Raw genomic sequence first — 60,948 nt, forward strand, 5'->3', positions numbered from 1 at the left:
GGGGATCCCAGAGCCTCAGGCGAGGGAGAGCTCTTGCTTTGCCTTACCCGTGAGATGACTCACCAGGTTGAGAAGTCCCGTTGCCAAGGCCACAAAGACAAGCTTGTTGGGCTATACCCTTCCTCTATACTTCATCTATTCAGTCTAAAGTATTTTACCAAGTACCTGCTCTGTGCTAGGCACTGGGCATACAAAAGGCAGGAGGAAAAGAGAGAAAGAGAAAGGAGGAAGGATGAGAGGGAGGGAGGGAAGAAGAAAGATTTCTTATATATCATGAGGGACTCTGGTGTTAACCAGAGGGTGGCCTTGAGCAGTGCTGTGAAGAGGTGACATCCCCCCAGGTGCACAAGCCTGTTTTAGGGGGAGTTGCCAGTGGTGGCAGTCGTGGCTCTGAAGGAAGTTCAGGCATTAAAGCAAGGAAGAGGGTGAGCATTCCAGGGCAAGGTAACAGCATGTGCTGGAGATGCTGGGTCAGGAGGGAGCAGGGTTGCTATAGAAACAGAGAGAGGGCTGGGGGCAGCAGGGGCTTGGAACGGGAGAGAGGAAATCAGGGGCAAGGCCTTATGGACGCATTCAGGGCCCCCCGAAGGGCTTTGGATCTGAGAGGGGGTAGGGAGGATCCTGGGAGACCCTGAGGCTTCCCGTCCCGGGTGGCAGCGGACGGACATGGGTGGGATGAGCGATCCTCACACAGTCACATGGAAAGTGCTTGGTAATGGACAGACTATTTTTAAGGGACTTCATCTCTGACTCCCTGCTGGGGAGTCTACAATCTTAAGTTTCAAAAGCTCAAACAAAGGAAAGACCAGCTTTTTGAGCAGGAAGTGACAACACAGGGCTGTGGCTTTTTAACACAATTAAATCCTACGTGAGTAGAGGCCACAGCCATGGAAAGCACTGTTTTGCCTGAAAAGTACAAAGTGATTTTTCCCGCTTTATTCAACAATAACCTTACAACTGGAGCTGACACATTCAAGCTTCAAAGCAAAAGCAAAGAGCTAAGTTTGTGAGTATTAAGTGACTTGCTGCGAAACGGTCTGACCTTTGTTTCAGTGGCATCCGGTGGACACAGGAAAGGGGATGCTCGTTAGACCCCTTCGGGGGCTGGTCATCTCACAGGCCACCTTCTGTGGCCTCTCTCTTCTGAGCTTTCAAGGTCCTGTTTTCCATCGTGACTTCACATTTCTAGTGGGAAGATATTTCTTCTAATGAGAAGGTGTTTACGTCCCAGGAAGGTCCATCCCTTTAGTCCCTTGCCAGGGGGTGTAGGGCCTGAATTTGGCTGAAGTGAAAAGTCTGCAAACTAGATTACTGAGAAACTCTTGAGCCTGGCACTTAGGGCATCTCCCCGTATATGGTTTCCTCTAAAAATGGAAGTAGTAATTAAAAAAAGTTTACCATTTATTAATTATTATTGACTTTTTCAAAGGTAAAGAAACTTACATTCAGAGAGGTTATGTGACTTGCCAATGCCACACAGTAGAGGCAAGATTTCAGTCCAGGCCTATCTGACTACAAAACCTGCTCCCTCTGCACGACTCCAACTTGCCCTCCTCCCCCATAGCTGCAATTCTTCTCTGAGGGAAGCCAAGGTCCAGCCCACTCCTGGAAGCTTCGCAGGTCATGTCTCATCAACTTCTAAGTAGTGGGGATAAGTTGCTTCAATATCACTTATAGGGGAAGATAAGCAAGCATAAAGGCACAGGGGAGAAAAGATAATTTTCTCAGGGGTCAAGAACTTGGGTTCTGGGATCCAACCATCTGACTTTCAACTTGACACTAATACATGTGTGATCTTGGACTAGTTACTAACTATGCCTCTTTTTTCTCATCCGGAGGACAAGGATTAACATAATACAAGCCCAGAATCCCTTAACTAAAACCTGTGGGAACAGATGTATTTTAAAGTTTAGAATTTCTTGATTTTAGAAAGGCAAGAGGATTTAGACTTCATAACACCCCCAGTGGGGTCGGGTGCAGGACCCATCACCCACTAAACAGTCACTTTAATATTTCTGCAGTGAAACAAATTAATATTCATATAGTGAGATAAATTAAGACTGTAAATTAAACCTATTAAACTGATGACATTTTATAGTCTCATCAATTTAGATCAGATTTTCTACCAAAAGGGTTCCAAAAACATATATATTCTTTCCTTTTTCAAGACCTGGGGATTTCAGAGTTGTGGATGGGAGAATCACGATAATGCACCTACCTTGAAAGGCTGTTGTGAGGATTAAAGAAGTGAGGAAATACGCATATTAAAGTGTTCAGAAGAGTGCCCTGCATATAACGGGTCCAACACACTTGGTTGCTCTTACATATTCCAGAGGAGAAAACACACAGGCCACTTCAAAGATTATTATTTGTATGTCAAAATTACTGCTGGATAATAGGGAATAAAAAGGGAACAGAAAGCTCTCCGTTGTACCTCTTCGGAAGAATCCTAGGTGGATCCAGCAGCCACTGCAGGAGAGAGAAATGAAGAAAATCTCCAGGGGTCTGATGCAGAGAACAGGAAAGTTCATCTATTCCAGCTACCACCTGCCAATCCAGCAAAATGTGCTCTCATATAATGTGGCTTTTATGTGACAAGTACCAATGCCCCCATGACTGGAAGTTTTGGAACCAACCGGAATTGGTGGCGATATTGAAGCCCAGGCATAGGGCGCCAGCTGCCACAACGAATCAGGAATCTTCTTTATACCACGGAAGAGAGATCCGTCCATTCGTTACCACACTCCTGGTTCCCTCCCGAATGCTTTTCCTTCAGCTTATTAAAATCACTTTGATCTTATCCGAATGAAATCTTGAGAGCACTCTCAACTTGAGCAGAGGTTTACCTACAAGTTGCTGGTTTGTCCCATGCTGTAGAGGATTTTTAGGCAACGTGTGTCAGTCCTTTCAGACTAGACCTTTCCTCCCTGAATCTCGGAGCAGTTTCTTCTGCCCTCATCAGATACTGCAGTTTGCTCTTTTCATCATTGGGAAATTGATCAGATGGACCTACAGAGCCCACCTCCTCCTTGGTCCAGCACAGGTGTTCCTCAAACAAGCAAAATTCATTTCTGTTTGTAGTTTGTCATAGGACTTATAGATCCGTTTAGAAACCAAGTACTTTGCATGTTGTGTCTCCAGGATAATTAAACATGAACAAATGTTGCTTAAACATTAGTAATGATAATAAACGGGGCAATAATAAGGAAATTGGGGAGCAATATTTCAGATAGGCCTGCTACAGTTTGTCTGTTGGAGCAATTATCAGAGAGCCCTGGTGAGCTTCCAAGCTGGGGTATTTTTTTTTTAATTTAGTGCATATATGCAATAAGTTGAAAATGTTTTGGAAAGCTCAGTCCAATTTTCTATGGAAAACCCAAGCAATCTTTCAAGAAGCAAAGTCTCTTTAATAAACAATGATACTAAATAAATCTGTTGACTGTTGTCTCCCCCCACTAGGAAGCGCCCTCTATGATAACCAAGACTTTGTTTTCTGTTTTCCTGGCACTCGCGATCGTAGCTGCCATGCTGCAGTGCTTCATAAATATTTGCTGAACAAACGAGGGAATGAATCTGAAGCAAGTAGATGAATAGATGCATTTTCCCCTGTTTTCTGTAGAAAGCAGACTGTTTCTATGCTTTTCTATCAGATACAGACATATACTCCATGATATCAAGACTCCAAGGGGTTTTAGCAGAATCTCACACTTTCCTTGGGATGAATGTCCCGGAAGCCTGGGAGACCGTGGAAAGACTCTACTGAAAAGCCTAGCTGGCCGGTACCAACCCTACAAGATGCTCGTGTAGTCCACATAACAAACAGTAGGTGTGAAAATAAAAAGCAAAACCTCAGCTGTTAGCCCTGGAGGGGGTTGGGGGGTGGCGCTAAATGGTGTTACACAGGAAGTAGCACAGCTTCCTGACTTCTACACACGAGGGGAACGGTTTTTCGGTGGCACTCAATCTGGAAGACAAAAGTGAGAAGAGATCACACCTGTCTCTTCTCTCTGCAACGTGGCAGAAACCCAGGGACAGGCCACAGAGAAAGGCAGCAAAGCGGCAGGGCTATATGAAGGGAAAATGTCACCTAAATACTGGAAGGGTATTAAAGGAGAGCAGCCACCGTTGAACGCAAAAGACGGTGAAGACACATTTGCCTCTATTAGCGAGAGTCCTCTATCAGCAGGGTTGTATAGTCAGGGCTGTTGGCCAGCCGCTGGCACGCGAAAGGTGGATAGAATTGGTCTGAAGCCCCTGTCGTGCACTGCGAAAGTGCGGAGCCCACCCCGGGACTGAACCACTTTCCAAAGGGAGCTGTACATCCTGGGGAAACACAAGCTGAGGCCAACGTGAAACCCTGTCCTCTTCTCAGTACACACACACGCACGCACATGCGCGCACATGCACACAGGTGTGTACACGCGCATTCCTGGAGTGTGTAAGTCTCCACTGAACCTGTGAGAGTCACAGGATGGAGAGGGCATCACACAGCATCCCCACAGCAACCAATTTAGAATCTGTCTGTCCTTAGATGACCTTGGGCTCTCCCAGCTGCTTCCTCCTACCCGGCAGCGGACTTTCAGCGGCTCACGTCTCCCTCCTTCCCTCCACTCCTTTGTCTCTCCTTTCCCTCGCTCTCTGTGGCATAATCCAGTAACCTGGTGTAATATTTTTTTTTTTTGCATAGTTCTTTTTTTTTAACATCTTTATTGGAGTATAATTGCTTTACAATGGTGTGTTAGTTTCTGCTGTATAAAAGTGAATCAGTTATACATATACATATGTTCCCATATCTCCTCCCTCTTGCGCCTCCCTCCCTCCCACCCTCCCTATCCCACCCCTCTAGGTGGTCACAAAGCACCGAGCTGATCTCCCTGTGCTGTGCAGCTGCTTCCCACTAGCTATCTATTTTACGTTTGGTAGTGTATATATGTCCATGCCACTCTCTCACTTTGTCACAGCTTACCCTTCCCCCTCCCCATATCCTCAAGTCCATGCTCTAGTACGTCTGTGTCTTTATTCCCGTCTTACCCCTAGGTTCTTCATGACCTTTTTTTTTCTTTCTTAGATTCCATATATACGTGTAATCTTATCTTCTCCTGTGGAGGAGCTTCACCCTCACTTCCTCATGTCGCTGGACTCTTACCCTCAGCCTCCCTTTTATTCTTAAAGCCTCTCCTTAAACATCAGAGTTTTCTTAAGAACACTGTCAGTGACAGCCAGCCTGACGAGAACGTTTCCACCTGGCAAGAAAAGAAAGGCGGCATCCCCAAGCGAACCTCTGTGGAAAGAAAGCAGCTTGAGACACAGAGGAAGAGGATTATTTAAAAGAGTAGAAGAGAAATCTGAACGGGACAGAACAGCACAGCTTCTTCAGCAGGACATGCTCAGGGGCTGGAAGTCAACACCAGAGCCTGATGGTATATTCAGTTCCATTTACACAGATGTAACCATATTTTAAATAACCATCATAAACTGATCCTAATTTTATTTTAGAGTTAGGGAACAAGACCTTCTCAGCTAACTCTTTTACTGTCTCCATGAAGCTCCTAATTAAAGAACTCCTCAAGACACTATGTGCTGATTGAGCTAGGCGAGCCGTATCTGATGATTTCAGGTCAATCGCGGCTCTCAGCAGCAGAACTCCTTAGAGAAAGTGGCTCATTCCTATTCCTATACAGATGTGCTACACGTTCTATAAAATGTTGCCTGTCGTTTAGCAGAAGAACATTTTATTAAGAACTTAGATGAGGGGCCTATTCCGGGGCTTCCCTGGTGGCGCAGTGGTTGAGAGTCCGCCTGCCGATGCAGGGGACGCGGGTTCGTGCCCCGGTCCGGGAGGATCCCACATGCCGCGGAGCGGCTGGGCCCATGAGCCATGGCCGCTGAGCCTGCGCGTCCGGAGCCTGTGCTCCGCAACGGGAGAGGCCCGCGTACCGCAAAAAAAAAAAAAAAAAAAAGAACTTAGATGATTTTTTAAAAATTGTACACTCTGCAGCAGACCAAATCCCATCATCTAGAGCAGAGGTTCTCAAACCTGGGCCCCCAGCCCAGCAGCAGTGGCCTCACCTGGGAACTTGTTAGAAATCAGGTTCTCAGGCCAGACCCCAGACTTCTTAGACTGTGTAATCTGTGTGAATGAGCCTTCCAGGCGATGGTGATGCCCTTTCAAGTCTGAGAACCACTCCTCCAGAGCCACCGCGTCACCAGAGTCCATATTTCTAGACGTCAGTGCAACCCCTGAATTATGATTCTTTTCATGGCTAGGTCCTTTGATTTACAAAAATCCGTCGCCCGGCCCTAAAAGGAGGATCTCGTTTCCCTCTTGGGGCCGCTCGTGGTCTCTGCCTGGGTTTCTGCTCCCTGCCCCGCGCTCCGGGGTCCTTCAACTGGTGGGCGGTGCTGCCTGCGGGGTCGAGGGGCGTGGCCTCAACTGCCCCCCTGGCTGACTGTTCACAGCTGTCTCAACAAGGCTCTCTCAGAAGTCCCTCGGGAAAGCCAGGCTCCACCTTGCTGTCCTGGAATCAGCGGCGCTCTCAGGCTTCCTCTGGAGCCCACGGCCCTCCCCATAAGTTCTCACCCCCTGAGCTCCTGTTCTCAGCCCATCCGCCCTCCCACCCACACAGACTAGATGGGGCTACCTTGTCTCTTCTTACAGCAACTTACCCGCCTCTCGGGCGGGGCTCTAATTTCCCCTTGAGTCTCACAAAAGCCAGGGGTCCTTCAGCTGAAGCGTGTGTCAGACCCACGTGATGGGCTCATTAAAGCACATCTGCAGCTCCACCCCAGAGTTCGTGCTCCAGTGGGTCTTGAGTGGAGCCCAAGAACTTGCATTTCTAACAAACTCTTGGTGGAATTGATACTTGTGGTCCAGGAACCGCACTTTGAGAATCGCTATTAAAAGCCAATGTCACTGAACTTAAAAAAATCAATCCCCAGGTGACTATGCCCTGCTCTCTCCCTAGAAATCCGAAGTGTCCATCAAGTAAGTCAACTTATTTGTTTGTCTTCACGGATAATTAAATTCCGCTTATTACAAAAACAAGTTTGGAAAGGCCTTTAATTCTTATTTAAGCCATGGGCAGAAATCGTGAACTTACCCAGGGCGCTCAGAGAAACGCTTTTCCTCCCGAGGGAAATAGTGTTTTCTGTTGCTTCTAAAATCTGCCGGCCCTGGTCCTGACTCTGGTTCTCTTAAACTACGGTGGAGCTGGGGCTGGGGGTGGGGAATCAGGGTTGAGAAACTTTGCCGACACGATGCAGGACCGCAGAGGAAGGGGGATAGAGAGACAGATTCTTGGCTTTGAAAAGGAAGTGGGACATGACATTAATAATCCTGCCACTGACCAAAACAGGTCTTCAAAGGGAGGCCCTCACTTCCCCGTCCTTCCCCACCCTTCCCACCAAGCTGAGCCCAGAAATAGAACCCAGCTCGCTTCTCAGGGCTCTTCTCTCCACCTCGTCTCCAGAGACCACAGCTACTGCCCCCAGAGCACTGCCCTGTCCTCCCGGCTGCACAGTCGCTTCTGAAATCTTAATCCTGGAGCTGAAGCCAGAGAAAAGCGCCAACAAGGCAAAAGCCTAATTCCAGATCCCACATGTCCTTCTGCAGCCCCCCAAATGCCAAAGGCTGCTGGCCGGCCCCAGCCAGGCCCCTGGGCCACAGCCCACATCAGAGGCCCCTGGGAACAGGGGACCCAGTGATGGAAAGCCTGTGGAGGCCTGTGGTTTCGCTTTCCTGAGTTCTCTGCCCCACCCGGGGGGCAGGGCTGTAAGGAGGGTGGGGCAGGAAGGAGGGCTCTTTGGGGGCCCAGTTGTAAGGTCCTGCATCACTTGCTAGCCCCTCTCTTTGAAAGCAGAAAGTCAAACATTAGCCACCCCAGACCCAGACGAGCCTGACCCGTTGGTTCAAGCGCCAAAGGTTCTGGGGAACAGCATTCAGAGGCCTCAGCTAACTGCCTTTTGCTTCTCAGAGTGGTTCCCCAAGGAGCATCAAATTTGAGAAGTGAAACTGAACATGTCACCCCTTTATGAGAGGAGGGGGAGCACCCTGAGGGCTCTTTCTCTTGGGCCAGTTATTCTTCTGTTGGTCACACACAGGACCTCGCCATGCAGGTGCTCATGGCCGCCTTTCTTGTCTGGACTCTGCTGTCTCCCCAGGGCCGTGGCGGGGAAGCCTGGCCCACACACACGGCCTGCAGGGATGAGAGCTTGCAAGTCCTCTACCAGAGCTGCGGTAAGCGCTTTCTGAATGTCCATTTCTGTTCATGGGGAAATTAAGGCCCACAGATGTGAGCTGCTGGAGTGTTTTGTTGGGGTGGGGGAAGGGTGAGGGGGACAGTGGCCAAACAGGTCTGCGAGGACCCCTGGGAGCCCTGGGCAGAAGCAGCGATCGGCCAGGAGAGAGCTTAAGAGTATGGCAAGAGGAACAGAAAAAGACAGTGAGAGTCTAGATACAGCAATTCATTAACATCACAGAGCCCGAAAAAGGACAGACTGACCGGGGAGTCTACCAAACAGTGAAACATCGCCAGTTCAAGATCAGGAAGAGATGCTTCTGTCGCCTCCCTCGATTGTAAACCCGGGACACCTTGCCAAGTTATTTCATTTGCAAGTTGAGTGAAAAGGTCATTTACGCCAAAGGAGAACACTCCTGTCCTCCTGATGACACTCCCAGAGCTTCTATCAGAGCAGCAACATCATTCATTCATTCAACAAACACTTATCTGGCAGCTGCCGATGCCAGGATTTTCTCTAGGGCTGGACATAACAAAAGGGAATGAGCTACGTTACCCTATGGGGCAAACGTAGATACCAGCCAAAATTGCAATCTAATGAATAGAATGCTGGGAACTGCCGTAATCAGTGTCGGAACCGAGGCTTTGGAGTGTATATTCATCTACTGGAGCTGTTAGAACACCACAGACTGGGAGGCTTAAACAGCAGAAGTGTATCGTCTCACAGTTCTGGAAGCTGCAAGTCCAAGATCAAGTGTCGGAAGGGTTGGTTTCTCCTTAGGCCTCTCTCCTTGGCTTGCAGACGGCCGTCTTCTTCTCCTGTCTTTGCTTGGTCTTTGCTCTGTGCCCACATGTTCCTAGTATGTCTGTGTCTCTTCTTATAAGGACATCAGTCATATTGGATCAGGGCCCACAAGTATGACCTCGTTTAACCTTAATCACCCTTTGAAGACCCTTACTCCATATACTGCCATATTTTAAGGTACTGAGGGTTAGGACTTCCACATATGGATGGGGTTGGGGAATTCAGTCCATAAAGGGGGCCTGAGTGGCCAGAAAGCAGCCCAGTCTCAGGATCACAGCTTGAATGAAGATTAGGGGGACTGGCTCATGACATTGTGAAATAGGCCACTTTGGAGGTAGACAGGAGTCAGAATGCTGTTGCACTGTAGGAGGTGGAACAGAGATGCTCTTTAAGCACCCAAGTCGGCTGCATGATAAGCTGAGGAGTAGGGTAGATGTTACACTGAGCAGAAGCTGATCCCTACGGCTGCCACCCAGGGAGCTGCCTCACAGAGGTCCACACTTTACTCTTTTAAAAAGAAGGAACATCGAACATTGAAATGCACACACACATTTTTTTAGCGTAAAAGAGAAGGAATGGCTGGATGCTGGAAGTGTTGATCCCCGGACTCCTGCTCTGCCTGCGGGGATGGGATGCTTTCTGTCTGTTCATTTCAGATGCAGGACCCGAAGCAAGACTCGAGATGAATGCCCTGCTCAGGATTTGTTTTTCCAATTCGCCCTCCCGTGAAGGGTTGCCATGGCTGGTCGATCCCTCAGACCAGCCTGACGCCTGCAGCATTCGTCCAAGCCTGGCAAGCCCCTGCCATGAGAGACGAGAGGAGCAGATGTATAAGGGAAAGAGTGAGAGCTCCTCACCCACCTGCCCAGGGAAGACTCCTCCCTCTGAAGGGGTGGTGGCGCCGTGGGGTCAATGAATGCTGAGCACAAACGCTGCTCCGGGCACTCAGCAAAAGGAATGGCGGAGACGCAGTCCTAGTCCAAGAGTGGTGGGAGGATGAGACAGGCACCAGGGTACAGGCTGTGTGTGAAGGGCTGCAACAGAGGCACAGGTCCGGCACCAGGGGACATGATGGTCGGAGAGGGTGAGATTGGGACCTAAATCCATTGGGGAAAGGTCATCAGCTTGAGTTCAACCTTAAAGGATGATACAAACAGTAATTATAGCATCTCATGTTCATAGAACGCTTACAGGTGCCGGGCACCGCGCTAAGGGCTTTCTAAGAGTTATTCTCATTTACAGATGTGTAAACTGAGGATTAGAGACGTCAGGTAACTTTTCCGAGGCCACAAAGGTAATAGTAGCAGAATTGCATCCCCAGTGGCATAGAAGAGGCGTTAGGTAAATATTTGTGGAATTAAAATAAATGGATCCCAGGCCTGTCTGACTCCAGAGCCTACTCTGAATCACCTGCCGTCTAGAATTTTGTCAGAAGGCAAATGGAGTGGAGGTGGGCAGCGGGAAGGAGCATTGCGGCGGAGAACAGCGTGTGTGAAGTTCGGGAAACGTGCCCAGGATTAGAGTTCACGGAGCTGCAGTAGGGCTGGGACGTGGGGGAGGGGGAGAGATGAGGTGGGAGATGTGGGCAGAGCCCGGGTGTGATGGGTAATTTTAGTGTCCGTTTGACTGGGCCACGGGATGCCCAGATAGCTGCTTAAACTTCATGTCTGCGTGTGTCTGTGAGGGTGTTTCCTGACGAGGTTAACACTGGAATCAGGGGACTGAGTAATGCACATGGTCCGGCGATGTGAGGGGGCCTCAGCCAACCTGCGAGGGCCTGAGTAGAACACAAAGGCAGAGGAAGGTTGAGTTCACTCTCTGCCCAGCTGCAGACCTGGGGCCCTTATCTCCCACTTGCAGCCCTCCTGGTTGTCAGGCTTCAAACGACACCACCAGCCTTCCTGCCCCATCTGCGGGGGGCAGATCGTGAGACTTCTCAGCCTCCATCCTCATGTGAGCTGGCACCTTGTAATAACTCTCTTTCTAGAATAGAGGCCTATATGTAATTCCATTGGTTCTGTTTCTCTGGAGAGCCCTGACTAATACACCAAGAGACCCAGACAAGGTTGGGCTGTGTCCTTTTGGCAATGAGGAAAGGATTGCGTTTTGGCAAGATTCCTCGGGTAAGGGTAGGAGCGTGGATATGAGACTGAAAACTGTTTGAGGCTTCAGGCAGGATTTGTAGCCTAGAGAATCAATCATCCAGGAAAGAAATCATGGGAGATAAATAGCAGAATTTCAACAGGCTTCATGTCAGAAGGAATCTTTGGTGTACATTGAGATCAGCAGAGAGGAAAGCAGTGTCCTGGGAGCTCCTCGAGGGATGGGCCTCCCTCCTCTCTTGAGAGCCTTTGAGCTAGCGGGGACTGAATGGCTGCATACCCCTCCGCAGATGGAGGTGCCGCCTCCGCAGCTGGATTCACAGCGGGGCAGCCCCTCGAGGCCTTCGCACTGATGACACAGACATAGCATGTCCTTCAGTTGTGATGCTTCATCCAGGCCTGGGGTTTAGACATCCCTGGGCACATCAGGGGTCCCGACATGTGCACAGATGTGGGAGGATCAGCTGACAAAGATAAAGGATCTACTGTCTTCTGGGTTTAGCGCGGAAAATCCTTCATTTTTCCTTTCTCTTTTTGTTTTATCATTTTAGTGGGAGGGGGGATTTTCAGCTAGAAACTGTTCTGAATAAGACAACAATCCTCGAGGTGAATGAAAGAATTTCATAATCAGTTATGGGGCTCTGAACGCAGACCAGGAAGTGAGCAAAAGTGTCTGAAAAAGCAGAAGTTCTGCTCTGTCCAACCGTTAGTGCTGCAGCAAAGAAGAGAGGGACAGTCTTCATAAAAGCCAAAGGGGGAACAAACACAGTCAGGGGCTTTCTTTTGTTAAATCATAAGACAATTTCCAGGGCTAGAAAAAGCCCAGGGGCCCCACCCCACATACATGCCCCAAATGTCCACCAATGTGTTTACTGAGGTGCTGCTTCTACCACACAAAGATGTGACGTGGATCACCAAAGTGCACGTGGTCGGAAGATGAACTAGACGGTAGAGGAAGCGGTGGGGTGGGGAGGGGGAGGGGAATAATAAAGCCGGGGGGGTTGGGGAGGTCAGGACAGTTACAACAGAGGGGGCAGCGGCCTGAGGGATAGGAGCTTGGGGTCTGGAATCATTCCAACCCCTAGGCAATACTCTCTGTTTCCTGTCTTTGATTGTAAAGTGGGTTTCCTTGGTGTTTGGTGGCTTTAAAGGAAGTGCGTTGATTCTTTTAGAGTTTTGGAGGCCAGGAGTCCAAAGTCAGTTTCACTTGGTCAAAGGGCACCCTCACTTGGACTCTCCAGGGGAGGATCCTCTCCTTGCTTTGTCCAGCTTCTGCAGCTGCTTCCCTGCATCCTTTGGCCCACAGCCCCCTCCTGCATCTTCAAAGCCGGTAGCATTGCACCTGGCCTCAGCTGTCACATTCCTTCCTTCTTCTGTGTCAAGTCTCCCTCAGCCTCCCTCCTGTGAGGACGCTTGTGATTAGGATAATCTCACGACCTCAGGATCCTTATAGCTTAATCACTTCTGCAAAGTCCTTTTTGCCACTTAAGGTACCATTCACAGGTTCTGGGGATCGGGGCATGGATATCTTTGGGAACAATTATCCAGCACACTACAATAGGGCTAATCATTTTATCGGCATCTCAGGGCTGTGGGAGGATTGAGTGAAAAGGACTGTGTGAACAGTGCTGAGCACATACTATATGCTCAGTAAATCTTTGCTGCTGCTGACTTGTAAGATATTTCACCGTCACAAGAGGTATATTTGACTCTGAGCTCCCCTGAAGCCAGATCAAACAAGGAAATTACACTGTTTACAAAGTCAAACCAGTTTTCAAGGAGATGTCCAGCTTTTCCTGACCCTGGAATAAGCTGTGAGAAGCATTTCTCCCTGGAGCAAGTGGCATCTGGAGAACATCTCTACAAGAGATGCCACAGTGACTCACATCCATGGCTTTTTGTGGTGCCCCTCAGTGTAGACCAGGGGCTCATTACCAAAATGAAACTCAGGATCGATTTTGCAAAAGGCCACAGTAGAACCGTCCTTGAATACAGCACTTGCAGGTCTGGGTTGCTCAAGGGGAATTTGGACACCCATATGAACGGGTGAGCCGCAGGTGCTCCAGGACCCATCCGTAAATACCATTCTTGTGGCCATTCCTGCTGTTATGGGGTTTTTGATAAGGGTTGGAGAGCAGAGATCTAAGTTGTGTTTTCTGGCAAGAGCCTTGAGTGTACACCTCAGTGTTGTCAGTTAACCTGCCTTGACGTCAACCAGGCAGAGAGGAGAGTCATAAAAAGTAAAGGACCTGGGCTTCCCTGGTGGCGCAGTGGTTGGGAGTCTGCCTGCCGATGCAGGGGACACCGGTTCGTGCCCCGGTCCGGGAAGATCCCACATGCCGCGGAGCGGCTGGGCCCGTGAGCCATGGCCGCTGGGCCTGCGCGTCCGGAGCCTGTGCTCCGCAAGTGGAGGGGCCACAACAGTGAGAGACCCGCGTACCACAAAAAAAAAAAAAAAAAAAAATAGTAAAGGACCTGTGACACATGCCCAAATCACTTCATGTCCCCTTTTTGGTTTCTCTGATGCTCACAGTCAACCTGGCCGTTCACTTGGCTCCTGGGGGTCGTCTAGGGCAAAGGTCAGCAAAGGAAGCCCACAGGCCAAATCCCACCTGCTGCCTGTTTTTGAACAGCCCACGAGCTAAGAATGGTTTTTACATTTTTAAATGGCTAAAAAAAAAAAATCAAAAGAAGAATAATATTTGTGACATGTGAAAATTATATGAAATTCACATTTCTGTGTCCACAAATAAAGTGTTTTGGAACTGTGCCACAATGGCACAGTGAGGAGTGTGACAGTGACTGAGGGCCCACACAGCCGAAAATATTAAGTATTTGGCCCTTCATCGAAAAAGTTTGCTGCTCCCTAGTCAAGGTCAGAAAGAACCTCTCAAGCTCTTCACCAGATCAGAGCCTCAAGTCCTGGGTCTTCTGGATGATTCTAGCCATAAAGAAACTCCATGGCCAAGTGAACTTGGCAGCAAAACCACCACGACTGCAAAGGACTTGTAGGATCCCGTTGAGAGAATCGTGGTTGCCATAACAATCTCCTGCTTCTGAATAACGTTTTACAATTTATAAAGTTCTTCCACTTGTAAGGTCTCATTCAGTCCTCATGAATAGCCCTAGGAGGTATGAAGGGTGTGTATTTCCATTTTCCAGATATAAAAACAGAAGCACATATATATTAAATATCTTAACAAAGTAACATACCTGAGCCCTTGATACAAACCAACCTAAGTGACTCCATGCCCGGTGACCTAAAGCTGTTATCGCGGAACTCTAATATGGAGTAAAAGCCATGCCAGCTGACCCCAGAAACATAGCGTGGGGACAGGGAGAAGGCACAGCTGAAAAACGAAGGCTTTGGGTGAAGAGGTGAAAACCCTAAGTACTAGCAAAAGGAGGAGGAAAAAGAGGAGGGGGGAGAGGGAGAGGGAAGGAAGACACAGGGAGAAAGGGGGCTGGGCAGGAGAGAGAGTTGTCTTCTGAGTCAAGGGTGGTTTCCCCCTCCCACCCCTCCCCACCAGTCTCCCCTCTCCGCACAAGTTCCGAGCTGGGCCAGTATGGCTCTTCCCAGGTGTCCACCAGGACCTGTAGCAGCCACAGAAGACAAGGAAACTCACATCTGTGTTTATCAGCCTTGGGTACCAAGTCCTCTTTTGCGGCAAGGTGTCTGGAAATGACACCTCCCAAATTAAAAGAAGCAAATGAAAGGCCATTCTCCTATGGGTGAGAACAACATATTTGACGGCAGAGCCCTCCTGCGCAGATGTCACGCTCACCTCATAGGGAAACCCTATTTCCCTCACACCCGAGAGCAGTTTCCTCTGTGAAGAAGCTGGGGGAAGCCCCATCTCCGGCAGTAAGTTGAGGGCTGTGGGTGGTACCTGTGGGACAGACCAGCCACTTGGGATGTCCTAGGGTCAGGGGATCATGGCATCTGATCGCTGTGATTCAAACTTGCAGCCAACACCGGCTCTCGCCCCTTGAAGGGATCAGCTTGGTCCACTTCTGCCCAACTCAGTTTCACTTTATCTGACCTCCAAAAAGTCCTTAATGACAAAGTCAAAATCAGGTCACATGCGCTTGAATAAGCCATAAGGAGAGTCACACAGGACAATGCATCAGACTCTAAGAATGCGAAGCGACGCTGGCCACATTTCCTTCCGAGCAGAGGGTGAACCGCAATGGCCTGGCTGCAGAGCGGAAGGACTTTGATAAAATATCCTAGGAAAAAAATTGTTTTAAACAGCCTGGAAGGAAAGGGAGGGGGAAAACCTCCTTTCCTCAAAGCCTAATAATTCTTCAGTAAACGGAGCATAAAACAAACAAAAGAAGCAATGACATCAAAAAATAATAATATGAATGGAAAACATCACACGCCACGTAGTCATTTAAAAATACTTTAAAAAATTACACGCAGAAAGCAATTTCTCTGTTTATTTTCCTAGATTAATAGGGATATAAATACTGGGCAATTAAAGAAAAGTAAACAGTCAGAGAAACAAAGATGCGACTTCAAAGGGAAAACTTAGGGCCTGCAGGATTCAACAGCTAGTGGCATTGAGCAGAGTGGGGCCTTTCTACCAAACTTAAAGACAGGAAGTTGATTAAAAAAAAAAAAGAATGTCAACATTGAGATGCAGATTTTGAAAAATGGGAACAGGAAAAAGTCAAAACTGGACAGGAGCTGGAGGGGAAACAGCCCAGCCCACAGATGTGCTTCTGCCAGAGACCCTGTGTTCCTCCCTGTTTCCCTCTGGTTGTTACCATTTATGGCCAAGTCTCCAAGGTGGTGTTACTTCTCCTAAGAGCTTTTTAAGAGATGCTGAGTAACTTACTGAATAGGGACCTATGGAGACAAAAGACCCAAGAGTCTGTGAGTGTAAGAGGCTCTTTCCATCCTCAGGCAAAATCGGAGGGGCAGCTTAGCTCGAGTTTGGGGAGGAGCCTCTTTGGAGAGTTCCGATGGGCGGGGGGGGGGTGGGGGGGACCGTCCTCCAGCTCTGCAGCTATTTTGGTAAAGACTACAACGCAGAGGACACACTGCAAAAGCAGCCGCCAGTGTGAGGTCCTGGGCCGGGCTGCAGACTTAGGCCGGCAGAAGGGGCAGCGCGGGTCCAAAGCAGCTTTTTTCTTAGAGGCCGAGGAAAGCGAAGGAGAGAGCCCCCTTCCCAGCTCCAGCTCTTCTCGCTGGAGCACCTGGCAGAGCCCGGCAGGTACCGGGCTCCCGTCACCCAGGAGCCCCAGGCTGGCAGCGCCCTCAGCATCACTGGTGAGAGCAGTCGGAAGGCACAAAGCAGGGGCGTGCTGGTCAAGCATACAGGTGGGGAGTGGCGGCGGGGGCACCCTCCAAACCTCAACCCTATACAACAGTTCAGGGAAAAGGATAATTGAAAGAAAAGGGCCACCCACCCAGGAACTCTGTGCCATCTGGCTTAGCGTGCGTTCCTTCTCTGGGATGCCTTGTGAAGTGACAGCCCAGGCTCCTGATCTAGTATTTCATTCTGGGGTCCTAGAGTAGCCAGGTGGGCATCCCTGGAAGTACTCTGGGGTCTCCCGGGAAACAAGCGCTATAGAATTCGCGCATGCGTCTGGGTGCGGCCGGGGTGATTCCTGCGCAGTGGGCAATGGGCAAGCCTGTGTCTGCTGGCCTCCTTGTGAGGGATCCAAGAAGGCCGAGTTGTGCCTCCGTGCCTTTTTGAAATTCTGCGCCCGTTTCCCCTGCGGTGCCTCTCCGCTTCCGGAACAGAAGGAAGTAGTAACCAGGCCGGGAGGTAATGGCCAGGAGGAAAATGAAAAAGACCCTTAGCCCAGAAAGCGCTGCTTCCAAGCACAACTTAACAGTGGGAGATTCACACAGGCTGTCTGGGGACCTAGAGTGAGGTCAGTGGGCTCCCTTATTTGAAGCCTGGCATCTCCCCTCTGGCCAGGTGGGAACTGCGCCAGCCCCGGGGACAAATCCAGACGAGAATGATCAGGGTTCCCTCTGCCTGTTCACCGTTAGAATCCTTTCCCGTAGCTGGGAACTTTCTTATTCGGAGGGCTTCTCTGTACGTTTCAGTGCTCAATTTCATGCTTCCCGTACTGAATTAAAAATAGCCCTTTAAACAGTTAAACTCTACTTGCATAATTAATAAATCAAAACTTTGTAAATTTAACAAATTACTTTTATTGCAGGCATATATCCATGGGTCAGAAATTTTTTAATAGAATTCTCTTAAGCATGGAAACAAATACAGCGGATTTCCTTAAATGCTTTAAAATCTTTAAAGGCAGAGGCAAGGCAAGCACAAATTATCGCGGTGATTGTTCCATTTACTATGACCCTTTCCTTAAACTAGTGTCAAAATATCGGTACTATGCACTTAACTTTATTTCTTTATCATCTTTACATTGATGTTTATTCTTCCCTGTATTCTTATTTTTCTTGGAGTTATAAAAATACTTAGTGCAGTATTTTCCTAGCTGTCTAGTATGTTCCAGACAAAAGATGAATACTATCACTCAGACCAGCCAGGACGCAGGTTTTGAGTTACCAATCAGTTGATCCTAGGCCTGGCGGCACCGGGTCAGCAAGTTGAGGTCTCTGTACTTAAACTTGACCTATACATCCTGAAGAGCTTTTCAGCCCCTTGCTTTCACAGGGTTCCCTGTATCCTGCTGCTCTTTCATCAGTTGATGAGTGTTTTGCTGGGTCATTGTGATGCCATCCTGGCATAATTATGCATTAACCCAGCCTGTCAGCATTGCTGGAAACGTACACCTACCACCCTAATGTCAGAAATACAGTGAGAGGGGTCATTTAGAGGAGATGAAGAAAATTGCCAATGGCTCTCGGTTTACTTGAAGCAGTGGTTGAACAGCAAGTATCAAGTGTCCAATTATGTCTGAGGTTTTAGAGCTGGGAGCCAAAATAATGAGCTAGGAGTGTGTAAACACTGCCTGCTCTCGTAGTCTCAGCGGTGCTGGCTTCCTGGGGGAGCGGACCTTCAGAATTCTGGAAAGCGGTGACAGAGAGAAGACCATGGTTCCCTTCCTGCAAAACTCATCATTTCCTTACATCTCACCCATTCCAGAAGCTATAGAGCTCGGCTCAAACGCTCAAATACACTCATGGAAAAGGCAAATTATGAAGGAAGTGGGTCAGTTGTAATTTACAATAGGAAGTTACAGGGACTATAGCTCTCCTCTCATCTCGAGGAGGAAACTACTATTCAGCTCCATCCGATTGCTGTGTGGGATTGTGGGACCTGGGACATCTAACCTTCTATTATACTTTTTCAGAAGAAAAGTTCCTAATCTAGAAGGACAACCTCCTAATTTATGAATACAGCAATTAGCCTAAGTGTTTTTTTTTTTAACATCTTTACTGGAGTATAATTGCTTTACAATGGTGTGTTAGTTTCTGCTATATAACAAAATGAATCAGCTATACATATACATACATCCCTATATCTCCTCCCTCTTGTATCTCCCTCCCACCCTTCCTATCCCACCCCTCTAGGTGGTCACAAAGCACCGAGTTGGTATCCCTGTGCTATGCGGCTGCTTCCCACTAGCTATCTATTTTACATTTGGTAGTGTATATATGTCCATGCTACTCTCTCACTTCGTCCCAGCTTACCCTGCCCCCTCCCCGTGTCCTCAGGTCCACTCTCTATGTCTGCGTCTATATTCCTGTCCTGCCCCTAGGTTCTTCAGAACCGTTTTTTTGTTTGTTTGTTTTTGTTTGTTTGTTTGTTTGTTTTTTAGATTCCATATATATGTGTTAGCATACAGTATTTGTTTTTCTCTTTCTGACTTACTTCACTCTGTATGACAGACTCTAGGTCCATCCACCTCACTACAAATAACTTAATTTCATTTCTTTTCATGGCTGAGTAATATTCCATTGTATATATGTGCCACATCTTCTTTATCCATTCATCTGTCGATGGACACTTATAGCCTAAGTGCTTTTAAACATTGTGCAGGCCAAAAAACACATCTGAAAGCTAGGAGCAAATCAAGCTCTAGCCATTTATGGCCTCTGCTGTAGAGAGGGGAGACTTTAGTCTGGTTATGCCTTTTTTTTTTGCTACCTAGACCCGAATGGCTTCCCTTCCTGGACTCAGAGTATCTCTAAAAAACCATCTTACAGTTCAGTTTTAACAGCACTATCCTCTGTATCAAAGTGACGTCACCACATGGATCCCCAAGATTGCCAAATATGTAAAAGTTAGGTAACCAGTTACTCAATTTGGAATATTCTTGCTGGCCTAAGAATCAAGTATTCAAGTATGTCCAGTCCATGCTATTTCCATCATCATCCAAACACCTGGAACTGCTAGTTAGATTTTGACCCAGATCTGTTGAAATGCTTCTTGCCACCGACAAACTTCACTAAAATGTGTATTTCTAAAAAAAACGCTAGAAAGCAGGAGGCCTAGAATATAAACTACTCTAAAGATGAAACTATTTCTTTGCATTTGTCTTTGAAACCACAACAATTAGTTCCATATACATAGTCAATATTCATTATAAAGTAGAGGAATAAATTTAAGTGTTAAGTTTAGAGTTTCCTGAGAAATGATCAGTGACACAGGAATTGAGTGCAAATTTATTTAAGAAATGATTCTGGGAAGAACCAGAAGAGAGTGAAAAAGTGAGGCAGGGAAGAAAAGGAAGCCAATCCAGGTAACCACTGTGGGCAACTGAAGCCTGGTCCTTCTGGGGACCCCTGGGAGACCCATGAAACATGCCTTATGGTGGTCAGGTCTGAAGGGAGAAGAAATTGGGGCATTGGTCTAGCAACTTCTATCTGTCATGGTTGTTCCTGGGTACATTGACTCCCCAGCACTACTGGCTTGACAGTGTATAGAACAAGCTCACTCCCACACCCAGAGAAAGCCCTCAGGCAGTCATAGGTATCTCCAGGAAGGCTTTGGAGAGAATAAATCCCCTTTGTGCATTGGAACTTCTCATATACACAAAAGCATTCATGAAGAAGACGCTGACAAAAGAGAGACAAAGACAACCCACAAAAAGTGGCCATTGCAGATGGAACGGGCAAGCTTCTGGTCTCCACATCATGAAAAACTGTCTTGCTATAAAACATCTGGGTACAATGTGACACAAATCTTTTTAAATGCATAGGTAAGCTTGCATGAAAGAACGGGATGTTTCCAAGAGCCAGAGCTAAAAGAAAGCAGAGTGGAAAGCCAGCACCGAAGCTATGTCTGTCCTCAGAACAGGTGTTTGACTCCGTGGGCCAGAATGTGGCTTCAATGGCTCTGTGAGAGCCTGGCAACCATGCCCTGTGCTGTGCAAGATGGAAATCAATCCCATCATGAAACAAGGACCGTCAAAGGGTTATAGCCACAATTAAAAGTGGACCAAAAAAAAAACAAAAACACATTCTTCAGCAAAATGGAAGACGAAGAAACTTATCTGACTCTGCTTGGCCTCTGGAAAAAGTAACTCTTCCCTGAGGAGCAGTAACTCCAGACCTGATATCACCACTGGTTTGGGGCTCAAACCTCTATATACAAAAATGTATATTCCCTTCATGATCCAAGCCTAGAAATGAAATTAAAGTGGGTCTTGACTGGGAATACCTGGGACATATTGACAGAAGAAAATGCAAACTTTCTCTGGAGGAATACATACTCTCAATTCAGGTTTCACATGATTTCTGAAGATTGAGCTCAAGATCCAAAATTTAAAAGCACAAGGAAATAAGCCACCATGAGGGAAAGTCAGCAGAAAAACAAAAAGCAAAATTATAGCCTTATATGTATTAGATTTGGAAAATATAAGATACCGAATATAAAACTGAGAACATGTCATTTGTTTAAAGAAATAAAAGAGGGAATCTAAAACATGAGCCAGGAAAAATACAATGTAAAAAAACACATCTGAAAGATTTGAGAAAGAATCAGAGAAGCCCTTAAAATAAAATATTTAATTGTTGAAATAAAAAAATCATGGCTAGGTTAAAACACAGATTTTAAAATAGCTTAGAGAGAACTAATGAACTGGATGAAAGGTCTGGAGATATGACTCAAAATGCGTCATGGAGAAATCGAGAGATATGAGCTACAGCTATAAAACAAAACAGAGATAATAGGGAAAAGGCAATTTCTGAAGAAAAGTACTGGGATTTCCTGGAATTAATGAAAGACATGAATCTTCAAATTCAGTAAACACAACAATTCCCATGTGGGATTCATAAAAAGAATTCCACAACTAGACCCATCGGAGTAAAACCACAAATTAACAAAGGAAAAAAAAATAACTGGTATAAATATATAGCAAGAGAAATCATGTAGCAAAAAATTATATTTAGACTGATAGCAGATTTTAATATAGCAACAGCAATATAATCAGAGAAAAGAGAAAACAGCAATCGACTTCAACTTCTCTATTTAACTAATTACCACTCAAAAATAAGAGGAAATTAAAGACTTTTTTTGACAAACAAAATCTGGAGTTTGCCACCAAAAGACTTACAGTAATGGAACTTTCTAAGGCAGGGGTCCCCAAGCCCCCAGGCCGTGGACCACTACTAGTCCATAGCCTCTTAGGAACCGGCCCACAAAGCAGGAGGTGAGTGGCGGGTGAGCAAGCGAAGCTTCATCTGCTGCTCCCCATCACTAGCATTACCGCCTGAACCATCACCCTCCCACCCCCACTCCCCCCACCCCCGCACCCCATCTGTGGAAAAATTGTCTTCCACAAAACCGGTCCCTGGTGCCAAAAAGGTTGGGGGCCACTGTTCTAAGGGATACTTCAGAAAGAAATAAAATGTTCCCAGAAATAAGTTCTGAAATGCAAGATGGAATGGGAGAAAAGAATTAATACATTAAAAGAAACAATGAATGATAATAATATCTAATTTGAAACAGGAATGTATTTGTTTCCTATTGTTGCATAATGAATTACCCTAAAATTTAGCAGTTTAAAACAACAACCATTATTATCCCACAGTTTTTAATGGCTGAATAACTTACATATATATAACTATAATAAAATGTTTATCCATTCATCCATCAATGGACATTTAGATTGTTTCCGTGTCTTGACTATTGTAAATAATACTGCTGTGAACATGGGGGTGCAGATATCTTTCCGAGTTAATGTTTGTGTTTCCTTTGGATCTATTCCCAGAAGTGGAATTGCTAAATCATATGGTAGTTCTATTTTTAATTTTTTGAGGATCTACCAGATTGAATTTTAAAAATAAGCTCTCTGCTCTTTAAAGAAATGTACCTAAAATACAAATCTACAGTGAACATCACACTTAATGGTGAAACATTGGAAACATTCCCTTTAAAACCAAGAACCAGACAAGAGCACCCACCATGACCAGTTATATTGAGCATGACACTGAAGGCCCTCACCAGCACAGTAAATAAAATGTTTAAGGATTTGAAAAGAGGATACAAAATATTATTATATGCATACAATATGACTGTCAACATAGAAAAACCTAATTAAAATTTATTGGAATTAATGGGAGTTGAACTAACAATTTATTTTGAAATCAGTGTATTATATTATTCCAAAAGATAGCTAGCATACGTAGCTTTGGTTAATTCACTCTCACAGATGTAGAATATATCATTATTTGCATAGACTAAAATTATATACATTCTCCTTTTTTTTAATCTTTTTTTTAAACTTATTTATTTTAGTTATTTATTTTTGGATCTGTTGGGTCTTCGTTGCTGAGCATGGGCTTTCTCTAGCTGAGGCGAGCAGGGGCTACTCTTTGTTGTGGTGCATGGGCTCCTCATTCCGGTGGCTTCTCTTGTTGTGAAGCATGGGCTCTAGGTGCACGGGCTTCAGTAGTTGCAGCATGCAGGCTCAGCAGTTGTGGCTTGCGGGCTCTAGAGCCAGGCTCAGTAGTTGTGGTGCACAGGCTTAACTGCTCTGCGGCATTTCGGATCTTCCCGGAGCAGGGATTGAACCCGTGCCCCCTGCATTGGCAGGCAGATTCTTAACCACTGCACCACCAGGGAAGCCCCTATACATTCTCCTTTTAATAAATATTTAGGTTGCCTCCAATTTTTCACAATTACAAACGGTTGTGAGCATCTATTATTTATGTCTCCTTATGTCAGAAAATGCTTCCCAACCCAGGACTTTTCTTTCCATTTCTCTGAGGCTTAATTAAGCCTAGGCAAAGGTATGTAGAAGAATTTCTCTAGTTTAACCAGTTTTGTCTAGTAATGTTTCCATACAATAACAGTTTTTAAATGCTATGTTCTGAAAACACATGAACAGATGGCAAAAAAAAAAAAAAAAAGGCTGAACGATATCCAAATGGTTCCAATGATGGCGTGAAGGAGATGGGTGAGGTGTTGAGTCAGGTCTGCTTGAAACTTTGCAGTGATCAGCTCACATGCTGCACTGAACTTGTGTGCAGGTCATTGGGGCAGGTAGTCTGTGGTTATTCAGTAAGTGCGTGACTCATTTATTAATCTGAAGTCAGGTTTCCATCTTATTTTTCATGTCAGTTTGCAATCTTCCAACAGAATTATTTTTATATTTTTAGCAAAAGTATTTTTAATCCTCTAAACAGGAGGAAACTAATAGGATTGTGTTGATTCAGGAAGCAGAGAAATGAGTCCTTTTCTTAATTAGTAATTTATTTTGCTGGCAGAGGATCCAAACTAAAGGCAGCTGGTTCTTTTCTCCTCCAGTATCGACCAGTGAGTGCTTGTAGACCTATGTCATTCCTGTCACGGGATTCTGTTCCTGGGTGGTCCATGCCACACAATGAGAAACATCCTTCTCCTTCCCATCAGGGAGAGCTCTACTGCAAAGCTGGGACATCCAGCAGATTCATTCTGGTTCCATCTCCTAATGTGAGACATGCAAGAGTAAGTGGTGAACCAGTTCTGGGAATTCGGAATCCTGCTTCCCGGATTTCAGTACAAGACATCCTGGTGGAAACTCTCATTGGGTACCGACATTGCGGTGGTAGCAGCTGAAGGAGTGAATAACAACAGCGTTACTAAGATTGTGTTTAACCTGCAAAGGGGCCAGGCCAGGTAGTGTGGAGTGAGAGCATGGGAGATACGTCTTGCATGCAGAAGACAGTTTGACTCTATGTTGACTATAAAATGAAAGATTTAGAGTGTACGTGTATCTTTTCTTGAGTTTGTGTTTGGGCCACGTAGTATCGTAATTGGGTGATGGAAGTGTTATGCTCCAGGTGAAAGCAGCAGCCTCTTCTGGTTTGTCTTTGTATCCCCAAGGCCTAGTGTTCTTCCTGCCATGTGTCGGGTGCTCAGTAAATGAATGAGAGGCTAAGTTGCAGTTCCCATTCTCCAGCCGCTAAGATGCACTGTCACCCGTAAGACAGGTTCAAGTCTGCTCGTACGCTCATGTTAAGATGTTTTGTGGCGCCATGACACCCCCTTGGTAACACACAATAAAACTGCATTTAGTGTTTATTGTCCATCTACACTTGAGATGCAAAAGATCAAGCTTAATAGCTTCAAATGGGTCGTTATTTTCCTTGAGACATTTGGCGAGGTGTTTTGGATGGACCCTCATCCTCATTGCCATGTCTCTCCTTTTGGTCTCTAATGCGTATACTATCGCACAAAAACCATCTCCCCCTAAGCTCGTGGAAGCCAAACACAGGTTACTCCTGGGGAGTGGAATTCAGAGGCCAAAAGAGGATGCAGGTTCACACCCCTTCTCCATCAATACTGAGTTCCAACGAAGCCGATTTCCTTTGCAGTTAGAAGCAGACAAGGTGAGGGATCCAGAATTTTGAACTTGGCCGCCCAAACCTACCTTCACACGCAAAAATGCATGCACCAGGCTTACCAGGCAGCCTGCGGGCTGTAGGAATTCTTGCCCTCTGTACAGCTACAAACAGGAGCTGTTCCACTGTGATGGTGTTCATGCATTTTGGTCGTGTTGGGTATCAGGGACCATGTTTAAGCATTTTCAAACACCCACTCTACACGTTCAAGTTGAAGAAACAGAAAGCCAGATTGTATACCCAACTTTGGCCAGGTGAGTCAGTTCCCAATGAAATGCTGACCAAAGAGACTGGAATGGGGGCAGAGCTACTACTATTTGAAATATAATAGCCCATCGGGGAGCTTTGCGGTGCTATTCTATAGTAATAAGATTTGACAGGTGGAGAAAAAAGGAGAGATCAGGAAATAACAGAACAACTAGCTAGAATACATTTACCACCTTGTTAGTCATTTCTTTCTCTTCAGTGGCAGGGAAGGAGGATGAGGGAACGGGGAAGAAACACACCACAACGCATCCAGGACAAAAAAGAGGATATTAATTTTCTGTTGCCATGGTAATGGATTTCCAGCAATGGCTTCTCACCGAAGACTTCCCCCCCCATCCATATTTTTTAGGGATCCATAATGACCCTTGAATGTTATCCTAGGAATCACACAAGAAAATTAACCCCCCCCCCCATGAAAATACTGCCATGTAAGAAAGGAAACTTTCAGATCCGTGCACAACCAGGTCTGTACTGTAAACAGTACAAGCTTGCAGTACAAGCTCACCCAACCTAAAAGAAGAAGTCAAAAGCAAGGTCTGTTTGTTTTGTTTTATTTGCAAAAGAATTCTGAAAGATAGTAGAGGTACATCTGCTAATATTTGGCCTGGGACTAGATTTTCAACCACACTCAGAAACTCCATCCTAAGTGCCAAGGCAAATACCCTGGTTATGATGATGATGAATTAATATGTACTAACACCTTTCCAAAGAGCCTTCCAAGTGTGGGGAAAATCAATCACTGGCTTCAAAACTCAGGCTTCCCAAGTGATCCCTGGCACCCATCACAGATGGACGTGAAAGCCCAGCTTCCCTCCTGGTGTCATCAAACTGCCCAACCTTCTCTCCTTTTCATTTATTTGTCCAACCAGCTGAGATTCGTGGGCATGTCCAGTACTAGATGCTGGTTATGTAAGGATGGATAAATAAGACCGAATTCCTAACCTCCACAGCTTATACCCTAGTGTCGTCGACCTATGCGAGATACAAACCAGCAAGAGTTCCCGCACTTCATGATGATAAGGGTATGATGAAGACGTACAGAGCGAGCCGTGCATGAGAGACCTTAGGAAGGACAGATCTGGAAACTCCAGGGCATCCTGGGAGGAGAGTGGTTGAGCCGGATTGTGAAGATACAAAAGGCAGGAGAGAGACGAACAAGGTTTTCCTATGTGAGATCCAGCCGTCTCTCATTTACTGGAAATTGCCCAAATTTTCATGCTGCAGATAGAGGTAAACAGTTTCAAAAGGTAGAGAATAAAGCGAGAGCCATTTATCCTGCAACTCTGAGTTAGCACCTGCGCTGGAGATACATGAGGTCAGACGCAGTGAGAAGGGGAGAGTAATCAAAAATATAAGAGGATATAACAGAATGATACATAAGGGAAAAGTTCCACCCTCTTGGGCCTGACCTTGGTTGAGGAGGAAGGACAGTATCATATAAGATAGTGTGTATGTAGTATGAATACTAGGTAGTCTACGCTAAGTAACTGGCATAGATCTAAGTTCGTAGGGGCAGAGAGAAAGAAGCTGGGGGAACAAGGCAACATTTCCCAGAGAGGCCAGGATTTGGACAGAAAGGAGAGAACTGATCGCAGGCAACGAAAGCACAGGTCAGATCCTGTCACGCCCTTCCTCTAGAACCATCGATGGCTCCCCAGGCACCGTTTCTGGCTCACTCTCTATGCTTCCCTGGGACGAGGACAGCCCTATCTATAATACTTCTAAAAACTAAGTTGGCTTTTTCTCACCCTCAGCCCCTCTTATATGAGCCAGTTTCTTAAGATAAATCTCTCGATAGATATTATATATATTATATTTCTATATATGTACATGATAAATACCCTCTATGTGTTGTATCTGTGTCTATGTCTAGCTAGCTAGCCAGATATCATCTCTATATATCCTATTGCTTCTGCTTCTCTGAAAAACTGTAATATATCGGGTTTTATTAAAGAGCAAGAAGCTATCCAGTGCTATTTTATTAACCAACCAGAAGCAGATCAGCTTTGCTCACATTCTGTTTGCCCAAGTTTTTCTTCTCTCCATAAACCATTAGAGTCGATTTCACCAGTGCATCCGAGCGATGTGCTGACAGTAAGTCCCTCCGCTGTCTCTGTTGTCCTTCTCTACCCTCCCCAAGCCATGCCTCTATTGGAAACGTGCCATAAAACATGCCGTGGAATATCGAACTCCCCTGGAGCAGCCTGTTTTCTGCCAACAGCACACGGAGGAAGCGATATCAGCTCCTAAAGTCATGGGTTAAGGGATGGGTGGGTTAAGGGATGTTAGAAGAAAGTCAGTGCTCTGGATCTCAGGATGTAGCCCACCTAAGTGCTGGAGGGGAGCACAGAGAAAGAGGGAAGGAGTGGGAGGGAGAAAGAGAGAAAGAAGGAGAAGGAGAGAGAGGCTACCTTCACACAGCAGGAAGGTCGTGGACAGCCTTGGATGGACTTGGACGTGAATGTGGGGAAGGCTAGTGGAGGGGAGGCCGGAGGGGTGTCAGCTCTTTTTCAGGGTGACACTGCTGTCGGAACTCCACCCTCCCCACCACGGGAGCAGGAAAGCCAATTCTTCACCCACTTTGCAACAATATTTAAAACCTAAGCAACAGAACTCCAAGCACACGTGCGCACACGTGAACAAGTGTGAGTAACACTAGTCAAATCTGAAAGAGCCCTGTGGGTTGTACCAACATTGGTCTCTTTGTTTTGATACTGTACTATGCGTAAGATGTCACCGTGGCGGGGAAGCTGGGTGAAGGGTACCTGAAACTTCTATCTTTTTGCAACTTCCTGTGAGAATATAATGATTTCGAAATACAAAAATTTTGTAAAAGCCTCAAGCAGAGCTATGAAATTGGAAAATGAGACTCGCAGCATGAGAGACAGCCCCCCGTCCTCTGTCCTTCAAACCATGAAACCAGCAGCACAGAGGATGGACACAGGGCACAGAGCAACAACCACGGACTCGAGGACCTAGGGATGCGTGGCTCGCCCGAGACACACCGGCTCCTGGCCCCACCAGGCCCTCGGCCCCGCCATCCTCGGGGAGGAACTGCACTTCCAGAGGCTGAGTTTTGTCTTCTTCTCCCTGATTCCAGCTGAGAGCCCAACGCTGGCCAGAAATACCCCAGGCCAGCTCATCCTCTCCTGGACAACTGCCCAGGGCCAGCCCTGCCAGGGAGAGCACAGGCAACGAACAGAACTCAAGGCCCAAGAATGGCTCTGAAGCTGAGATGTGTAAAGAACCTGCACATGCTAAACCTTACCCGTTTATGCAAGTCTATGCTACTCCATGAAGGCGCATGAAACAGTTCCAGGACGCATTTGACTGCCCTTAGCAGGAATGCAGATGCCGCTGGCTGCTTCCCCAGCCTCTCTCCCCACCCACCGAGGGATTTCCTGTCAGCCGTTTGGAGGAGTCTGCCTTCCAGGCACACCTGTCCCTGGTGTGTGTGGACAGCAGGGCAGGTCGCGGCGCATCGGCCTCGCCCACTGTAACTGCGGGCCTCTCTTAGGCAGAAGTCACACATGAGGACAGAACAGACAGAAAGGGGGTATAGCTTAGAGGCAAAGGAAAACATATTTTCCATGAACAGGTCATATATTTTCCTATGAAGCTTTGCCTCCTTCCTCAGTCCATTCACTGCTATACATTGAAGTGTCTGGAAGAAACATTTATCTCTGCGCTCGAAGCCCAGGAACGCCAGCTCTCAGTAACTTTCCCATTTTATTCTTTCAGAGAATCCACATTCGGATAATCCAGCGTATATGTGCTCACAATTACCTGAGGCAAGTGTCCAAGGAAAAATCCCCCCACCCTTGCCCCCAGTCAATTCTTACACTGTATAAGGAGAACTCCTTTAAAAATGCAACCCACTGTCTTGAATTTTGGTAGGTGATTCTGAGGCATTTGTCTGGCAATTGAGAAAGCAATTCTTTAAAGCAATGGTTCTCCACCAGGCGAGTTTGTCCCCCAGGGGATATTTGGCAATGTCTGTAACCTATTTGGGCTGGAATTGGGGCTGGGATGTTACTGGTTTCTGGTGGGTAGAGGTGTTGCTGCACAGGACAGCCACCCCCCAAAAAAGATTTCTGACCCAAAATGTCAATAGTGACAAGGTTGAGAAATCTGGCTTGAAAGTTCTGCACAAGTTGATTACAGATAACCTCTATTATTCATTCAACAAACCACTACTTGGAACCTAGTATAATCTTAAGATATTATGCTGGGCCCTGAAGCAGGGGAGCCTGCCTTGAAGCATCTAGTAGAGGTTTACAGGAAAATATAATGTCGTGTAAAGCAGCGGTCCCCAGTGTTTTTGGCACCAGGGACTGGTTTCGTGGAAGACGGTTTTTCCACAGACAGGGGGTGGGGGGTTTGGGGGTGTAGGGGTGGTGCACGCGGTAATGGGAGCCATGGGGAGCACCAGATGAAGCTTCGCTTACTTGCCCGCCGCTCACCTCGTGCCGCGTGGCCCCGGTTCTTAACAGACCTTGGACGCTATCGGTCCAGAGCGCATGGGTTGGGGACCCCTGGTATAGAGCATGCCAAGCGCCAGAGTGAAAATACAAGTCAAAAGAGGAAAGGCTATAAGTGTGCGAGGCTGGGATTGGGGGGGATGGGAGGAACGGATGTCATTTTCCCCAAGACAACTGCAAAGTGCATACTCACTCCCAAATATAAAATTCACTCTTAAATATAAAATTTGCTCTCAAATATAAAATTGAAATAACTGCTAGAAAAGAGCACCAAAGCCCTAAGCACTTTTTAAGCAATCTTTCTGTTTTTATACTCACATCCTCAGAGAGGAGCAATCTGCTGCTTCCTTTTTAACTTTGTTTCTTATTAAGATTATTTTCCTAACAAGAATATTTTTCCAGTGCCAGGGAGATGTTTATTTCCTTCTCCTGCCCTTGGTTTATTCTCTCCATCTATACATTTAAAATATTGATAAGCACAGTGTCATTTTGCACCTGCTAATTAGCTAAGCGACACACGGTTAGCCTCTTTTACCTTTCCGCAGATCGCAACTTCAATTCGCTCACAATTTTGAGGATGCTCGTTCCCAAACGTCTGTTCGTTGGTCTCTTTCGATCCCGAGGGCCAAATGTGTGGCAGAAACAATTGTCTCCTTACCCCCTGGTCCCATTTTCCAAGACGAAAGAAACCCTGGGATGACACGAAGATGCCAGTGAAGAAGTAAACTAAGCATAAGAGAAAATGGCTTTTATCCCCCCAGAAAATTAGTGACCAGATCGTAGGGGGGTTCATCAAACGAAAGTGCACCTAGATTGATTCGCAAGGCTGAATTGCCTAGTGCTCATTTCCACGGCAGATATCACAGACAGTTATATGCCCTCCAGGTCGGCGATGTGGGTGATTAAACGGTCTGGAACGCTCCCATCGACAATGTGAGCTCATAGCTAAGCCGAAATTGAAGCCAGTTATGAAACAGAACCGCCAGATGCCATATGTCTGCATGCAAATGCCATATGTCTGCATGCAAATGTTGCAGGCGATCTTACTAATCAGAAACTTAGCATACGTCTTCAAGGCTCTACTTGTGAGTGCCTCTGTGCAGTACTGGGTGGCAACTTCTTATTTATTTGTTTTTAAGTCTGGGTTTGAACCTTGACTCTGCCACGTTCTAGTTCTTGAACCTAGGTAAGTCAGCACCACCTCTCTGAGTCTTTATTTTCCCACCTGTGAAATAAGGACAGTCACGCCTATCTCTCAAGATTGTCATTCATTCTATCAGTCTAGGTCCGGTCAGGAATTCAGAGACCCTGTCAGTCATCTCCACGGAGAAAATTTAATACAGAGTGTTGGTTAAGCAGTTGTTAGAGAACCAGAAAAGCAGAAGGAAGCAGTGAGGAAGCAGCTGCTCCCAGAGGGCTATGAGCAGAGGACAGAGGTTAGGGTTGTTAGAAGCTGGAAGCTTGAAAGAAGGGCCTGAGGTGCTGAGACGCTGCCAGCTGGGGAAGGGGTGATGGCCTCCGAGGTACCGTCATCACAGAAGCTTGGAGCCAGTAGAGCTGAGCCTCAGCTGATGCCAAGACGGTGCAAAACTCCAATAATAAAAAAATAAGGCAAAATAAATAAAGTGTAGTATAAAGTAAAAAAAAAAAAAGAGAGAGAGAGAGGGAGAGCTGGACACTGGAACCAACAGCCACTGCCAGGGTGACAGGCCATCGCCGGGCAACACGCTCAAGCATCAGCAAGCAGGGAAGAAGAAGCAAGTCCTTCGCCCGCTCAGCCCCAGTCTGACCTCCGGCACATCTCTGGCAGGTGGCAAAGGAGAAACGTGGTTGAAGAGCGCCCCCAGCTTCACACAGCAGAGCCCTGAAGGGTGGATTTGAAGCTGAGGCAGCTTCATACGTAGCCCATTCATCCGCTCATGTGTGCATTTATGGAGTGTCCGACTGCAGGGCTCTGTGCTAGGCACTGGGGAGTCGGAAGAATTAAGTCGATAGCTCACAAAGTGCACAGTTCAGTGACTCACATAACACAGACTCTCAGTTAAAATCAGTCGTCCTCTCTGGGGCCCAGTGGGAAACATGAAGGAAAAGGACATGGAAAGCAAAACAATACAAACAAAACAAACACTGGCTCTTGCCTCTAGGAGCTCTGTGTTTAGGTTAATTGTTGTGGGACAAGTCAAAGAGCAAAGTACAAAGTCATACGTGCTTGTATACTTTAAAAAGTATTTCGAAAAAAAAAAAAATTGGGGCTTCCCTGGTGGCGCAGTGGTTGAGAGTCCGCCTGCCGATGCAGGGGACACGGGTTCGTGCCCCGGTCCGGGAAGATCCCACATGCCGCGGAGCGGCTGGGCCCGTGAGCCATGGCCACTGAGCCTGCGCGTCCAGAGCCTGTGCTCCGCAACGGGAGAGGCCACAACCGTGAGAGGCCCGCGTACCGCAAAAAAAAAAGTATTTCGTATACAGGAAGGAAGGAAGGGAGGAAGGGAGGAATAAAACAGGTATTGAGGACATGGGGAGGGGGAAGGGAAAGCTGGGACGAAGTGAGAGAGTGGCATGGACGTATCTATACTACCAAACGTAAAATAGATAGCTAGTGGGAAGCAGCCGCATAGCACAGGGAGATCAGCTCGGTGCTCTGTGACCACCTAGAGGGGTGGGATTGGGGGGGAGGGAGACGCAAGAGGGAAGGGATATGGGGATATATGTATATGTATAGCTGATTCACTTTGTTATACAGCAGAAACTAACACACCATTGTAAAGCAATTATACTCCAATAAAGATGTTAAAATAAATAATAATAATTAAAAAAAGAAAAAAGAATTGCTGTACATTTTGAATACGAGCTTGCAGCATGTGCAGTGTCCTCACACCTAATCTGCTGTCTTCTTCTTGGCAGACGCATTACAAGATTTTGGCTTCTCTGTTGACCAGTGTCTCAAACAAGTAAAACCAAATATCAACATCAGATTTGGAATCATTCTGAGTAAGTAAAAATTATTGACATAATATAAAACATTACACAACCTCTTCGCGGCCCAGACGCCCAGTTGCCCGTGTTTACTGTGGCGGCTGTGGCGACACCACTGCCCCCATCACTCTCTGGAATTAACTCTAGTGCCATTTTCGTCTTCATTTCTCTCTCTGGGTAATATCCAGATAGAGCAGAACTCTCACTTAATGCTGTGCTTTTGTACCAAAAAGACCCCAGGCACTCATTTGGGTATTACAAGCACCTGGAATCAGTATATGCAGCAAAATAAAGAAAATATTTTGAGCCTAAATATTGGTGTCTGCTTGAGAGACCTTTTTTGCTTAGTTATCTCAGCCCCAAACAAGCCACAACCAGCAGCATGGTTTATCTTTGCATTATTTCATTCCCCAAATAGCTCTTATAAGTTCTTAAACCTTGACACAGGCAAAGACATGGAATATCTTCTCCCTGCACCCCAATCCGTGAGCCAGAATGCTTTCTGATTGTTTATTTTTACGTGGTCGTGTCATTACCGTTGGTCATTACATTGCTATAGCTGCTAGTGTATCTCCTTTCTAACACAGATTCATCAAAACCAGGGCAGAAGGAGTTAATAAACTGAGCATGTGGGATCACTCCAGAGAAACGGAGGGAACATTCCGGAGGCCAAGAACTCTCGCGCATCTTCATATTTCCAGACCCTGCACAGCCTCTGGGCTCTATACCAGCAGCTCCATGGATGCTTTAGGGAGAGACAGAGAGGAAAGAGGAATAGAAGGAGTGAGTGAGTGAAACATAAAAGGGAGGGATGGAGAAAAGGCAGAAAGTCGGGAGCCAGCTCTGCAGAGCAGCCGGAAGCTTCCCATGTGACAACGGGACAATGTCTGCCTGCCATCAGCGGTGAGGGTAGGCAGGCTGGACCACAGCCCACTGCTCTCAGGGGAGGCACCTGGGACTACATAGCTGAGAAGCTGTGGAAGCCAGGCCCCCGGCCGCCACATTCAGGGGCCATGGCATCAGGCCAGGGGAGCAGGTCAGCTACCTGCTCCAAGCAGATGAAGTTCGTGAAAGGGCCACATTTCATCCCCAGGGCTGTCCCAGTAGCGTTGCCCCAATGCTGTTTTACCAAAAAAGAAAACTGTTCCCCATACAGTGCAGATTTCTGGAAAAGAAAGGTCCTTTGGCTCATGCTTTTATGAAGTTGGACTGTGACGCACAGCAAACCCCACACTAACAGGAAAGCTGGTCTTCCCTTTCCCTTCAGGGGAGGACATCAAGGAGCTGTTTCTGGACATTGCTCTCTTCAGTAAAGGCCTGTCCATTCTGAACTTCTCCTACCCCATCTGTGAAGTGGATCAACCCAAGTTTTCTTTCTGCGGAAGAAGGAAAGGAGGTAGGTGTCTGGCTGGCTGATGGCTGGCTGAGGCCCAGAGGGAGGTGGACAGGAGCTCACGTTGGAGGTCAGGACACCCAGGCCGGCGTCTGGGTCTCCCCCCTCACCTGTGGATGAGCTTAACCTCACGTATCATCACGTGTTGTATAAAAACGACCACACGGCCCATCCCACAGGGCCTGCCTTACAGGGAGTGTGAACAGCAAATGAAATGTGCCTATCGGGTGTTTACAAAGAGAAACTTGTTACTGTTAGTGGTGGCACCTTGTGAAAAATGACTAGCGACAGAAAGAACCAGTAGCTTCCCCAAATCCACTGAGATTCAGTGTTTCCAGGCTTCTCGTCAGCGATCCCTTTAGTGGCAGGGTCTCCTCGATATACGCTGGCGGGATAAAATGAAGCTTTCCAAATGTCACTGTTGAACTGTGGTCATTCCCTTTGAGCCAATGTCCAATAGGGACATTAGGTATCTTGATTCAAAATATATTGAATAGAAGCGTGAAACCTGCTGTATTATCTCCTCTTTCTCCAAATCACCAACCCCCAACCCTCTGCTAGTCGTACCCCACTCTGGCCTGTCCCCCGCCACGTCCTCCTTTGTCCTCACCACCGTCTTCACTGAGGCCCTGAGATGCCTCTGTGTATTTAACTAAAACTTGGGTCTGACCTGTGACTGACCTTCCCCGGAAGCTGCTCTCGTCCCCCTTCCCAGGGCCTCCTTCCCGTCCCCGTCGGCCAAGGGGGAGCAGACCCTTAATCCCACAGCCCACAAACACCTGCTTCTCTATTTCCACATTCACGCAAACTAGAGAGAAATCAGCCAGTTATGCTTTCTGAACAAACAATCGAGAAGAATTGGGGTCCCCTTCCCATCCTAAGGGACGCAGACAAGGGAGGTTTGTGCAGGAAAATGGGGGAATTTAGGGCGTGCAGGCTGGAAGGAGCAGGCTGGACTTGGCTGTGACGTGCAGGCGACAAGCCTCAGCTCAGTCCTCCCTCGCGACCCTCCTCTCTGCTCCCCGAAGTGCGGGACTCATAACTCAGTTCTAGCACCTGCCATGTTGGCCTCCAATCGCTCACTCTCATTTGTCATCCCCCATAGACTTCCTGTGGATGGGGTGCTACCATCTCCACCTTCTTATTCCCAGGATATTGAATGCACTGATACATAGGGAGTGCTAAGAACAGCACATAGACAGAGTGAAACAGCTAATGCAATATTAAGCACTGGTACCACACACTGTTCTGAGAGCTTTTCATCCAGTGAGTCATTTGCTTCCTACCCCACCCTCAAGAGTTAGTATTATTAATACTCTACAGATGCAGAAAACAAGGCACAGAGTTTTAGGACCTTGTGCCGTCACAGAGCTGGTGAGGGACCCATGGCTTCAACCTGGACAGGCTGGCTCCAGAGCCATGATCTTGGCTTCTAAGGAATGAATGAGCAAAAGAACAAACAATGAAATGTATGAATGTGCTTTTGACCAGGAGTTTATTTAAAATTTATTATTTAAGAACTCTTTCTGGCCAGTGGTCTGACTTTGTTTCGAATCAGGACATTTTAAAATTCTTAACTAACCTACCAAAGAATGATTAGTCAGTTTTCCTTTTTCAACTTACTGGAAATATTTCTGATTAATCGGGTGCATTGATGTATTTCCCCAGCACAGTGAACTCTTCATGAGTTGGCCCCTATTTAACTTTTTCTACCTGCCCTCGGCCATGCCTGTACCAAACTCCTCACCCTACAGTCATCCATCCTTCCTACCTTCCTTCCTTCCTTCCTTCCTTCCTTCCTTCCTTCCACACTAAGTCCTACTCCATGCCAAGCACTTTGGGGAGCCTGAAGATGAACCAAAAATAGTTTCTGCCTTCAAAGCCATTCATGACGGTCTGAAGGGATTGGAGAGTCACAAGACAACTCTTCCAAGTTGCATTAAAGAGGTATAAAATGCCAAGGAAACTGGATGGGTAGAGGTCATTCCCAATGGATTCAACCTGTTGGAACAGGGCAATCTGGGAAATTTAATACAGAATTACTTTCCTGATTGCCTTAGGTTCTTTGAAAGCCAGTTAGAGGCTATATTAATATAGCATAAAATGCTGATGGTCTGCCAGCATTCCTGATTTTACAGAATGTTTTGGAGGACCTCAAAGCATCTTGAACTGATAACTAAATAATAACCCCCCTGAGAAAGATTGACGTCTTCATAAGCTGATACCTCTAGCCAGCGTCTACTGTCCTATCTCCTGTCTTTGGCTTATCTTTCCAGTGTTCTTCCCAAATAAGTATTCTTGAACCCAAATGTATGGTATGCATTCTTCCAAGCATACTGGCATAGTGGTATGCTTGGAAGTACCGCCAGCTTAGTAAGAAAGGACACATACTGGGCTGTCCTTCACTCCTCCTTCCTTCTACTCCCTGGATAAAGTCTCCCCATCTCCCTCCTGGATGACAGAAATGGCTTCTAATTGGTTTCCCTCCCTCCCTACTGCCACCAGCATGGTTTTCTCAGATACCGATCTGATCACGTCTCCCCTCTTCCCAAAAGACTCCAAGAGTCCCCATCTCTACAGAACAAAGTCTAAGTTCTTTAGTGACCAAAGTTCATCACACATTTGACTCTAGCCTGTTTCTAGACACATGCTGCCCCACGAGGATGCACCCTTAGCGCAAGCTTTATCATAAGTCATTTGCCACTGTCCGACCACACCCTGCGTTTTCACTCACATGACGTTGCTCTGATGGTCCCCTTGGCCTCGAATATGTGTTCCCCCTTTGTCTTCTGCCCAGACCTAACTCAAGGATCACCTCCTCTGGGAAACCTTCCTCCAGCCCCCAGCCTGGTGAAATGCTCCCTCTGGATCCTCCTGGAGTATCACATTCTTACTTATCTCAGTTGAAGTTATACTATATAGTGTGTGTGCGTGTGAGTCTTCCTTGAAGGAAGACACTTCAAACTGTGATCTCCCTGAAGGAAGGGGGAATCTTTCTTGCTCCTTTCTATCTCTGCAGACCTGACAAAGAGAGCCTGGCACCGAATAATAAATAATTGAATTTGCATATGATGGACTAAATGCAAGTTTACCAGCCCACTTCAGAAGTGACCATCTGATGATGTTTATGCATGCCACAGGCAAAAAGCACATCAAACCCTAGTAAATATCTTGGTCCTCCAAGTTTAAAAACACTGAGCTAGTTTTTCCTCCGTGAATAGTTTTAATAAGTTTAACAAAACGGAAGAGATATTATTCCCCAAAACGGAGGTCGTCCAATTCAGTTCAGCAGCTTGAAAGGGTGGTGTTTATCTTATCTGAACACTGGGCAGCCCTGCAGCCATTTATTGGCTTTCTTGCTGTGGGGTTAATAATTGCACCGGGGGGCTGAGAAGCCAAACTTGCGGAATCGCCAGGAAATTTGATCAGAAAAGCGATACACAAATGCGGCATAAACAAATGCTTATGTAAATTACATAAGCCAAGAAAGAGTAAAATCTTACATTCAGAGTTATTAAATTTTTTTAACCCACCCACAAGCCTACTGCAGGAATGATTCTATTGAAAAGAAGTGATTAGAAAAGGGGACAAAACGGCACCAATGAGCAGTGAGGTCAATTCCAGCTCAAACACCAGTGATGGCTGGTGATGTATTAAGGAGAAAGCTGAGTGCCTCCGGGGTTGCAGGTCCTTCTCAGCAGAGCGGTGACAAGACTTGTGTCCCCACCACAGGCCACACAGTACGTACGGTATCAGCCACAGTTGAGTTATGTTTCCACGGCATTACGAGGCATTCCTCTGCACCCAGCCGGCTGCTCCCCAAGCCAGACAACACTGCAGAATGGGTCAGGCTTAATAAGACTGTGTGAATAACATGTTGCCTTTTCTTCTGCATCCTCCTCAGCTAGCTCTAAGGCAAAAGCACATGGGATTCGAAGAGCCAATGATGCTCTTTTGACCTTCCCATTTAGGGTGTGATGGATAATTTGGGGGAAACAGCCTATAGGTCCAATTATAGGGAATTGGCGGAATTCAGCCAATTTTTCAGCCAAACAAAGGTACAATCTGCTGTGCTTTTAAATGATGCTGTAAGAGATTATGAAGGTACATAAAAGGATACTCATAAAAATATTGTTAAGTGACAAAGAAGCTGCCATAAAGAGTACCCACTATTGGATTTTGTTTTTATTAAAATGTATGTAAGTGTATACACTGAAACACTCTGCAACAGTATACACTTGGGTGTTAATCATGATTACCTCTAAACGGTGGCACTGCAGAACCTTATTTTCATCTTTTTGGAAATCTCTTTCATTAATATAATAAATTTACAAGGTTGCTCTTTTAAATATTAGTTGATCTTTGTAGGAAAGACTAGAGAGGATGAATTCTCTCCCCTCCGGATAGTAAATAAGAGTCTTCAAAAAAGAATCATAATCTACTTAACACTCAATGATATTTGGAGTTACACAGAATCTGAATCAAAGTGTTGGATCATCTCGTATCCATTCTGTACTCTTTCCCTGTGTTCCCACAGCCCCCTTTACTGGCTGTGGGTTCATTTAGCAGGAAGCAAACTCGGCCCCTGTTTTACTTCCTACTCTACTTCCTGCTCCTTTCTCTCCTCCTGGCATCAGGTCATATAGATCCATTTGCTTTGCTTGGTCTTGATGCTTTCAAACTGGCTCCATTGATGTTTACGACTGAATTGGGATTAAACTGAATGTCCCTAGAGACCACACCTAATTACTAACCCTGAGGAGGGAAGCTGCAGTAAACTTTTTTTTTTTTTAACATCTTTATTGGAGTATAATTGCCTTACGATGGTGTGTTAGTTTCTGCTTTATAACAAAGTGAATCAGCTATACATATACATATATCCCCATATCTCTTCCTTCTTGCGTCTCCCTCCCTCCCACTCTCCCTATCCCACCCCTCTAGGTGGTCACAAAGCACCGAGCTGATCTCCCTGTGCTATGCGGCTGCCTCCCACTAGCTATCCATTTTACATTTGGTAGTGCATATATGTCCACGCCACTCTCTCGCTTTGTCACAGCTTCCCCTTCCCCCTCCCCGTATCCTCAAGTCCATTCTCTAGTAGGTCTGTGTCTCAAGTTATAAGACTAACGCCGGTAGAATCTCCATGTGGTTAGATAGCGTGTGCCTGCGTGTGTGCACATGTGCATGTGTGTGCACACGTACGCACAGGATATATAAGATCATAAACTAGGAGACCTTCAGGGTAAGGGCTCTTCTTTGACACTTGACGGCTGTGATTGACATGGAGGAAACATGATGAGAGGACTTGACGTCATACGTGTGTCAGAATCGCAGAGAAGACAGCAGTCCCGTGAGAACTGCTGACGCAGGTGCACCCATCCCTGACCATGTGCAACAACCGCTTTCCAGAAGGAGCAAAAATCTATTATGAGATACACACAGCAGATATCGACATACCTCACTTCGTGCAATATATAGGCTACAGGCAAACATTAGTTGTGGACTTAATGTTAAATGCATCGGGAAAGCTTGGAATTAAAATAAGTATGATAGTGACACGTTTTGCAAGCTGATGAGTCGAGAAATAATTGCTCCCTAGTTTATCTTTTGTGTAAATCCAAGCTTACCTACGTTCAGTGTTTGTCCAAAGTGGGGAATACATCATAATTAGATGAATTTCAATATACGGCAGAGAAGATCCCCTGAGAACAGTTTTTCAGGTCTGACTTGACATTGCCCGCAAGGCAGATACTATTCCTGACGGCAGCTAAGGGAGGCTCCTGCACATCTCACTGATTTCACGCCTATGAATAGATGAAGGTGAAATCTTAGTGGGCGCTCATGCCAGCCACCTGTCTTCTCTCCCTCTTGAAAAACCTGGGCATTTCTTGTCTGTCCTGGTTCACACTGAGCACGTGAGCCTGGACATCGCCCGAGACCATCAGTTGCAGAGGCTTCTCAATTTGACAGTAACTGTAGAGTTCAGTCCTAACAGCTCTGTCCAGATCAGCAATTCACGTTTCATCAGCGAGAGTTCCATTGCCCTTGCTGTCTCTGTTTCTAAGTGCTCTTTTTCTCGGGTCTAAGAAATGGAAGAAACTTGGAAATTGCCTCGATTTGGAAAAATTCCCACAAACGCCTTCTGCAAAATGCCTCATACCTTGCACCTATAGGAGAAAACAGGACAAAACACCTTCCAGGCAAGTGCTACCTTGAAGAAGCTCCACCGTTTATCCATGCCAGGGGCCCAAAAGCCTCTATCAAGCACACCATAGCCTGACCTCGGGCCTCAATTTTCAAATGTTCTGCATTCCCGGCACACATTACTAATAAATGCAGGCCCCAGGAACTCAGTCACTGATTTCTGCTCTACAAGAAGGGGAATAAGTGGCTTCACCTGAGGCCTCAGTTTAAGAATACATCTTCTCTGGGGTAGCATCGCCTGCCTGTTTGCTCGTCTTCGATTTCTGGGCCGTTGTAGACCTCTTGCTTCTCCAAGTTGCTTTGCTTCAGGCTTTCTGCTCTGCTGGTCCTTGGGATTTTTCCTCAGTCTCTCCCCATCCCAGCTTCTGGGCCTGTCCTTCACCCACCACTGGTCAGAGCCCAGATGACAGTGTGGCCTACGTGGGAACTCGTGTGTCTTGGTTGCGTTTCCTCTGCATGAGTCAACAGACCCCCCGAGGGGGTGACGCTTCTCTGCCACCTGGGAATCACACAGGTTCTCTGCCGTCATCATCCTCACTGTCATGTTAGAGCTGCAGGCAGCATGCCGCCAAAGCCAGTATTACTTTGTAAGGATTTTCTGCTGCCTGCCTCACCCCTGGAGAGCGGGCAGCTTAGCCCGGTCCAGTGGTTCTCAAACTCGAACCTGCCTCAGCATCACTTGGAGGATTTCTTCAACCCCAACTTGCTGGACCCACCCCCAGTGTCCCTTTCAGCACCTCCGGGGAGGAGCCTGAGAATTTTCCAAGTCCCCAGATGAGGTTGATGATGCTGGTCTAGGGACCACACCTTGGGAACCACTAGCCTGGTTACGAATAAGCACAGGGTTGGAAGCCACACTTACATAGTGACGAACCGTTACTGTCCCTTATGGTTACATGACTTCAGGCAAAATTACCCTGAGCCTTGGTTTCTGCATCTGACAACAAGGAGGTACAAGTGGCTTCACGGGATTGTTGTAAGGATAAAATCGGACAATATATACAAAGCCCTTAGAACAGAGTCTGGCGTACAGGACGCCCTCAGCGAGTGATGAATGGCAGCGACGTGCTGCAGCTGATGCGGGATTTCTCAAGCAAGGGCTCTGAGCCCCTGAAGTCGTCATTCTCAGCGTGGAAGTCTGCATTTGAACAAGGCCTGGAGAGGCAGCAGAGCCTTGGAGGCTTAGAAGTTTAGGACCTTCTTCCTCAGAGGTAGCAGGAGCCTGACTTTGGTCCAAGCTGTGTATTCTCTGGTGGCTGACGAAGCAGAGCCTACGCAGCCCCCTTTCGCCTGAGGAGAGAGTCCTGTCTGCATTTCTCATGGAATTGGAAATTTGACTCACCAGCAGTTTAGCCTTCAGCCTTTCTTCTCTTCATGTTTTATTCTTTGTCTGCATACTTCAGGCAGCTGTGGATTTCCTGCTTGTGATAACCAGGCAGCAGCTGCTGCTGCAAGTTCATGGAGAATCAGCAAAAACGGTGGTTTATTATTGCATTGGCAGAAAATGCCCACCCTTGAACTGCCCAAAACAAAACAAACAATAGAAACAATGGTCACCCTAGAGAGGGTGCCCGCAATGACCAAGCAAAAAAAAAAAAAAAATGACTTTTTTTACTGAGAGAAGAAAGAAAGAAAGAAAGAAAGCGAAAGAAAGAAAGAAAGAAAGAAAGAAAGAAAGAAAGAAAGAAAGAAAGAAAGAAAGAAAGAAAAAGAAAGAAATAAAGAAAGAAAGAAAGAAAGAAAGAAAGAAAGAAAGAAAGAAAGAAAGAAAGAAAAAGAAAGAAAGAAAGAAAGTGAGAAAAAAGAAAGAAAACATATTGCCTGTTAAGCATATGGCCTGTTAAGGAATCCTGTAGCCCTGGGAGCTTTCCCTCCTTCTTCCAATTCATGCCTTTTTGTAAATGAGCCAAGAACGTGTCGAACTTGTCCTTTGAAATCCATCAATTCTTTGTTTTTGTTGAGCCCAGAATATTGAGGCTAATGATGACCTAGGACCAAAGAATTTTTAATTCTCCAAGACAACATGGGATCCTTTACAAATTCTCGGCCTGCTGTGGAATTTCATAAATCTGATTCAGTGACTTACACTTCCGTGTAATAATCATTTAAGAAGCTAGTTGAGAAGCCAACTTCCAGCTCCCCTGTATCACTCCAAAGCTTGGACCCCATGGGTTGCTGGTAACAAAGAGCCTGGGAGCTCTGAGAACCCCAGTCTGAGGAAGGCCACACTCCGTGATGCCTATTTCATCCTTTCCAGTCACACTGCCGTTTCCTGTGGCCGCCACAGGCACCTGAAGATCAACTCAACTTCTTCTCGTCTCTTTCCTCCCACCACCATCTTCTTCATTTCCATTTCTGGGAATCTAATCAGCCCACCGATGCACAATTTGTACTTTGAGAGTCACAGTAAATGCTTATCCACAGAAATCCAAAACTAGCTTGGTAGGGAAAAAAGTTCAAATCCTCCTTCCCTTCTTACTGCCAGATGTTACAGGTCTCACAGAGGAAACCTGGGCAGCAAAGACAAAAAATCCTTGTAGGAGAAATGAAGTTGGGGAAAATCATTTCACCTCCTGGACCACCGTGACGTAATCATTAGCCCTGTCCAGTACAGTAGCCACTAGTCTCATGTGGCTTTTTTTTTTTTTTTATTTGCGGTACGCAGGCCTCTCACTGTTGTGGCCTCTCCCGTTGCGGAGCACAGGCTCCGGACGCGCAGGCTCAGCGGCCATGGCTCACGGGCCCAGCCGCTCCGCGGCATGTGGGATCTTCCCGGACCGGGGCACGAACCCGCGTCCCCTGCATCGGCAGATGGACTCTCAACCACTGCGCCACCAGGGAAGCCCTGAGTGGCTACTGAGCATCAGAAATGTGGCCCGTCCAAAGAGAGATGTGCTCTAAGTGTAGAGTATACACCACATTTTGAAGACTTTGTACAAAAAAGTAGTATGAGAAAAGGATTTAAAATATCTCATCAATACTTTTATATTGGTTGTATATTGAATTATAATATTTTTAATATTCAGGTCAATATACATGCATTATTAAATTAATTTCACTTGTTTCTGTTTCCTTTGTTCAAATACGAATTACAAATGTGGCTCACATTATATTTCTATTAGACAGTGCTGACCTAAAACTGCACTGTCCGATATGGTAGCCACTAGTCACAGATGGCTATTTAAATCATTTACATTTAAATGAAGTTAAAAATTTAGCCATGCTAGCCACATTTCAAGCTCTTAATGGCCATATGTGGATAGCGGCTGCCACATTTAATGCTGCAGATATAGAACAGTCGCATCTTTGCAGAATGCTATATTGAACATCACTGACCTGGTAGTTTCTATATGGCTCTAAATTTTTTTAACCATCTGTCCTGAGTTCAGCTGTATGAATTTATGCTAGAAATTTCACTCTCTAGTCCAGCCATAGGCCCGGGTACCTTCTCTTTTGCTGAAATCCTAGATTATGCTGGTGTCCTGGTTCCAAAGGGCCCTTTGCTGGGACCCCAAATCCAAACAAGCCACCACCCTTGGCCCCTCTCTGAGTCCAAGATCAGTGTGTTAGTTTCCTACTGCTGCTGTGAAATCACCGCGACCTCAGTAACTTGCAACACAAACGTATTCTTTTACGGTTCTGGACATCAGAAGCCTGAAATCAGGGTCAGCAGAACTGTGTTCCTTCTGGCGGCTTCGGGGGCAAATCCATTTCCTCGACGTTTTTAGTTTCTAGTGGCAGCTGGCATTCCTTGGCTTGTAGCCTCATCACTCCTCTCTGCTTCATCCTCACATCACCTTCTCCCTCTGAGCTCCTCCCTCTTATGAGGCCCCTTATGGTTGCACTGGACTCACTCAGATCATCCAGGATAATGTCCCAACTCAAAATCCTTGACATGATTGCATCTGCAAAGTCCCTTTTGCCTTGTACGGTAGTATTTACAGGTGCTGGGAATTAGCACATGGACATCTTTGGTGGGGCGGGGGGAGGGCATCAGTAGCCTGTACAATCTCCAAATGGAAAACCAGTACAGCTTGTCCGACCTCTGCATACCGTGACCATGTGAAGAGGCCAAATCATTGTCCATAATCCAAGGAAAACTCATACTCTGTATGTTTTCAATGAAACATGCCCTCCGAGAAGTCACAGTTCTGAGAACTTCACAGATCATATAGCTGCTCGTGTAGCTGGGGCAAGATACGGGTTTCTTGGTTAGGGGATCCTATCACTGCTCAGAAAAGGTTTGCCTTATTGGGCTGTTCTTGTCGCCCTTTCCCAGACCCCATAAAGCTCCCACCTGCCATGTCACCTGCCCAGAGAAAAAACTATGTGGCTAGAAGTCAGTGACAAGACCCACGTGTGAGAACATTTCTCTAAAGGGAGTAAGATGGACAATGAGCCCTGATAGGAGTTTGTCATTGAGAAGAGGGAGCGTGATATTAGGGTAAAAAGGGCGGGGTGACAAGCTGGAGAGGTGGAATGGCAGGACCATGAATGAGTAAGCCCTGGAAGGATGCTCATTTTATAGTTTTATACATGATCCATTGCAAGTACACAGTGAATGTCTCCAAGTATAAATAACAGTAGGTTTCTCTAGTAGTAAAAGGTCATACAGGGCTTCCCTGGTGGCGCAGTGGTTGAGAGTCCGCCTGCCAACGCAGGGGACACGGGTTCGTGCCCCGGGCCGGCAGGATCCCACATGCCGCAGCGCGGCTGGGCCCGTGAGCCATGGCCGCTGAGCCTGCGCGTCTGGAGCCTGTGCTCCGCAATGGGAGAGGCCACAACAGTGAGAGGCCTGCGTACCGCAAAAAAAAAAAAAAAAGGGTCATACAGAAGATCTCACAAGCCTGTTTGAATGCACAGGGAAAGAAATCAAAGTAGTCAGCATGGGCAAAACTAAGGTAGCTTGTGTAGGAGCCCAAACTCTGATTAGATAGTCACGAGCTCCAAAGCACCACTGTGATTCTGACAAGGACAAGCTACGATTCCTGGAACAGGCTGAGCCTCCATGCAGCCAAAGGGCCAACAACGGGCTGGACATCTCATGATACGCTGGGGATGAAACTGATCATGTTCTAACCACTGAGCCCCCAGTAGCAGCAGAAATGATCCTCCCAACGAAAGGGTCATCCGACACGCCAAGGAATCCCAAAGCTCTCAACTCCAGGTTTTTCAAGTTTACTTTATATATTACAGGCTACACCACTGGGCGGACTACTCAGTGACAGTACAACTCCATCCCGCTGAATGAAGGGGAAAAAGCCCGCGAGGCTGGCCACGCGCCTCTCCCCTCCTTTCTCTGCTCCCTCTTCCCTCAGACTTGCCGGCGCCCTCCCAGCCGCACCCACATCCAGCTCACCCTCTTCCGGGCACAGGTGCGGTCCTCACCCCTCTCTTCGCCGTATCCTCTCTGGAAGGGTGATGCTGGAGCCGTCACAGGGACGACCCAGGGCATCCATCCTCCTTCCTGTTCTTTGGGGCTAAAGTCAGAGAACAGGTTCCAGGGGCTTCCGATTTACGTTCTAGGCTGCGTGGCTCCATCACCAGAAACAGGTCCAAATATACTGGCAGCCAGGTTTCCAGGACCACCTCTAGCTCCTACATGGCCTTCATACAAACTGGGAAAAGTGTACCTTCTGCCAGGAAGCGTCTCAGTTTGGGGTCCCTCCCCGCCCACAGCAAAGCCAGAGACAAGGACTCGTGCGGTAGTTTATTGGATAGTGATGTCAGGAAGCAGGGTGAGAGAGGAATGAGACGGACTCGGGGCAGGAGGAAAAGCCAGGAGCGATGTGTCAGGGACCTGATTGCCAGCGTGGAGTAGGGTCGGCCCACTGGACCCTTGGGGAACCGCGATGTGTGTCTCAGAATCATCCCTCTGAAGGTCAGAAGGCTGTGGGCATTTATCCCTGGATTCCAATCCTCCCTGGTTGAGGGCGTCCTCCGGGGGACACGGTCCTGCACCGCCCGGTCGCCCTCCACGGGCTGCTGAGCAGCAGGAAAGTGGGAAGCCCTTGACCTGGGAGGATGTCGGAGAGCGTGGTGGCTGCCACCTGGGCTGCCGTGATTCCACGGCGGGCTAAGGGACGTGGCCCGGGACACTGGGAGTCTCCGCTCCCACTCACATCCCCTGTGGCCCCGTCTGCCCTACTGCACCGGTGTAGCTGCAGGATCGCTCTTGAGATGGTGCAGGCATGCTCACAGCACGGAAGTCCTCCTCTGACCTCCCCTCAGGGGGGACCTGCCGAGGCTCTAGAGGGTAACAGGCTGCATGGCCCAGGAGACAGAGAGGCTGACCAATCAGGACACACCAAAAATATATAATAAAAAAATCAGATCTGGGCCTGGACTTAGCCTGGGGCTACCTGCCCACCCCTGCCCGGAATCCACTGAAACCTTGATAGAACCTCAAGGCTTTGGGGCCGCACAGGGGTTCAATCTACAGCCACATCCACCCCAGAAGAAGTGAACACTCCTCTGTGTCCCCACCCCAGGCAGGTTCTTTATTAATTTAAATGAGGGCCCTACCCAGCAACTAGCTCAGCACTGCCCGGTGGGACCAGAGATGCTGACACACCCTCTGGGGTCGGAGACCGAAGGAAGCAGGGCCGGTCAGGGCTCGGGAGCTGAGGATGTGGTTCACAAGTGGCTGCATCTGGTGCCTTTAAGGAAATGCCCGAAGGCAGAGAGGAACGACAAGTGTAGAGTTTACTCAGAGTAAAGCGCTCACTCCCTCTCACTCCAGAGACGAGGCTCTTGGTCTGCCTGGAACCTCCCTCTTCACCCTGGGACCACTGCCCACAGCAGCCCTTGTTCACGCTTCCTGGACCCCATGACGCCGCCCACTCACGGGACGGCAGGACGTGGGCTGTGTCCTCCTAGTTCAACGCTGCCCCCCAGTCCCTGGGGGTCAAACGGGAGTAAATGAATAAAGGATCCACGTAAAACAGTCTTTGCTCTGAATATACAATCGGCCTATTTTTGATAAATTGTAACTCGAAGTATTTTTACACCGTCAAGAACCTTAATGATGCTTAAATATTGATGACATTTTGTAATAAGTTTGAAAGACCGCAGGGAATTCCCGTAAGATACTAGCAAGGGCTGGGAAATGGTGAGACTCCATCTAACGAAATCCACACAATCAACAAGCACTTCCCTCCGGGCCAGGATCCGCCCCGGTTGCTGAGCAGCTCCCGGCCTCACATCAGTCTGATCCACACTCTTTGGGACCTTTAATTTCCACATTTTAAAATCCATTTCCTCTCTAAAAAGACACTGTGTGCCAATCACACAAGGACCTGGGTCCCCGGAAAAGCTGACCGGCAGAAATGACTTCAAGTATTCAGAGGCAGAAGGGTGAAGTTCTTTAACTCACTGCAATTAAAAACTGATCAAGGGCTTCCCTGGTGGCGCAGTGGTTGAGAGTCCACCTGCCGATGCGGGGGACACGGGTTCGTGCCCCGGTCCGGGAGGATCCCACATGCCCTGGAGCGGCTGGGCCCGTGAGCCATGGCCGCTGAGCCTGCGCGTCCGGAGCCTGTGCTCTGCAACGGGAGAGGCCCGTGTACCACACAAAAAAAAAAAAAACTGATCAAGATTCCTAAAGAAGGAAAGGAAGAAGTGGGTACAGACATACTGGAGCTCTTTTTTATCGTATTGGAGTGTGAGGATGTTAATTAAAGGAATCTCCGAATCAGAGATGATCTGGAAAAGGAAGGTGTTGTTTCATCCGGTTAAAAAAAAAGATAGTTTCATGAGTTACTTGCAGCAACTCTCAGGAACTTCGTGGGTCCCCAGAAAAGCTCCAGTTGAAACCGTAAAGTGAAGAGGATCTAGTTCATGACACTCTTTCATCCCAGTAAAGGACCTTAATCGTGAAGCACAAATGAGCAAATCTTAGAGCATTAAATGAGCAAAACAAATGCTAGCTATCACTCGACTGGTGTTCTTCCAAGAACAGCACTCATACATTTTTTAAAACAGAAGTTAAAAGAAAAACAAAAAAGATACCTGCAGAACTTAGCAGTTCTGCACATGGGCTCAGGAAGAAGGTTCCCAAACCCAGCCTTGGTGCGTTTCTCAGCATCCCCTACGCGAGCCGTCACACCTCACTCTCCTTCACATCCAGTGAATAACTGTACAACGAACAACTGCTGTCTCTACCCTTCCTGGGGACCCCAATCTTCTCCGTGAGCTGACACACAAGTTCCGAGTCCTCTCAATGCCTTGCAGGTGAGGTATTCCTATTTCTATTTTGCAAGCGCAGAAGCTGAGTCGCAGGATAGTTGAAAGCAAATCACCCATCGACACTTAGTGAGTAGGAAAGCTGGGCCCTGAGCCCGTCTATCAGCCTCCAGGGTCAAGCAGTTTGCACTGTGTCACCTCAGAACACTAGATAGAAGTAGGAAGTGGGTACGAGACGTGTCCGAGGGAATCCAACCAGACCTGACACGGATGGACACACTCACTCCCGTCCTGGGACCCTGCCCCTGCGTCGGCTGTGTCCCATTCTCCAAGGGCCGGCATGAGGGATTTTAACTGGTTCCTGCCCCTAGCAACCACGGTCCCTGAGCTGCAGGCAGCAAAAACCTAGTCCAGCCAACAAAAGCAAAGGGATTTTCTTGGAAGGCTACCTAGGAGTCACAGAATCAGCAACAAGGCTGCAAGTGGACAGCTCTGGGCTGAAATGAAGCAAAGCATCTCTTGCCAGAGTAGATGGGTCCCCAGTCTCTTCGACCCTCTGCTCAGATCGTCCTGACTCGGGTCAGAGTGTACACTAGGGAAGAGATAATAGATCACGTCCTAAAAAGAAGCCACGTACTGGCAGCTGGGCCCCTGTGCCGCACAACCCCAGGGGCAGCATGGATCCTAACGGGAACGGTATGCCCTGGGGCCGTAGACCCTCCAGCCCTACAGATGAAATCCGGCAGCCCCGCTGAGCTCTCTGCTCTCTTAGGTTCACCGCCCACACCCTCTGCTCACCCCTCACACAGTTAACTCTATAGCTAGTCATTGTCTCTTCCCCAGTCGCACTGGAAGATTCCTGAGGATATGATTCAGGACCTCAACATTTCTATTTCTAATACCACATCGTACAGAGCAGCAGTTTCCAATAAGCCTCTTGCTTACATCCACAAACAAATATGTTTCCTTTTAACAACGAATGGAGCAGTACATTTCGAGCAATGAAATAGGGATGTCTTCCCCCCCACCAGGTTTGCGTGTCATCCCTGCAAGGTACCAGGAAGTGACCGTGGGAAGGAAGGGTAGGACATGGGCATTGAACAGAAGCCAAAGGCTATGCTAAGCACAGGTCTTGTGGTAGAAGTTCAGGTCTCGGGTTGCCCTCATGCCCCTGACATGGTTCCATGTGGGCAGCTGCTCTGGCACCAGCCACGCCGCCCCTGCCCCTGCCCCTTAACTGGGGAGAGCTTGGTCTGTCTCCAAATACTAACTGAGCAGCTGTTAAGCAGCAGGTGCTGGGCGAGGTAGGAAATCACCGTGCCATTAAGGAGCCCGGCACCCAACGCCATCAATAAACTGATAAGCGTTTGTTCTCCTGCCTCCTCCCCCACCATCCCTCCACCGTCATCACCGCATTGGCTGCTCTGAGTGGCTCCTTCTCTAATCCTGTCTTCTCTGTCAGCACGTGCCAGGCCTGGACCCTTCCAGCAGAAGGAGGATTACAATAGCGTGAGCAAGAATGAAGTTGGTTGGCAAACCGCACCCTGGCTCTGGGTCTGCTCGTTTGATGGCCTCATTCATTAACCGTATATTGCACCCCAGCCGTGTGCTGGGCTCTGTGCAGTGTACAGGGAGCTGTGTAAACCAGGAGACACAGAGGTCCTGACCGGAGAAGGAGACAGCCCTGTAAACAATTGGGTAGAGTTCTGGGTGCTCAGTGATTCAGGTGGTTCACATAACATTCTTGTCTACTGTGGCATCAGCACCTAGCATAGCGCCTGGCCTCTTTTAAATAGACGCCAGTAGTGTGGGTTGGCGGACGAACTAGGCAAGTCCTAGTTGAGTGTTTACCATGCGCCCGTCCCTCTTCGAACTCTGTTACAAGAGTCTTACGTGTGCTCAACGTGCACAACACATGGGGTGGATGTTATTATCACCCCATTTCCTGATAAGGAAACTGAGGCACAGAGATGTTATGTAATCCATTTACTTGGCAAGAAAAAGAGTCAAGATTCAAGCCCAGCCCAGATAGTCTGGCCCCAGAGTCTGTGCCACCCTGCTCGTCGTATGCTAAGTGCACGGTGCTGGGGGATCACAGAGGAGACGGCCACCGTCTGAGGTTTCAGTATTCAACACTGACACGAACCCACCCAGCACCACGATGTCTCAGCCCCTGGACCCCCTCACCTCCAACACCCAAGCCCCCCTTTCCGCCTCAGCACTGTCTCCCACGTGAGCCCTGCACGTGGTCACTGCAGCAAGGGCGCCATTTCTGAAATCTCGCCGTCAAGCCGTCCTCCCTGTGGCTTCACCACATCCTTCAGCTCAGGTACTCTAGGTCGTGGATCGCAGTGACGGAAACTCCATTCAGCCGACTCCACCGCAGATTTTACTATCGATCAACCCCTCCCGCCTTCATCGTCTCCCGTACCCTCCTCAGATTCCGTGGTCTGTTATCATCAACTTCCCTGCATCTCTTCCCATCATCATCTCCCGTACCCTCCTCAGATTCCGTGGTCTGTTATCATCAACTTCCCTGCATCTCTTCCCAACAGCCTTGCCTTCCTCTCCTTACATTTGTCCAGCAAGACCCCAACTCAGCCATCTACCCCCTCTACCCTTGATCAGAGCTACTGAATGTTGCTGAGAAAATACGCATCTGGGCTGACTGCAGTCTCTTGAAATTTATGCCACAAATCTCAAAACAAAACCCAAAAAACAACAAACAAACAAACAAATGCAACACTGCCTAGCAATCCTGTCGTTTTTCAAGTAACTTTCTTCCGCACCGTCCACATTCCTCCACCTCTTTGCCCATGACCTTCACTAAGAAACAGAAGTAATCAGACAGGAGCCTGCCATCGATCCACTGGCCAATCTACAGATCTGCCTACGTCTGAACCTGTTCTGCTCTGTTTTCTCTCCTATAAACATGGGAACAACCCTTGTGCTCCTCTCAGGGTCAAATCCCTCCCCTCCCGCCTTCTGAAACACTCATCCTTTCCATTATTTCCTCTCTTCTGCGTCTTCAATCTCTCTCAAGATCATTAACTTCAAATGACAAATATGGTACAGTGTCTCCAGCTTAGAGAAACAACCTTCTTAACCCACACCCTCCTCCAGTTTTCATTCATTTTTTCTGCTTCTCTCACCTCCGTATTGGTCTTCAACTCACCCCATTTGGGCGTTTGTTCTCAGTTCTCCAGTATTTCTGTCAAGGTCACCAAATGACCTCCATGTTGCCAAGTCCACCGCACATTTCTGTCCTTATCTTACATAAACTCTCAGCTGCATTCAACATGGTTGACTGTACCCTCCTTTTTGAAAACCATCCACCTCCTGGCTTCTCTGCTCCCTCCATTCCCTGGTTACCCTCCACTCCATGGCCATTCCTTCTTAGTCTCCTTGGCTGTCCTCCCCTCTTCTCCCTAACTCCTGAATGTTGGAGGGACCCAGGAGTGGTCCTGGCCCTTCCCCCTTCTCTGTCTGTTAAGTCTGTCTTCTTAGGGGAGGTCTCATCCTCATCCTGACTCCAGTAGGTCCTGGCTCTATCCCTGACCTCTTCCCCCATATTCCAAAGTCATGTGACCAACTGCTTTCAAGGACCCTTAATAACCACCTCCCAGAAATAGGGCTCTTTAGTTAACACACACACACACACACACACACACACACACACACACACACACTCCTTCTTCTCAAGCCTCCCCCATCTCAGTGAATGGTACCCCATCTACCCAGATGCTCAGTCCCAAACCCTCCCGATACCATCCTGATTCCATTAGTTTTTCTCCATCTCCCCCCTACCACCATGCTTCACCAACCCATCGCTCTCCTCGGCCCCTAAACAGCCTCCACTCTAGGCCTCTCCACACAGCGGAACGATCTCTTCAAAGCATAGATCAGGCATCTTCACTTGACTTTTTGCCACCTGGCTCCTCACTGCACCCTCAAGGTCCTGGAACATCTGCCTCCCCTCAGTCTTTCCAATCTCTTCCCAGCATGGACCCCTGCGTTCACTCTGCTTTGGTAAATCCACCTGCCTTCCATCCTTCCACATTCTCAAATTCTTTTCCACATCAGGGCCTTTGTCCCTATTCCGCGGCGTTGCAGTGCTCTTCATCCAGCTCTTTAAATAACTGCTGTATTTAAAATAGATAGCCACCAACAAGGAGCTACTGTACAGAACAGGGAACTCAGCTCAATATTCTGTAATAACCTAAACGGGAAAAGAATTTGAAAAAGAGACACGTGTATATGTGTAACTGAATCACTTTGCTGTACACCTGAAGCTGACACACAACATTGTTACTCAACTGTACTCCAATATCAAATAAAAGTTTTCAATAATAATAATAATAATTGCCTCACTCTCCTCCCTCAGGGAGATCGTATCATGCAACGTCGTCTCCTTAGCGATGCCTTCCCGGACCAGCCACCTTCTCAAAACATGGCATCTCCCAGTTTGTAACTTTAGTAAATATTTATTGAGGGCTTTCCAGACATTGTTATCAGGGCTTTATGTTGATTAACTCTCCTCATTCCTCTCAGCTCTGTTATTGTCATTATTATACCCATCTTAAAAACGAGGAAACTGAGCCCAAAGAGATCAGAACTGTCTAAGGTCAATCAGTTGTCAGAAGTTGTCTTAGGATGTAACCTGGAGCATCCCAGGGCCAGCCTGGCCTCCTAACCATCCCTCCATCTGCCTCCCTCCCATGACCTGTGTGTCTCCTTCTCGCGCTTTTTACAGTCTGGATGCTATCTCATTTAGGGATTTATGTACCGTCAGTCTCCTCATTAGCATATAAACAACGTTTGCACAGAGACATTTGTCTTCATCAATGGATCCCCAGAGCACAGCAATCACAAATAATAGAGCAAATCGTTCTTGTTTTCAATGATTGAATGACCTTACGTGTGTTTTCTCTGTTTCTCCAGAGCAGATATCCTATGCCGGCCCTGTCTATAATCCTGGATTTGAAATTCCTGAGGTAAGGTTTTGGTTTTCTGTTTTGTTTTGTTCCTTAATGACTGTATCTAGCAGTTTCTTAAAGAAGGAGACGCAGAGGAGGTGGAGGAGCGAATTAAACTAAAAACGTAAAGCTTTTGTTGGCCCGTCACGAAGAAAGCCCTTTCTCAGTGAAGCGGCTACCTCGTCGTGGGCACTTACTAATGCTTGACGCACAGGTTTTGGCATTTTGGTTATTTAACACTTTTGTCCTGTGGGGCAGCCCCTGTGTAGACAGCTCCCGTGGGGAGGGATCCCGGGGCCCTGTCCCGCAGGTTGGCCTTGTCTGGGGAGTCTCCACACTGCTAGAGCTGTTGAGGCAAGGGCGGCAGCCACAGACGGGCTGTTCGTTCAGAGAAAGTAAGAAACACACAGCCCTGAAAGCGTAAAGCTCCCCAGTTACTGTTCTCGCACAGGATTCACGAGCTACCACCCAGCAAATAAAATGACCACGTCCTGCTCATTCACTACTGAGGTTCACAGCTACGAGTAGATTTTTCCTCTAATTCCTTTTCATTCAATATACTGTGACTTTATGAAACAGCTGCACTCCAGCAGCTCTGACATAGCGATCCATTCGCCACACACTACTCCTGAGAGCATCCTTCAGAAATACATCCAAAGAGTCACAAAAATGTAATCATTTTCATTTTCTGGTCTTCAACTTCATCCTTTGCATCTTCCGAAACCTGATACGACTCTATAAAAGAATCTCCTTCTCCATAAAGAATCTCTTGAACTCGTTTCATTTCCCCGTATGTCTCCTTTCTGTCCCAGCCTCTGGGTTCCTCAGTCTCAAGCCATCAAGTCTCCAGACTATGTTGGACTTTCACTAGTACTCCTCTGGCAGTTGGGAAGTGTCCAGCCTTCCAGAGTTTTCTCCTCAGGCCTTTCAGCATAATATGAGAGTTGCGCAAACTCTCTTCCCGTCTAGGATGTGAGACAATTTCTCTCACGTAGTTTTTTGCCTTAAATCTTTGCCATTTGAATTCTTTTTCTTCCTCCATTTTCCTTTGGACCCTCGCCACACCTCCCCTGGAGATTGACTTAAAATTTGCAAACAATTAACTTTAGTCTTGCATTATTAACTTTTAAAGAAAAACAGTTACTCTTAGCAATTGCTATGAAATAGAGGCGAGAGAACTTAAAGTCACAGGATCACTTTGAAAGAAAAGGTAGCAGAGATGTAAAAAGCTTTATTGCAACCACCTGGGATGCGTGAGTGAGCGCATTACCTGCGTCCCTCAACAACAGACGGTACTCCTCGGGGGCACTGACCGACGTGAGACTGAGACAAGGCCAGGTCACCTGGCCCCTGGCCTCCTTGTTCAAGCATCTACAGATGCCCTCTGCCCAGCCCTCCTACCTCTTCCCCTTCTGGGGCCTGGGCCTGGGGAGCAGAAACCTGGCCAGCCCTGACCCCACCCCAGCCAGGCCTGACAGGGGACAGAAGCAGAGTGGACACATGTGATCTGTCACGTATGCGGCAGAGGCAGCTGGAGGCCTTAATCCCCAACTTGAGCTCCCACGCTGGCCCAAGACCAGCCCGGCGCCCCTGGCTGACAGCCAGCCTGCAAGGCTCAGAGACTTTGCTTCCTAATATGGGACAGAAATGGTGTGAAGACGTTTGGTTTTAAAAGACCTGCCCCAGATCCCGCCTCTTCCCGCCAAATCCCCCAGAGATGGGCTTTGTGCTAATTCTACTCCCGCTTGGCCGAAAAATTTTCCACTCAGCAGTCAGTCTTCAGTGTCTTGGTGTTATTTTCTTTTTAACGCAACCAGCCCCTCGGCCCCGACTGAAGCGCTGCCTGCAGCGGGCATCTGGCTGCTGCTTTCTGACTTAGAATTTAGAGGCCCTTTGGGCTTCCAACTTGGACGCCAACTGGCAGGTACGGCCTGAACTGTGTAAGTGCAAAGGGTGCAACTACAGACTCCTACCTGACCAATCCAGCGCTCTTCAAACAGCAGAAAGACCCCTGCTCTCTGGGCATCATCCTTTCCTCCTGCCCACAGGTGGGCCCTGTTGCCTAAATACTCTCGCCCCTTAAAGCAGAGTATGTGTGTCTTGTAATTCGTAATCTGGAACGCCTTCATTCAAATTCTACTGCTTTCACTAGGCTTAGAAAGCGATGGGGAAATTCAGTTGGTTTTCAATAACTTTGTGTGGTGTGTACTTAAGGGCACAGGGACAGTTAAAAGTAGCTGATGGTGATACAATGATGAAACACCATCAGACGCAAACGTGAGCTGGTCTCTACTCAGAACGAATTCTCTAACTTTCACACTCTGATGTAAACTCCCAACACTGCTTCTGAAATCACAGCTGCTGATATCTGAGCAGACCCAGGGAGCCCAGACCGTCAGAGAAGCTTCAAGGTGAAGGGTGCTGGAAGACACCCTCGGCAGCCCTCATGCCCGAGACACCATCAGTGCTGGGGAACTCACTCACTCCTGGGCCTCTGCTAATTGCTAGAAAGCGCCTCTCTCGTAGCCCGAGACCTTTCATGCAACAACTATCCAGTGCTCTGATCTGTTCCTTCCCTCCGGCTTATGTAGATTAAATGTCTTCCCTTCCTCGGGTGACAGGGAGTCTGCAGGTTGGCCCTACCCCGTGGCTTGCGGGGCCGGTGGAGCTTCAGCCACGAGCACGGCACACGTGGCTCAGGCCTGGGTTCCTTCTGCAGCTCCACACTGCCTGGCTGGCATTCCCTGACCACAGAGGAGGTCCTCTGCAGTGCGCTGTCGCCAGAAAGGAACCCTAAAGGGCAGAAATACTTTCTTTAGCGGAGCGTTTGGGTTTCATGCCGTTGGATTTGGCCCCCCAGCTGCCTCCCCCTTCTCAGGAAACAACACTTTATCCCTCCTGTTGCTCCGGCCAGAGTCCTCGGGGTCACCCCTGACCCCTCTCTTTCCCACCCACGTGAGTTTCCTCAGCCAATCCTATCGGCTCTTCTTTCCGAATCCATCCAGAATCCCGCCCCTCTCCCCATCTCCACCACCTGCTCCAAACCTTCGCCACCTGCTACCCGGTCTTACTGCTTCCTACCCGCCTCCCCGGCTTTTCTCCCCACGGCAGCCGGAGGGATCCCGCTGACAGGCATGTCGGGACAGGCCACGCCTCAGGTGGAAGCCATCGCCAGCCTCTTCCCCTCTCCTCCTGTGGGCATCTCCCCCCGAGCCCATCGGGCCCTCGCTTTCCGCAGCCGGCATGGCGTGCTTCCGTACCACCTTCAGGTCCTCACCCCAACGTCACCTCCTCAGGGGACCTGCCTCGACCACCACCCTCCCTAAAGCTGCACACCAGCACACGCCAGCCCAGCACCCCCTGGCCAGCCCAGCACCCCCGGGGGAGCTCCGTCGGGAACACGAGAGCCCTCCGTCTTAGCCATTTATCACGGGCACCACCTGTCTCTCCCAGCCAGCCCGGGAGCCACAGCGGGTGGGGACGGTCTGTGCGGTTCGACTTTATCCCCGGTGCGCAGAGCAGAGGCTGCACGTAGAAGGGCTCCGCAACGCTTGCTGAAAGTTGATGGTTCTGGGCTCACACGCCTCCTGCTTTCCCCGTATCCCTTCAGGGAGAGTACCAAGTTCTGCTGCAGCTGTACACCCAGGACCGCTCCACCGTGGCCTGCGCCAACGCCACCATCCTTTGTTCCTGAGCGCGGCGAGCTGTCCCGCGGGGACCGCAGCTTCCCACACTCGCCCTGCCGTGAGGAAGGACCAGTGACGACAGAGCAAGCCTCTGGGGACGCGCAGGTGCTGGTTTCAGCCCCAGGACCACAGGTCCCCAGGCTCCGCGGATGTAAGGAGGCCCCCCGAAACATCTGCTTCTTAGGAGCTCCTGGGGGTCATCCAGCAGTCTTGAGGGGCCGTCCCTCTTCCCTAAGTGCTCACCTGACATCACTCCCCTTTTTTCAGCTCCTGGGGGCCCTTCCTTGGTCGCCCAAAATAAAGAAACCGGCACCACAATTGTGCCTCCTGGTCTGTTACAGAATCTTGGTACAGTCCTGTAGCTCTAACGGAAGTTCCTCTGCACACAGAGCCGGGGCTGCCACGGCATCGGTGATGCTGAGAGATTCAGGACAGTGGCGGCCCAGTGGCAATGACAGCACTGGGGAGTGAGCCGTTCCTTCTCCTGGGGAAGCCCAGAAGCCGACGAAACCGCACAAGCAGTACATCACAGTCTCCCCTGAACACACCTCATTATCCTGAATCGTGGCTGTCCTGGCCCCGGCGCACCGTGGCCCTCGTGAATGTGTTCGTTAATTCACTCAGCAAGTCATGGCCGGTCACTCACATGCTGGGCCCTGTGCTCAGCACTTAGGCTACTCCAGGGAGTAAGACAGACACTGTCCCTGCCCTCATGGAGCCTGCAGTCCCCTGGAATATTAAAAAGCCACGTGTCCACCAGGGGCCACATCACGCATGTACAGAGCCACCTCCTCTGATGCCCCCTGTAAATGACGAGGTGGCCTGTATGTTGCCAGAGCCGTTTGGTGTCCCTGGTGTCTCCTGTCCCCGGATGTGCAGCATCCCTGGGGGGCTCCACCTCCCCTTCCACACCCTGTGCTCCCCCCACCTCTCTCCTTCCAGCATCCCTGGGGGGTTCCACCTCCCCTTCCACACCCTGTGCTCCCCCCACCTCTCTCCTTCCAGCATCCCTGGGTTCCACATCTGGCCCCCTTGCTCCTGTAGAGGGGCCGAAGTCGGGAGACTGGGTTGACCTTCTCAGTTGATAAAAGTGCCACTGTGTTACAGATTAAAAGAGCAAAGAAATGCATAGTTTAAAAATGTTCGTTGCTCTTCATTACTGTCTGTACACAGTTGAACTACCCGGAATAGCAGGCCATAAATGCCTGGTGACTCAAAACCTTAAAAGCAGCATCTGAGGTTTTCTGGGTTGTGGAGAGAGAAAATTACAGCAGTGTCCTCGCCGACGCCCAGAATGCTCCAGAGAAGAGCCCTGCTGTGGCCATGCCAGGCTTGGGGGCAAGCGTCTGAGCACACACAGCGGACACTGTTGTGTACCCAGACGGCAAACTGGACTGCTGGTCCTTCCCCATCCCCTCTGGTGAGACATCTCCTGCTCCCTTTCCAGAAACATCCCTACATCCAGTTAAGGGCCCTGGTGGCTCCCGAGTGCTCACATGTTCCAACGGCTCAGGACGGCTGTCACAGCCTTGCATAGACGGGGGCAGGGAACAGGGAACAAGCAGACCGAGCCGTTCCCTTTCCTGTCCTTCACTCTCTTCTTAAAATTCATTGAGAGTGTGTGTGTGCGTGTGTGTGTGTGTGAGAGAGAGAGACAGAGAGACAGACAGACAGAGACAGAGAGAGGGAGACAGAGAGAGAGAGAGAGAAAGAGAGGAGAGAGGGAGAGGCGAAGGGAGAAAGAGGTTTAGTTAAACAGGGATTTCTGCGCATGCACAGGCTGACCCTAGCCTTGAGCACACGGGAGCACACGGCCGCTGCACTAAGGGTGTAATTTGAGGGGGGAAAAGAGTGTTTCTCTGCCTCCAAAATCTGTCTGTCCTTAGCGTGGGCCTTACATTTCACTGAGTTTCACTCCTGCAAGTTGAGAAAGCTTTTCACTGTGTATAACTCTCCTATTAAAAAATACAAACAGTCCTGGTAGGAGAAACGCCAGAATCATTATCAAAACTCCAGTAGAACAGGATAACGAAGATGAAGTTTGGAAGTGTCATTCCAGGAAGAGGGAGGTGTTGAGGGGCAGTGGGCAGCCCAGGGCAAAAGCCCTCTTAGCTGGTCACCCACGTGTGCCTGGGTCGGGGGAGGGGGGAGGGCGACCTGCCAAAGAACTTCATTACTTCTCATCTTCTCATAAATGATTTGCCACTGTTTCAAAATCAACATCAAGTATTCTAAAAACTTTTCCTGAATAAACTTCCCTGAAAAAAAAAATCGGTTTTATTCAAGATTATGCTATGCCTCCAAACCGAAGAACTCTCGTGGAAATCAGCCAGCTCCAGTCATTTTGGTGTCCGTAGGCCCTTCCTTATATTTTAAGGGAATGTGTGTGTGTGTGTGTGTGTTTTAAGGGAATGCCAATGCCCAAGGAAAGCTTTGCCAAGCAAGGTCCAGGCAGACAGCTGAAGATCCGTTTGGCCACTGTGATCGCCCCACTCGGAACGTTCGGCTGTAAAGAACGGAGACCAGCTCTGTCTGGTTACACACGCAGCTCAGCTCTGACTGCTAAGTCCCAGCTGGTTCAAGTGTCAGCCGTGGTTTGCTACACAGGTGCACACTGTCATCAGCACTTTACCTCTACTTCTCTGAAGTTCCTTCACCTCTGGCCTCCGTGAATATTGGCTTCACCCTCAGACAGTCTTTCCTGCAATGGCAAATAGTTTCACCCTTGTCCAAAGTACCAAGGAGACAGACCTTTCTCCCGGAGCCCTGCATTCACCCTGATTTCAACTGGCTTGGGTCACATGACCACTCCTGGCCAATCACTTTGGCCCCGTGCTGATCGGCTTGCCTAGATCACATGACCCACCCCCAGAGCTGGATTGGCATTAGTCCCACTGGAACCACACCATTCCTTAAGTGGACACTAGGGAGGTTGGAAATGGTAAAAGGAGGAAAGGGGGAGACGCTAGTAGTGGAGGGTGCGTCTAGAATTAGACAGGCCGGCTTTTCAGCTGTTAACTGGGCGAGTGCCTCAGATTCTCTAAGCCTCTGTTTCCTCATCCGTACGTGTCAACAATAATAACACCTGCCTTACAGAAATACCCTGAGAATTAAATGAGAGAACAGTGCCAGGCACGTAACTCCATGAATGTGAGTTACTACTCTGTTCGGAATGCTATAATAAAAATACCATAAGCTGGGTGGCTTACAAGCAACCGACATTTATTTCTCACATTTTTCTCAGTTATTTCTGGATGCTGGAAAGACCAAGACCAAGTTGCCAGCAAGTTCAGTGTCTGGTGAGGGGCCGCTTCCTGGATCACAGACAGCTGTCTTCCTGCTGTGTCTTCACGTGGTGGGAGGGGTGAGGAAAAGCTCTCCGCGGTCCCTTTTATAAAGACACTAATCACCTAATCACCTCCCAAAGACCTACCACCAATACCATCACACTGGCGGTAAGAATTTCAACATGTGAATTGGGTCGGGGGCGGACACAAACATTCAGTCTGTAGCAGGTGGGTATTCACCTTGGAGCTGAAGCCGTTTCCTAATTTCCCTCTCCAATCCCTCCGACATCATGGCGGCCAAAGTGTCTTTGAGCCTTGACCTCACCCATAAGCCCACCTTCCTTTTTAAGTCCTGAAATGGTTCCTTGGCACCTTGATTTCTTCAAAGCGTAGCTGGTTTAAGTAGACCTGGGATGTTCACTGAGCTACATGAACTCTGAAAAGAATTCACGGGAAACATGAAGGTACAAGTTTCCCCTGAAACAGAAACTTTATAACCAGGCCAAAAAAAAAAAAAAAGGCCTAGGAAAGAAAATGTGTGTAATTTTTAATTAAACTTGTTTCCTGTTAAAAAAAAAAAAAAAA

General features: G+C 47.9%; 1 protein-coding gene across 1 annotated transcript; it reads left to right on the top strand.

The window, feature by feature from the left end:
* The first annotated feature begins 8,056 nt into the window (after positions 1-8,056).
* On the top strand, positions 8,057-57,394 carry LY86 (lymphocyte antigen 86). Its single transcript, XM_067751913.1, has 5 exons — positions 8,057-8,236; positions 32,562-32,648; positions 33,901-34,029; positions 53,356-53,408; positions 57,001-57,394. Exons 1-5 carry the CDS (start codon positions 8,110-8,112, stop codon positions 57,082-57,084), a joined length of 480 nt encoding a protein of 159 aa, XP_067608014.1. The 5' UTR covers positions 8,057-8,109; the 3' UTR covers positions 57,085-57,394.
* Positions 57,395-60,948: the final 3,554 nt, after the last annotated feature.

Source organism: Pseudorca crassidens, chromosome 10 (assembly GCF_039906515.1).
Source record: "Pseudorca crassidens isolate mPseCra1 chromosome 10, mPseCra1.hap1, whole genome shotgun sequence".
Classification (NCBI taxonomy): domain Eukaryota; kingdom Metazoa; phylum Chordata; class Mammalia; order Artiodactyla; family Delphinidae; genus Pseudorca; species Pseudorca crassidens.

Bases quoted from the DNA above. Each gene is read 5' to 3' on its own strand.
- LY86 (XM_067751913.1), top strand. From the start codon at position 8,110: ATGCAGGTGCTCATGGCCGCCTTTCTTGTCTGGACTCTGCTGTCTCCC. The intron at 32,649-33,900 runs GTAAGTAAAAAT...CTTTCCCTTCAG, and splicing joins CAGATTTGGAATCATTCTGA to GGGAGGACATCAAGGAGCTG. The intron at 53,409-57,000 runs GTAAGGTTTTGG...GTATCCCTTCAG, and splicing joins CTGGATTTGAAATTCCTGAG to GGAGAGTACCAAGTTCTGCT.